The sequence below is a fragment of the Hirundo rustica genome, chromosome 10, assembly GCF_015227805.2.
Source record: "Hirundo rustica isolate bHirRus1 chromosome 10, bHirRus1.pri.v3, whole genome shotgun sequence".
In the NCBI taxonomy this organism is placed as follows: domain Eukaryota; kingdom Metazoa; phylum Chordata; class Aves; order Passeriformes; family Hirundinidae; genus Hirundo; species Hirundo rustica.
This window is the reverse complement of record NC_053459.1, coordinates 23,755,118-23,825,794: the sequence shown is the minus strand read 5'-3', so window position 1 is coordinate 23,825,794 and position 70,677 is coordinate 23,755,118. Positions and strand designations below refer to the sequence as shown.

General features: G+C 43.5%; 1 protein-coding gene across 7 annotated transcripts; it reads left to right on the top strand.

Annotated features, from left to right (window-relative positions):
* Positions 1-21,931: 21,931 nt before the first annotated feature.
* On the top strand, positions 21,932-69,470 carry LOC120757381 (uncharacterized). 7 transcript variants are annotated; one of them, XR_005702488.2, is made up of 10 exons: positions 21,932-22,049; positions 51,183-51,368; positions 59,792-60,514; positions 62,814-62,899; positions 63,759-63,879; positions 64,459-64,575; positions 65,905-65,975; positions 66,399-66,562; positions 68,034-68,556; positions 68,845-69,470. XR_005702488.2 is itself a non-coding variant. In XM_040074674.2 (6 exons), the coding sequence occupies exons 1-6, from the start codon at positions 22,027-22,029 to the stop codon at positions 57,493-57,495; spliced, it is 645 nt and encodes a 214-aa protein (XP_039930608.1). In that variant the 5' UTR covers positions 21,942-22,026; the 3' UTR covers positions 57,496-59,240. The 7 variants fall into 7 exon arrangements, 1 of the variants encoding a protein (XP_039930608.1); XM_040074674.2 differs by lacking the exons at positions 59,792-60,514; positions 62,814-62,899; positions 63,759-63,879; ... (3 more) ...; positions 68,034-68,556; positions 68,845-69,470 and adding exons at positions 46,473-46,514; positions 46,992-47,204; positions 51,598-51,687; positions 57,405-59,240 and having other exon boundaries at positions 21,942-22,049; XR_009208198.1 differs by lacking the exons at positions 59,792-60,514; positions 62,814-62,899; positions 63,759-63,879; ... (3 more) ...; positions 68,034-68,556; positions 68,845-69,470 and adding exons at positions 46,473-46,514; positions 47,120-47,204; positions 57,405-59,240 and having other exon boundaries at positions 21,936-22,049.
* Positions 69,471-70,677: the final 1,207 nt, after the last annotated feature.

Below are 70,677 nucleotides of genomic sequence, written 5' to 3'. Positions count from 1 at the left end.
TGCACACCAAGGACAGAGGTTACAAGTTTTCAGCCCCAAAAGCACAAACAACGGTGGCTGAAGGGAGGAACAAGAAGGATGGGAGCTCACAACCTGCAGCTGTAATTGGACAATTCAACCCCAAAATGCAAATGGACCAAAACTTATAAAAATGTGAGACTTTGTGACCATTTTGTGCCCATTTTGGTTCCACCGTGGGTGCAGCCCTGCCCAGGCTCTTGTCCTGCCCAAGCTGTACCCTAAAGGCCTTCCAATAAAACTCTGCTTCATTCTGCAGCCCTGTCCAGTCTCTGTTCCAGCTCAGCCTTCCCAAGGCATCACGGTGGCGGGTGCAGCGGGATGTCTCCCCTCTGGAGACCCCAGCCATGGCCGAACAGCTCTGTGACGCCCTCGGGATGATGTCCTCGGCCAAGGGATGAGGGCCCAGCCCCTGTTTCTGCCCCTTGGCCGCACCAGCCGTGTTTTGGGTGGTCTCTCTTTGCTGGGATCGCTCAGGGTGGACTTTCCCTGGCTGACCCGTCCCATCCCAGCCCTGTGGCTGTGGGGTCACCTCCCGTGGGTTGTGGCTGGTCCCCTGTCCCTGCCATTGGCACAACGAGCCCAGCTGAGCGCTGGGCTCCCTGACACGGGTCTGGAGCCAAGCCTCAGGTCTCTACCTCCACCTTGCCTCTGCTTCCCAGCCACCAACCTTTGCTTTGCTCCAGCAGTGCTGTGTTTTTGCATTTTGGTGCCTGTCCCCTCTGTTTTTGGGTGCTGAGAAGGCCCTCCTCTGGAGCTGAGGTTCAGCTGGAGCCAGCACCCAGCGTTTGCTGGTTGCTTTAATCTCTTTAATCTTCCCTTGGCTCTCAGCTGCTTTTTGGGAGCTGAGCTCTCCTGTTGGAGCCCAGGCTTTTCCTGGGGGGCTTTGGCTGCTCGCTGATGTCTGTCTTTCTATAGAAAGAACATATCCACAGGCACCTCTCCTTTCTCTTCCCACAGAAAATGCCGACTGCGCGGCTCTTCTGGCTGCTGCTGCCGCACAGAAGTGACATATGTTTTTAGATGTTTTAATAGGAAGTAATATTTGTGTACAACAATGCCTAGCAGCATCTGAAATATATGTAATTCATACATGATTTGGGCATGATTTGAGCCCAAAATATCCTTTTTTTTTTTTTTTAAACTGAAAATGGTCTTAGTTTAACTTCAGAATAGGCATTGAATTTCTCTATGGCATTCTGGGTATTTTCTCGCTGAAGAAGTGTCTGTAATTTCTGATCCATAATTAGAACCCAATTTAATAATTACATGTCCTGCAAGGAAATGTGTCTTGAGTGGGGCTTTGTTCTTATGCAGCTGCTGGGAGCACAAAGATGGGGATTATAAGAAATAGTTCAGATGAGAACGATCTGGTGAGGGCAAAGTACCTTCAGAAGTGATCAGAGCTGCTGAAGGATGAATGGAGTTGATGAAATTCACTTTTTATCATATATAGTGTGGAGATGTACATCTCGGAAGCATGCACGGCATAAATCACTCTGGATGCAGAAAGATAAATTTTTGTGAGTGATAATGACAAATTTTTATATGAAATTTAGCAGATCAAAGGCACCGTTTGAATGGCTTGTCTTTCCTCTGGGAAATTCCCTCACCAAAAAAGCTAAACTAAAAATTCCACAAGAGTTTTCCTAAGGTTTCCTTCCACAAAAACCTTTATCAAGCATATTATTAACTTAAGGCTGATTCAGACTCATTTTAGCCTTAAACATGAATAATTTTGGACTGACCTGACGACAGGTTCAAATTCTTTCCTAAACTATGAAGCTTAGCTAAAGGATCATATACTCATTTCATTAACTTCTTCTTCCAGGCAGTATTGTACCTTGGAAATGACTTAATTAGTTGAAACTCATGGCAAAAGTATTTTGGAAAGCTGCCTGGACGAGGAGATGTGTGCAATGTAGAACTGTATTTCTAGTTTGTGCTGGGTGAATTGATCATATAAAAGGGTTTATTTCTTGGGGAGATCTTCAGGGAATGCTGAGAAGTTTAAAATCTATGGAAATGGCCAGTTTCCATAATTGTTGGAGACAATTGCGGAGCTGATTCTGAGTCTCCCTGTGAGCTTTGCTCTCCTGCTGTGCTGTAGTGTTGACAAAGGGGGCCGGCTTTGGGCTCAGGTGATTGGGAGAGAGCAAATCATTTCCATTAAGAAATTCACCTGGTTTAATTTTTTAGCTTAATTATAGAGTCATTAAGCTTGGAAAAGCCTTCCAAGACCATCGAGTCCAAGCTGTGCGGGATTCCCACTTTGTCCCCAGCCCACAGCAGCGACACCTCCAGGGATGGGGACTCCAAACCTCCCTGGGGAGCTCCTTCCAATTCCTGTGCACCCTTTCCATGGAGAAATTCCTGCTGATCTCCTCCCTGGCACAGCTGGAGGCTCTGTCCCCTTGTGCTGTCCGATGGTCACTGATTTCCTCCACAAAACGTTCCTCAGCGTCATTCACCATCTGACTGGCGACAGGATGTGTGCCCACAGCTGGCCCAGGCAGGTGGTAGAGCTCCAGGCAGATGTTTGCAGCTGTAGGGCACAGCTGGACGCAGCCCCACATGTGCCTGGGTAAGAAAGCAGCTCAGCAGAGGATTTCCAGGTAGGCAGAGAAGTGTGCTGGGAACGCTTTTGAAGGACTTGTGCTTAAATGTGGTCTGAAATATTAATGCCACCTCCTTTTCAGGCCAGACTTCCTCTAGCACATCCATATGCTGGAGTTCCTGAGGACACCAGGAGGCTCAGGCGGGGTCTGGATGAACATGACAATGTTGAGATGTTCGACCTCCAGCACTGAGGTGAGTCCAGGCTCTGGCAGTTTCCTCCTCTGTCATTTCTTCCTCAGCTTTTCCAGAAGGGGATGTGAACATGGACAGTCAGGTTTGGTTTTCTGCCTCCTTTCACAGGCTGAGGAGTCAAACCCCACTGATTTTTTTTTAGACTGCAGCTGTACCTGTTCCTACTCTTTAAAAATTAAATTGAGCTTGTTCAAAATGAAAAGCAACAGCCCAAGCTGATAAATCCAAGAGGATGTTCCTGTGTCCTCCATCATTAAAGATTGATGTGCTCAGTCTGAATCTCCCCAGAATGTTTTTGGGCGTCTCTTTGGACTTCCAGGGATTGTGGGCTCATGGCATGTTGCTAGTCGAGGTCTTCCTGCAGAGCTTTGTTCAGTTTCAGAGGCAGATCCACCACCTCCAGCCCTTTTTGGGCTTTTCCTGGTGTTTTCCATGGCAGAGGGCTGAGTGAGCCCGGTGTTCTCTCCAGCAGCGCAGGTGGAGCACCTGCAGAACTTGGGATCTTGGCTAAAAGGGGTGGCTGGTGTGACTTTATTGGGGTGTCTTCTGTAGGTCTGGCCCTGGAGAACCCACTGTGACACTTGGGGTTGCTCTTGGTGTGGATTAAACCCCACCCAGCCCTTCCCTGTCCAAATGAATCGAGTCTGAAGTGCTGTAGGTGTAGTTGGTCGCCTCCAGTGTGGTTTTTGAGGCAGGTTTGGTTTAGTTGGAGCCGCCTTGGGAAAATTCCAGCCTTTTCCCAGCCCCAAAACAGAGTTGCAGGTGGGTTGTGAGGACAAGAATTTGTCACATCAGGCACCTGCAGCACCAGCACGGGGCGGCATTTTCATGGCACCGCAGGAAAATCCTGAGGGATTCGGAGGAGGAATCTCCTCCTCCCTGCTGGCAGCCAAATTGCAGAGTGCCGTGGGTAATTGCGTGCTCCAAGTGTCTCCAACACTGCAATTCCATGTAAAAAATCGCCATCCTTGCCCTGGGAACATCACAGAGCTGTGCTCAGCAGTCGAGGCATTTTATACCTCTCACTGAACAAAAAAGAGTTGCTTGTCCCCAAAAAGATGATGAATATGGAGTGCTACAACAGAGTGTTTTGGTCCTGTGAGAAGATTGATGGATTCGGGCAATGCTGTTTTATTTTATTTTTTTTTTTTTTCCTCCCTCTACAACCAGGTTCTATTCAAAATCCTCCCATTCAACACCTCCCGAAAATTAATTGAGCTGCTTTCAGTGCGCCTTGGACTCATCTGCATATTTAAAAACCCAGTCACTCCGGGAATCACAACATCCAAAGGCTGGGAAACCACCAGGTAAACACTCCGGTGTTATTTCCATGGAAATATTTCATTTCATTGTAATTGAGCAAGAACTAGGATAATTTTTAATAGTGACATATGGCAATTACCACTGAAAACGTTTCTGAGAGACTTCTGAGTTGTTTATACCGTTGCTGGAAGTGTTGTAAAAACAATGTGAAATTCCTCAGGAATCGGACTATTTGTTTCTATCCAGGGGATAATTTCCTGTGGCAGAAGCGAACTATTAAATTAATCATGCCATATTTAAAGGGCAGCATTTGCATGGGTCTGACCAATGAATCATAACCAACAATTTCCTTTTCATAGCCGAAAGGAGAGGAGAACACACAAAATATTAGGAAATGATCCATAAACATCTCTCTCCTACAAATGACAGCTGTACGTTGGAAATTTTCATTTAGGAGAACGAAAAAACAAATCCCAGCTTGGTGGAGGCCCCTGGAGGAGTCCCAGCCCTTGCTCCCTCTTGTGTGAGATTGCAGCTTTTTAGGGATGGAAAGTGGCTGGTGTGGTGTCCCAAACTGTGGCTTGGGTCTTGGTGGGTTTTTTTGTGGCATTTGAGTTGTTTTTAATGAATTCAGCACGGGTGTCTTTTAGGGAAATCAGGTTATTTTAGCCTTAAAAATAAATAATTTGTGGAATTCTTGCCCTGAGGACGGCTATGAACAAAAACCACACCAATTACAGCTGAAGGATTCTTAGTCCAATGGGCTCAGACCACAGACTCCTCAAATTCTGCCATAAATTCCGAGGTTGCCGTGAATTATTGCCGTTATTTTCATCAGCTGGCATTGGCTGCAACATGGGAGATGTTCTGGTTCTCCCAGAGACTCGCTCCTGGCCTCAAGCAAAGCACTTAAAGTGTCCATGGCTCACCTGAAAAAGGGACAGCAGTGCTTTTCTCCGAGGTGGAGCTGGTGCCAGCCCTCCTGAATTAATGTCTGAGAGGTGCCTGAAGTTCCCAGAATAAAAGACGCCTTCAACAATTCTGCATTGCCGGGGGGAAAATCGTAATTCCTTGCAGCTGATGGAAAAGGAGTTTGAGGTACTGCAGTCACCTTCTGTTAAATGCAGGGAATTCCCGGGTTTCCTAAATAATTGAAGGGATAATTGGTTATATATATATATATATTTTTTTTTTTTCTGAGTTAATGCTGGAACCAAAGGAAGCTGACAGCCTGGATTTGTGGTATTGGAGACAGATTCCAGCGCTGAAGTCACTCAGTGTCACCTTTGGGAGGCTGGGGGAAGTGATGGCTTTTAGTGACAGATCTTTGCATCTTCCTGGTCACGGAAATGCCGCTTTCGGCCAGCCCCGCTGCCCAAACGTCCTCTCCAAAGCCCCTGAGGCTTACTTGTCCCCTCTGAAGGTGACAGTGGCTCTGGTGAAGGTCTCCAAGTGTTTAAAGGGAGTTTGGAAGCAGCAGGAAGCAGGGAATTCCCACTGGGATGGCGGGAATGGCGCAGAGAAGGTGCCAAGGGCGCCAAGGAGGAGATTTGCTGCACAGAGCCATCAATCCTCCTCCTCCTGCTCCTGCTTGATTCCTTTGGCAGAAAATAGGAGTGTTGGGGGTTCAGATAATTCAGATCTTGGCCGGATTCCGGCTGGCTGCTTCCATAGGGATTGGCATTGGAGAAGCTCTTCCCTACGCGCCCCCCGAAGGTGTCCAAGCCTTTTGTCCAAGTTTCCCAGATCAGTGCTGTGCAGTTTTGTACCAGTTCCCAAACAACATTTAGAATCCAGATTTCAATATTCTGTTCTTTGATTGTTTCTGGTTTATTTGGTTTGGGTTTTTTTTGTGTTTGTTTTGTTTCATGCCCCTCCTGGGGAAGGTGAAGAGCGATTATGGCACAACCAGATTGACGCTGATGGCACCAAAAACCAGCTCAACTCTCAAATTTCCTGCTCAAAAAAAAATAATCTAAAAAATCAGGCTGAGATTTTCTTAGGTCAATCTCCAGCACCAGTTAAAGAACTGAATTCTTAAAAGCAGGATATAGGGAGAATAATAAAATCCTCTTTTTGCTATGTGAGTGAGATAGATAGAATTATTGTGTGGTGTGGGTTAGGAGAGACTTTCAAGACCATCTCATTCCAAACCTTCTACTATTCCAGGTTGCTCCAAGCCTCATCCAGCCTGGTCTTGGACACTGCCAGGGATCCAGGGGCAGCCACAGCTGCTCTGGGCACCCTGTGCCAGGACCTCACCACCCTCCCAGGGAAAAATTCCTGCCCAAAATTCCATCCATCCCTGCCCTTTGACAGTGGAAGCTGTTCCCTGTGTCCTGTCCCTCCATCTCTTGTCCCCAGTCCCTCTCCAGCTCTCCTGGAGCCCCTTGAGGCCCTGCCAGGGGCTCTGAGCTCTCCCTGGAGCCTTTTCTCCTGCAGGCTGATCAATCCCAGCTCTCCATAGGTGAGGTGCTCTCAATCATTGCTCATTCCCAACAGGACACCAAGCTCTGTCCCCATCACAGGCACTATCACACGTTCATCCCAATATTCCTCTCCATCTATAGGGTTTTTAGAGTTTATGGTGTAATTTATCCATTTCTAGGTTTTTTGTTTTTTTTTTTTTAAATAATCCTTTGGAAAGGGACAGGGATATTGCACCTCTCCACAGAAAACCAGGAAGGACCAAGAGATAAAGCCTGAAATGCACTGAGCAGCATTTCCAGAAGTGCTTCTTTCCAGTCCAGTTTAGCTGACAGAGCTTTTCCCAGCTCCAGGGCAAGCCAGAGATGCTCTCCCAGGCAGGAGAGCTGTGACTCTTCATTGGAAATTCCTGCTCGGCGTTAACCGAGCACGTAAACTTTCCTTGTTCCTTCCAATAAAACATAAAAAACCACCCCAGATTGTGTTAAATCCCTGCCTTGGGATAGGAGCAGCCACCTGATTCCAATAACCCTTGTTCAGGATCATCCATGCCCACAGAGCATCTGGGGAGGAAAATGGTCTTGTTGGTACAACTAGGATTTAAAACAAATTAGAATATAGAGCACTGCCTTTCCCCCCTGACTGCCCAATTTTATATTTTTGAATTGTTTTGCTTCCATCCTCCTTACCTTTCCTTCCAACTATCTGAAATCCTCTTGGCTTTTTAATTATGCCCCAAACCCTTCCGACTGCATCAGCAAAAAAAAGTGGCCTTTGGTGTTTGCCTCTTGTGGAGCTGGGGAGAAGCCAGATTCTGTCACTTGTGCAAGCAACGCTTCTGGCAGAGCTTAAGACAGAATCCTGAAATATTGAATAATTGACATTCCCAGTTGCAAGGGGAGGTTTTCCATCGATACGAGGTGGCTGCTGTGTTTGATGATTGTGGAGTGTCTGAACAGTGAGCAAATCCTTGCCTTGGAGGAGCTGGTGCAGATGGAAGGTGGGATGTGCACATGGGAGGCAGGGATTTTGCTCAACAGAGGGGAAAGGGACAGCAAAATTTGGCTGAAGTTGAAAATTAGAGCATTATTTGAATGTCTTTGTAGATATAAAATTGGTTTTGTGGATAAAAAACATTATGGGAAGCAAAGCAAAGGGACAGTGAGAGCTGAAAGATGAGCACAGGGAGGGATTAAAAGGAATAAAACAGAACTGGTGGTGGGTGAATATTTGTAATGGAAATGGTTTAAATTTGGATTAATTACTTTCATTTTGGATAAAATACGTCTCAGCCTACTAAGCAAACATTGTTCATATAAAAATCTGCATGTCATTTGGCTGGAAATGCTGATAAATTTCTTTGGTCCAACCCAATTTCTCTACAAAGGACTAATTTGGATTCTCAATCCATATTTCTTGCTGTTCAATTTCGTATATCGTTGGAAAAACCATGTTTACTGCAGATGACTTCCTGGTATTTGGATTCTTTTGGCTTAAAAATATATTTTAATATTTCAGGTGTTGATCAAACACACCCCGTGCCGGAGCAGAAAAGCAGAATTTAAAAGGAATTTTCAGGTGATTTTTGCCTACTTAGAGAATGCATGGAGCTATTTAACTGGGAGTCAAATAGATGAGCTGAATAATTAATTAAGTCAGTTTTTCCCGGCCAACTTTCTTAAGAAACTGCCTGCAAAACTTTGCCTTTGAGGGCTGACTTTGTCTTTCAGAGAGAAGTTGTTTATTGAGCCCTTTTCAGTGCCTTTGACACAAACGGAGCTGGATTGATCCAGCCTGGCCTGGGTGCCCAGGGCTGATCTAAATTCACCCGAAACCATCCTGAATGAACAGAATATCCACGTTGTGACACCAAATTCCCACAGCTGGAATTGAGGTCAGGCCCATAAAAAGGCACCGCGAGTGCCTGGGTGTGAGCTGGGGGGACTCAATCACTGCTGGCTGAAATTATTGGCAGAGGTTTTGTGCAAAGCCTGCCCCTCCCAAACGCTTCAAAATATTTATTTTTTAAAATACTGTTCTTGATGTAATTTTTTTTTTTTAACATTCCCTCCATTCCCAGAGGACTGGAGGTCCAAAACTGCTGGAATTCATTCCTCCCCTTGCAGACCAGATTCTCCCTCTGAGCATCCCTCCAAACCTCCCTCCCAGCATCCCTAAAATCCCACAGATCGAGGATGATGGGACACCGAGCATCCCGGAGTGGCTCGATGCGATTGAAAAGCAAAAATCAGCTAAAATAGCAGCTCTGAGCAATAAATTGATTTCCAAATGGACAAAATAGATCTTTTTATAACAATCTCAGGCTCCTTGTTTGGTATTTAAACCCATTTTTCAATAACTGAAAAATCTACTCGAGGGGATTCACTCTCGTGTGCTCAGGAGGTGGTTTCACACAGCCCAGCTGGCTTGGGCTCATTCCTGAGCTCCAGATCTCGCCCCAGCTGGGGAGGAAATCCTTCCCAATCCTTTCTGATTGTCAAAGTCCTGACAGAGTGGCTCAGGGAAAAAAAACAGCAGCGCAGCTCAAACTGGGAGACAAGGCTGGAGAAGGAGCACAGGGACAGAGCAGAGTCTCTTACAAGAGCAAAAACCAAAAGTATTCGGTGTGCCCCGCACTCCTGAAGGCTTAAAATGCTTTGGCAGGGAAGTAGGAGCAGATTTGATCGAAAGCCTGAAAGGTGGTAAGTGGCAAAAGACAGGCTAGGAGATCGCAGGATGATTTTGGTTGGAAAAGCCCTCCAGGATCATCGAGTCCAACATGTGCCCAGTCCTCACCTTGTCCCTCTGCCCTGTCCAGTCATTCCTTGGACACCTCCAGGGATGGGAACTCCAAACCTCTCTAAGCAGTCCTTGAAGGGGGAAAAACCCGATTAAAACAACTTAGAAAACAACAAAACCCCTTGAATTGTGAAAGTGAGCAGATGGCATTAATCCTTGTGTCCTGCCTTTTCTGCAGGGAACCTTTCTCATCTGAGACCTCTTCACGGTGTCCTCACTTTTCTGCCACCTGTCCCCTCCAAATCTGCTGCAGATGAGCAGTGGCCCCCAGTTTCAGCTTTTTTCTTATGTAGCAAAGTGAAAAAAGCAGAGAAAAGGCTGAGGAAGCTCCAAACTGATCTGCAAGTACTTACAGAAACACTTCCAGAGGAGAACTCACAGCCCGAATTCCGTGTCTTAATTCCCCACTCCTGCTTTTTCCTCTTTAACTCGCAAACTGCATTTCCCTTCAGTCACGATTCTCTTTGGGAAAGCTTTGAAACAGGCAGAGAAAAGCCTCTTTCCCCTATTTGCTCCCAAATCAAGGCACTTTGGAGGAGACAGGAGGGGATTCAATTTGGCCAACTCAGCTCGTGCGGCAGACGTCAAAAGCACGGAGCTTGTTTGTCACCAGCCTGCGTGGCGGAAAGTTTGCTCTCAAAAACCACCGAAGGAAACAACCTTGCTTGTATAACAAGCATCGCTGGCTGCTGGATTTTCAAGCAGATGTCTCCTTTCCTCAGATCAAATACTTGAAATATCATCCCTCGCCAAGTAAAGGGGAAAAAAAAAAACCCCTTCATTTTCTGCATCTTTTTCAAATACAGCTGAAAAGTGCTTTGGGTTTCTGTGTGGGCTTTCTATTTTTTTTCCCTTTTCAGATTGCTGCCTGTGCTGTTCTGGCACTCCCAGGATCAATGATAACAAGCAGGTCTAGATAAGACATCCAAATTTCTTTTTGCCGGGAGTTACAACTTGGTAAAGCTGCAGTGCTCCCAGGATGTTCACTGGTACATTTTTATTTATTTGTTTGTCTTAATGAAAAGAAATGGAGTGTATTTATCTTAAAAAAAGAGCTTTCTGGGAGGATTTCTAAAAAATAACCCAGTATTGTGCCTTTTGCTGTGATTTGACAGTTTTGGACTGCTGTGTTTACATAGTTGATTCGTGACCTTTCATGAGATTGGGCTTGATGATTTCCGAGGTCTTTTCCAACCTAAATAACTCCGTGATTTTGTGATGTGTGGGGGCTCTTTGCTGAGGAAAGGAACTCCAGCTCTTAAATCCCATCCTTCATTTCCTGTGCTTTAATTACCTGTGACCTGCAGTGATTCAGTGTCACTTAAGAGAGAAAAGGTGCTTTATAAATAAATCATTTTCCTCCCGAGAGTCCCAAAACTTTGGCTTTACTTCCTATTATCAGCACAGGGTCGTGCTGCCCAAAGGAGCTTTAAGGCACCCTGAATTCTGTGTGTTGTTTTTATACAGATAATGAAGTGCAGTTCTTTCAGCTGATACTGTTTGCAGAGGGTCACTCCAGTAAATTATTGGGGAAACATTTCCTTTTAAACTGAGGTAAAACACCACCCGAGGAGATTTCATTTCAATAAAGCCTGTTTTGACGGTGTTAGCTCCACAGGTTTTATTGGAAAAGGAGTTGTTGTTGTAGCTGGAGGATGATGGCTGTGCTCTCCAAGCCCTGACTCAGGAATTGGGCTGAACTCTGGATTTGGGAAGAGTGAGACCGGCAACGTGAGTGAAGCTAAAGCAAGGAGTGTGGACGGGAAGGTCCAAAGTAAACCCAGCCCTCAAGGAATGAGTTATTAGCACGGGTGGAGGTTGTTCTTGCTAAAAGCCAAACCAGTCCTCTACACTTTCATCCTCAAATAATTAATTTTTTTCCTAAGATTAAAATTCAACAAACCAAATCCTCTGGAGTGACCCCTAAAATTTAAAATAACGGAGAGCATAGAGACAGATGAAGAATTATCGGGCTGCTGGTTTGGACCAGCAGAGCAGCAGCTGGGAGGCCCAGATCCCACCTGAGCTCCAACACGTCGGGAGGAACCCATCCCACCCTGGCTCGTGGGAGAAGCGTCCCAAGTGTGGAAAAAATTTGCATCCAAGAAAATTAACTGCTGTCTGTGGCATTGCTGAGCTCCCCCTGAGAGGCTCAGCAAGCTCTGAGCTGTGGGAATTGAGTGAAAAGCGCTGGGAGAAGTTTCTCTGCTGGGGAAAATGTCCACGTGAACCCAGCAAACACCAGGAGCTCTTGGAAATCTGCTTCCCCGGGCTCGTCTCACTTGAATGCACTCGGAAGGCAAAAACAAACTTCAAAATGCCCAAAAATCCTGAAAGCTTCTTACTACAGATCCTGCAAAGTCTTGATATAACAACATTTATCTTGGATGTCAAAGCCCAGGAACTGATCTGTGGTTGCATTAAATCCAGGGCAGTCCTAGAAAAAAAACCAAGGAACAAACACCTGCAGGCTGTAACTGCGAGGATTTCCTCCCTCTGTCCTTTTGGAAGTAAAATGAATCTTGGAGGTAATTTTCCAAATGTTTCAATTAGTTTTTCCCTTGTGCAAGTTGATTTTAAACTTACCTAGGTTAATTATCCCACACGTAAAGGCTTGTCACCTTTCACCACAGCAGGCTGCTCAGATAAGTTGGGTAATCTTATTTTTAAATGTTTTTTAGCGTGTAGCATTGTAGTCAACAGTTACTGAGTGGCTTTGTCGTGGCCAAGCGCCACAAACTGGTACCACAAACAAACATTCCCTAAATTCCTCCACAAATACATTGTCCTGAAAAATGCAGGTTGAAACCCAAGGCCATTTGTAGATGAGAAGGTTCCCTACCAGAGCTGCTAGATCACTATTAATTTATTTGACAGCTTTTAGGCTGAGTTCGGGTATTAGAGCTGTCATTGTAAAATACTTCCATTTTTCCTTCAACGCCGCTTTGAGATGCTGCTGCTTTGAAGCTGTGTCAAAGTAGCTCTGAATCGGGAGAAACTTTCCATTTCTTTTTTTTTTTTTGTAAGTTGAAAGTCTGAAGAGCCTCAATATGCTGTATAAAATTGTTCTGAGGATCGAACCTCCCCCTATGGTACCCTGGAGCATTCAGTCACTTTCAATAAATCTCTTTTAATAATTTCTCACTTGTCCTTATTATTACTAACAGCCAGAGCATCTCAAGGCAATGTCAGTGTAAAGGCTGTGGCTGGATGCAGGAGGAAGGCTTATTTGAAAGTTAACATGAAGGAAAAGTAATCCAAATGTGAACTTTTTTGGGGAAAGTGGCTGGTTTTTTTTTGGTTTTTGCATGAATTTACAGATGGTGCCGATTCTGTCAAAAAAGTCTCATTTTCTTTGATTTAAGGAGTTGTGTTGCAGGGTAAGGCTGTTGAGAATGGAGTTTGGGAGGTCTGTTTTTCTCGTTTTTAAAGGTTTGCTTTGATTAGTTTTCTTTCATTATCTCCGGAAGAGCTGTGTTCAGCATCTGCTGGGAATATCTGCCATTAAATAATTCCTGAGATATGGATTTGGGCTACTTGACTGTTTCCCTGTCTTTTAACAGAAATACTCAACCACAACTTCCCATTAAAAGCATCCTGTGAGTTTGGGGAAGGCTTTTTATCCACTTTATCTTGAGTTAATTGCAACCTCCTTTATTGATCCCCACAATGTGGATGAAGAATTCCGGCTGGACAAGGCTCCCTTGTCTGCAGCTGGATGTCAGACTGATTTCCAATGGATTTATCCAGGGGGTGATTAAAAAAAAAACACACAAAACCAACACATTCCAAGTAATTATCTGAATAAAGAAATGTAATTCCCCATGTGGAGTGAGCTGGATCAAAGCAAAACCTTGACCAACAAATTTTTCAGCACCTCTTGTGCTACTCCCAAGGTTTCTCCTCCCAGCAGCCTCATTCCCGTGGTTCTGTGACCCAAACTGCATTCTCTGCCCTAAAACTGATTTCCTCATGAGCTTTTTGTTTTTAAAAACGTGGCAGCTGAGGAGACCTCCCTCCCGCAAGGCGCTGCCTCACCCTTGAGCCAATGTGAGAAGATTTAATCCCGGGGCTGCCCTGCTACTGAATGTGCACTTCTTTCCCCGAAAGTGCTCCCAGTTCCCATCGAAGCCGCATCATCCTGCAGGAGGTGACGCTCCTTGTAGCACAGTGTTTGGTAAGGAAGGACCAAATCGGGAAGAAACCATTCATTTCTTTGTGGCTTTGTGCTTTTTGTTGTTGTTGTAGGACTGCCAGGAAGAGTTTTCAAACAAGGCTTGGGGAGAGCGAGCGAGGCCAATTCTCTCTTTATGGTTGCTTTTTTTCCCCTCATAAACCAACCCTCAGCTTTGCTACCAGTCTATCACGGAGGAGATTTAATCTCTATAAAGCTCTCGACAACTGCAGTGATAATTTCGGCCTCCTGGTTTATGAGATTATAAAAGGCACTTTTCCCTCACCAGCGTGAGGAGCTGGGTTCAGCCAAGCTGCAGTCGATGATTCAGACCATTCGTTTTGAGCCTGGGAGACATCCTGAAGCCTGGCAGCGCCTTGTGACCAGGTTATGTGGTGTGGTTTGGATAAAAGAACAAATTTTATGGGAATCATTGGCCCTGTAACATGACAAAAAGGATCTTTTCAACATGTAGCTCTCAAAATACACCCATATAGCCGTGCTGGGGGGTACAGGGTGGCAGGAGCATAGGCAGAGTAATCACTGGGCTGCATTTAATATAAAATAATAGCATTTATAGGACATTGGGACAGAAAAGAGCAGTTTTTTACCTACAATGAGCCTTTTAGTGGAGCACAATGGAATTTGGGGGTCGGCCTCTTTTCCCAGGTGACAGGACGAGGGCAAGTGGCCTCAAGGGCAAGTTCAGGCTGGATTTTAGGAAAAATTTCTGCACTGAAGGGGTGATTAATCTGTGGAAGGGGCCGTGGTGGAATCACCAATCCTGGAAGCGTTCAATGAGCAGCTGTGGCGCTCAGTGGTGTGAATTGGTTGACAAGGTGGTGATTGGCCGTGTCTGGACTTGATCTCGGAGATCTTTTCCAGCCCTAGCCATTCCCCAAGCTGACAGTGAGCTCCGTGGCTGTTGTCTGCAGCCAGAAGTGCTGGTGCAGAGCAGAGGAGCCCTCGCCGTGCGCGGGGTGCGTGAGGGGTGCGGGATCAGCTCTGTTACCTCTCTGTCCTCGCCCTCAGCAGCTGTGCCAGCATTCCCAGCAGACATTCCTGGGAGCAGGAGAGGAGCAGCAGTGACTGGGGAGATGATGGAGCAGGACCTGTTTTTCACTGCCCCTCTCAGCCCTTGGTGCTACCCAGGGGAAAAGAGCCGGGAAAGAGCAGAGCCTGACTTTTGAGACACCGGTTTTGCTTCCCCTCCTGGGATTCTGAGGGGGGCTCTTGGATCTTCCTCGTTTTTAATTCAGAGGTCTGAGAAGTAAGAGCAGGAATCCCGTTTTGAGGCCTCAGGAGGGAGGGCATCAGTGCACAGCCCTTTTCTGTGCCCACACGAGAACCCTGGAGGGCAGAAGTTGCGATTCCTGGTTGGTCGGACTTGGCTGAATCTTGGATGACTCCAAAGGGAAGAGGAGAGTGCTGGAGGGAGGCAGGGAATATCTGTGGGGCTGCCTGCATCCCAGTTTCTCAGCAATCAGGGTAAAAAGGCATCAGTTCCTCCCTCAGGGTATCGATTTCTTGAGGGGAAGGTGAAGCCTGAGGTCTGGATCCTTTCCTGAGCGGTCGGACTCCAATCCATGACGAAAACAGACAGAGGAGGTTGGGAAGGCTCCCGGAAGGTCCAGAGGTAGAGTTGTAGTGCTGGCAACACTGCAGATGCTCCAGAAACATGACAATAGAAGCAGATAAATCTTTTAATTAAATATTTCGCATATCAGTAGTAATTACTTCCAATTAGCCCTAATGAAGTAAAGACGGTGCAAACAAGCAGTAAAATCTGTAGATAAGCATTTTAAAATTAATATGAATGGCATGGGTAGCACTAATTGACTCAGTTTGGGTTGATTTTTTTAAAAAAATACTTCGGTGTTGAAAGAGTCTCTCATTTTTTTGAGCTCCTTTTCCTCTCCCTCTCCCTTTTCCTTCCTCCACTCTGGCATTTTTTGCTACTTGGAATGAAAATATTTTGGGTATCCCAAGCTCAGTTTTATCCAAGAATGATTATTGTCTCAAATTTATATTTTATATCTGTATTATATTTTTATTTTTTATATATTTTATATATTATTTTATATAGTTTATATATTTTATATAGTTAATATGTTTTTAATATATGTATTATATGTATTGGATATTTTTCATATTTTATATATTTTATGTATTTTACATAGTGATGAAATTTAATCCTTGCCTCAACTCCATCACTGCATTTATCCCATTATTAAGAGTACCACTGAATATTGGATGTCTGTGAGGCATTTTCCAAAAACAAATGCACCACGCAGGAAGGAGATAAGTTCAAGTGCCAAACGCATCAAACCAAATTTGAAATATACTCTCAGATATTGATACTCTTTATCAGTATTTAAGATTCTTTTTAGGAGGCCCAGGCACAGATTATTAGGTAGCTTATTCCCATGAGGAATCCAATATATCTGTCTACAAAATGTGGCTTTGCCTGGATGAATAAAGACTTCAAAATGATCGTAAATCCCACCCAGAAGATTTGTGGGGATGTTTTTCCCTGTTTTCTCTGGCTTAGGGTCTCCGAGAGCCAGTTCAGGCCCGCAAATTCTATTTTACTTTCTCTTCCATCTCCTGATCTTGTATCAATCCAATTCTTCTGTAAAGATTTGTAGGGGAAAGAAATTAAAATGAAATCCGAGATTTTTACAGGCCGATTTTTCCCTGAAAATGTACACAAGAGTTTGACGCAGGGAGCTGATCCACCCTTTGCAGATCAATGCAGTAGCTGGGAATTTTTTTGGGAACAAATAGCCACGTCTAGAATTAGATTATAGAGTTTTAGGGCTGGGAGCACAAATAGAAACCCAGTCCTGCTAATCACAGTCCTCTCCCTGCTTTTGGTAGCTTATCTAACAATTGGAGGGTCAATCTTTTCCTTTGATTTAATTTAATCGAAGGGATTAAATGTGGGGTTTTAATGACTCCTGGAGATCCAGGAAGAGCTGCCGGAGTTGGTGTCTTCGTTCCCTTCCTTATCAGTACAAAGGAGAGTGTGAACTGCTGCATTAAAGACAAACATTGATCAAAAAGATTGCATTTCTCCTTTGGTAGAGAGGATAATTCCATCAGGCCCAGGATCCAGGGCTGATCCAAATCCTTAATTCCCTTTGCTCCCTCTGGAATCCGTGACCATCAAGCACATTTCAGCAACAGCCCTTGGACAGGAGGCCATAACTCTTTCCATTCCTAAAATTACATGTTTTTAAGGCACATTAGGAGACAGTGCTTGAAGAGAGGAAAAATAAATGAAGGCATAAAAATGAATAACAATTATTTTCTCTGCCCGTTTGAGGTGAGCAGCGAGCAGTCACTGTCCTCATGAATCACCAAGTGCCCGATTTTGGGAGCAAGAGCTCAAGGAATTTCAGCCAGCAAAATGAACTAGGAGAGAGCAGCAGTTTTATTAAACATTTCCAAGACAGATTGGGTGGTTAACTGGCAAACTGGGGAGTCTATAAATAAAATATGGAAGGAGCAGCCAACTACGAGCTCCTTGTTTTACACACAGCTTGTCCCCATCAGTAAATCTGTTTTAAAAGCTGCTGGGTGGTTGATAGGAATTGTATTTTCTCTTTGAAGTGATATCGTGTCATCCCAGCACCGAAATCTCCTTGTGCTGGCTGCGTTTTTGGGTGATTTGTTATAATAAATGTATTTGCTGCTCACTTTGTGCTTGTGAGGACACATTTTCCTCTTGGTGGAGGTAATTAGACCTAAAATTCTCTCTCTGAGTGACAACTTCTCCACAGCTCAGGAAGTGCTGAGGTATCGCTAAGGATGAATTTCATATCATCATGAAAAATTGCTGAAAGTACTTTATTTTGCAGGAGGCCCACAGATCCCACCTACCTAAAGGAAACTGTGCTGGAGAAGAGGGGGAAAATTACTTGGAATGTGTGATATTTTTTTTATTTTTATTTATTTTTTTAATACTATAAAACTTTTTGTTGATTTTCCCTCACGGGTTTGATTAAGATTTGCTGAGAAACTTAGGGAGGGAACTCAGCCCTTCTTTTTGTTTCTGGAAGGGTTCAGCAGCACCCTTGTCTCTCTTCATTAAAGCCAGATTTTACATGCTATTAAAGCTGAGTTTGTTTGTTGCTGGTCTTTAATATAGGCAAGAAAAAAAAAAAAAAAGCTGCAAAACCCAGAGGGGGAAAAAAAAAAAAAAGAATTAGCAGCAAAAATCAGATTTAGGCAGAACAAGAGATCTTAGACAACCTGCCCAGTTAAAATTACTTTGCAGAAATCCCTTCATGCTGAGAGAATGAGGACTTTGAGTTACAAAGCACATTGAGGAGAGCACAAAGCTGTGAAATTAGGGATCAGCCCAAACTGGGACAGGGTTTTCTGGAGCCTTCCCTTTTCACTGAGCTGCTGGAGCTCATTTCAGGGGTCCTGCAGGCTTTCCTCACACCAGTGGATAACCCAGGCCTGAACCTGGCAGCAATGACTGGCACAAACAGCATTTTTTGCTGTTAATTCCATGCTGTTGAGGTGGTTCCGTGATCCAAGTTCAGCAGAGCAGTGCCAGGAACCGGATTTCTGTTTGTGGCTTGCAGCCCTGTCAGTGAGGGATGGAGATCAGGAACTTCCCTGAGTCATCCCAAACTGGGAATTAAAGGATCCTGAGCAGCTTCAATGTTTCTTTAAAAGTCCTGGTTAATCAGGAGTATGCCCTTATCACACCCAGATGGGAGCTTTTGGGAGCCTGATGCCAGGATAAAGGGTGGGCTCCCAACATTTTTAAGCAGGAAAACTGACAGGCTGAACTGAGGTCAAGTTCTAGGTGGAGAAATTAAAAGTCTTAGAAAAAGGAGACATTTAAAGCCTTAAAACCCAGAGAAATTAAAAGCCTTAAAAAAGGGAGAAATTTAGGCTGTTTAATAGATGTCTCCTGTGGATTTTGGACTCCTGTGCTTCCAGAGGGCCCCGTTCCCAGCCCGTGCAGTCCATGGGATGCTCCCAAAGGAGCGTGGCCCAGGTGCAGCCCCCTCCAGGCTGCGTTTTGGAGGCTCCTGCTGGATGTGGAGGCTGCTCCCTGCTCCTGGCACAGCAGCTGGATCACTCAGCACAGCATTTAACTGCAGCTGGAGCTTGGATTTGCCTCTCATCCACGGGCCAGGAGCTGCAGCCCCGTCCAAACCCCACGGATGAGAGCCCATGGGCAGAGCAGGAGTCTCCCTGGCCCTGCTCCAGCGCAGCAGGATCAGGGCTAGAGCCAGAGCAGCTGCTGCCCTGGCTGACTTTGAGGCAGCCCTGGATTTACCCCTCTCCCCACCCGTCATTCCCAAAACCTCTGTGTTAACAGGCAGCCCCGTGCTGGTGCTGTAAACGCTGCGCAGGAGCGTGAGCACCGATTTGGAAATGGAGAATCTGCTCTCGGGGCTAGGAAGGAGCTGCCAAGTGTGAACTCTCTTATCCTGCGTGGCTCGAAATTCCTTGGAATCAATGGTTTGAAGGAATTATTGAGCCACAGAATGGAAGGGGCCTTAAAGGTCATCCAATTCCACCCCGGCCATGGTCAGGAACATCTTCCACTGTCCCAGGCTGCTCCAAGCCCTCTCCAGCCTGGTCTTGGGCACTGCCAGGGGTCCAGGGGCAGCCACAGCTGCTCTGGGAATTCCATCCCAGCCCCTCCCCACCCTCACAGGGAACAATTCCTTCCTAATATTTAATTTAAATCTACCCTGCTTCGTCTGAAATCCATTCCCCCTCATCCTCCAACTGCGTGCCCTTGTATAAAGTCCTTTTGCAGTGGAAAGAAGCAGGAGAAAGCAGATGAAGGTGTCAAACAGGAATATATTTCAGTTTGATCACGCTGCCCTTACGCTGGCAATGTATGTATGCGTGCACTGTCAGAGGAAGGGCACTGCGACCCCAGAGTGATTTTATTTTTGTAGAAATCTCCATTCACTCCAGTGTGAGGGAAACGCTGCCCTGCTGCAGCTCCGTGGAGTCGAGTCTGTGTTATCTGGGGATTTCTGCAGGAGTTCATTCCCGTAGAACTTGAATGGCAGAGTTTGTGTAGCTTTGCCAGCCACTCCTCAGAATCCCAGAATTTTGTATTGTAAAATAAAAAAGCACACCTTCAGCTGCTCATCGTATTTCCCTCGGCTCTCCTACAGCCAGACCCTTCCCAAAGTGTCTCAGACTTGCAGAAAACAGGATTTATTTGGATCCAGGGGATCCGAGGGGTTGGTTCCAGCTTTTTCTTCTGACAGGGAATGAGATTTGCCCATCCTGGCCTCGTGTCTCCCTTAAACCCTCCATGGGGAGCCACCACGAGATATTTTGTGCAGACCCAGCTTGGAAATCGGACCTGTGAGGTCACCCTGTCTCTTTTTGCCGCCTCCAGAATGAGAAAAAAACCCCAACTTCATTTCCTGCTGCTCCACTCCCAAGTTTTGCCCAAAACCCCTGAGATCTCCTGGGGGTGCAAACCAGGTAACCAGGAACCGGGGTGTCGAAAGCGCAGCGCAACATCTCAAATGACTTTTAATTAATCTAATTCTAATTAATTGCCTCTGCTTCTTTGGAGAGGATGAGCATTTTCATCTTCCCTTCGTCTCAGCTCGTGTGCTTTGAGTTTTTGCAGCTCTGCCATCGGCTGAGAGGTCTGTACTGAGTGAGTGGAGGAGCTCTGCTTGTCTCTCACAGGATGCTTGGCTGAATTTTAGCAGCACAGTTTTACTAGAAAATGACTCATTATAGAGGAGATGCAACAAAAAAGGTAAATTGCGTGAAAGCTCTCAGGTATTTTAATTTTCCTCTTTAATGACTGTTCTAATATGACCACTGACTGGTTTTTTTTCCCCTATTAGCAGGTCTTTTTAGTTAGTTTTAGGTCAAATGGAGTGAAAACCCAAAATGTTTAATTTTGTGTCTCTATTTGTGTTTGAGTCTAAGTAAAACTCTGACTTACTTAAAAACAGGGCTGTTCCAAAGGACTGACAGCTGCTCCGGTTCCCATTAAACTCTTTGGAAAGACTCGATCCTGGCTCAGGGCAGGATTGTCTGCGCCGGTGTCCATCAAAAATCCGAGTTTGCCGTGAGTGCCATCAGGCAGGAGATGATTCCTGTCATACCCTGGCAGTTGTTTAAGGCACAATCCTGACCTGGAAGGGGGATTATTGTCAATCTGTGCCTCTCACAGGATGGAATTATGTAAATAACTATAATCCACCATCTACACGCCTTAATTACCATTGTTTCACCTTTTAATTACTGAAAGGTTTGATGACAAGATATTTCTTAACATTTACTAAAGTTAAAATTGTTAAGATGAGGCTTAAACACTGTAAAAGGGAGAAAATAATTTAAAATATTCATGTTGTTCACACTGCACTTATTTAAATTGCTTTGTTTCTCTATTTGGGTTATTACAAAAGGGAAAAAAAAAATATCTGTTTTTAAAGGCATCTTCTTTTGCCAGCCAACATTTCACCCTCAGTGGTCCCGCAGTGAATGAATTATTGGGGATTTATGAACATATTAATCATCTCCATGGAAACAGTTTGCAATTTCACAGCACAGGAATTTGACTTCCCTGCATGACAACGAAAAAAAAAGGAAGGATCTGAAAACGAGGAAGCTGAGGGGAGATGAAAACCCTTCCAAATTCAGACCCAAATTTAACAATAACTGCTCCTGCTCCGGGAGAGGGATCAGCATTTCCAGTGACCACAAGACCTTTGGAATTTGCAGCCAATTCAGGTTGTGGATCCTTCAAAAGACTCAACGTGCCCTCCATGAAGGGCTTTGTAAAGGGAATTAATTTCTCTTTTCCCCCCCCTGCAACGGTGTTATTTAAGGAATCAGCTCTCTGGGATGTGTTTGGCCATGGTTTGAAACTGGAGACCTCAGTAAACGAGAGAGATTTTCCACTGAGTCAAAAAAAAGTGTTGGGTGTGAGGCTGGGCAGAAGTAGCACAAATATCAGGGGTTCGGGGCAAGAGGGGGAAAGGAAATGAAATTTTACAGCCATTCTGTACCACAGCAAAACTCAGAGAGAGAAAAAGCAGGAACACAAACAGACAGCTTTTTAAACCATGATCTGCTGGAATATCGGGACATTGTTGGGACACTGCTGGCTCCCTCCAACAGGTCCATGTCCCTGCTGTGGGAACCCAGAGCAGGATACAGCACCTGGTCCTGCTAAACCTCCTGAGATCCCACGGAATTTCCGGCTATTCCACATAGATCCAACCATTTCTTCTTAAATACACCCTGCAGAGTGCCAGGAGCGGCTCTCTGCCCTTCGAATCTGTGGGAATTCCCTCTGCTATCCCTCCCACCTGTGGGGATCTGAGCTGCAGAGCAGGGACAGCTGCTGCCCCTCGGGAAGGAGGGGCTGTGGGGAGGGAATTTAGCCGGGAAGGACGGGAGGGAGGAGGGAAAGATGGGGCAGAGTTGTTTATTGGGGGTGTGGGGTCTGTGTAATCCATGGATTGGTGAATACAGAAGGGTTGGATATTCCTGCTGGCCTGTTCCTGGGAATGGGACAACTGCCGCTTCCAAGGTAAGGAGTTTGGTTTGGTTTTTTTCCTAGAAAAATCTGTCTCTGAGCACGGGATTGAGGATTTATTTCCCTCCTCAAGGATTTTGCTGTCTGGGGGCTGCTGCAGGAGGGATGTCCTGCCCGGGGCTGCCAGTATCAGTTACTCCAGTGGCTCTCAGCATTCCCAGGATCCGTGCCCATGCCAGGAGATCCTGGAGCCTCCTGGGTCTCTGTGTGAGCCTTGTGCTGGTACCAGGCAGGAGCTGGTGCTGCTTTCTCCTCTGCTGCAGGAAGGAGCTTTCCCTTTTGTGCCTTGGGATGCTTTCCCACCGAAGTTTTGCCTTTCCTGGGTTGAAGGGAGCTGGGGGAAGGGGACTGGAGGAGAGGAGCAGTGGCTTGGTGATAAAAGGTGTTGCCTAAGTGCAGCTTTCTTGTCATTTGTGATGAGGCAATGGAAGGAAAATGAGGGGAAAAAAACATGATCAGGGTGTGGAAAAAGCTCCATGTGGACACAGTGAGGTGGAGAGCAGTCCCTTGCTGGATTATTTTTTGTGGAAAAAAAATCCTAAAACAGCAAAACCGCTGTTTTTATTCCACTCCTGCACTCCCTCCCCAGCTGGGAGCCTTCAGGCACGGCACATGTAGTGAAAATTAGAAGAATCAACTCCTTCCCAGTGCAATGTCCTTCCTTTGGGTCCCAAAAATGGTGAAATAAAACTCCTCAAGTCCTGGTGGAGCAGCCTTTTAGCTTTGGAGGCTTCAAAGCAGAAGTTCAGCTTGGGCCATGGCTGCTGGGCCCGGGGGAGTTTTCCTGGCTGAACATCACAGCATCCAGCTTCTCCCTCTGATGTTTAGAGAAACATTTGCTCTTCCTGGTTTAAGTGGGGCTGGACCATCTGGTGGTATCACAAAAATCGTCTCTGCCCTAGAAGAATTCCTAATAAATGGAGAGTTCTTCTTCTGAAGAGGAAGAGAGGGGACAACACGAAGGGTTTTGGTCAGAGGTGGACTGGCTTCCATTGGCCACTCATCTGCTGTTTGCAGCCTGCAGGATCAGGCTCCTGCCCTCATCTGTCAAGAGTTTCCTAATTATAAACAATGTAGGAGCTGGGGAGGAGGAAAAAAATATAGTTAGTGCATTAGTGTTACTCAGTATTTTGAATTTTTGAGGAATATTTGCGGAGTTATTTAAGGCTCTTGGCTTCATGCTTCAAAAGCCGCTGGCAGTTTGTGGCATCTTGCTGCCATGGATCTTTGGGAGTCTGTTTTTTGGGAGTAACCTGCTAGAATATCTCGCCCTGTGAGCCTGTTTCAGTGGAGTGGGCGTTTCTGTACCATCTTTAACACATTTCCTCAACCTCTCCAGTAACTGGACGTGTTGTGATGCTTTTCTCTGTGGGTGGTAACGGAGAGATGTTTGTCTGGAAGTCATACAATTTCACCTTTTGTTTATGCAGCTGTTTTCCCTCAGTTTAGGCTGGGGGAGATGATCTGTAGCACACTTTACCGGCCAGCTTTGTGTAGCACTTTGGAGGTTTCTACGTCGTGTTTTCAGTGTTTTGGCATGAGGAAATCATGAAGTTTGGAGGAGCTGGCCCATATCACACAGAGCAGCTGCTGTGGTGGAAGGCAGGCAGAGAGATGAGGGGAAAATTTGCTGAGGTGAATGGTTAATATGCTTTTGTGATAATGAGGGGCTTATTTATGCTGCATTAATATTTTGTACCACCGCTGTCTGCTGTGATGGTTCATCTCCCTGCTGAAAGCACCGAGAAACCCTTTCCAGCACAGTGGTTTTTGCTGTGCTGGGAGGGGCAGGGCAGCTTTTCCTGAGCCTGGAGAGCTCGGTGAGAGCTTTGGGGCTGGGATTTGGCACCCTGTGTGCAGCCCTGCTCCGGATCCTGGTGTCTCATCCCAGCTCCTCACCACCAGGAGCAGCTCTTGGGATCACGCAGGGGAGCAGGAGCAAGCCTCACACAGGTCATCCTGATTTGACTACGGGCTCGGGGATGGGTTTTGCTGCCTTGCTTGCTCATGTGCAGGGGTGTCCTCTGCTCTGGGAGTGCTGGGAGAGAGGGAAAGGCCCCTGGATCACTGGGGTGCAGCTGGGGCTGCTGCCCAGGGAGCAGGAGGAGGCTGGGATGTGCTGGCATCTGCAGGGTTTGTGCTGAAGGGTTCTGTGTCTTCAGGGTTGTTGGGATCCTTTCTGCTCCTCGTGTTGAAATCCCAGCCCTATGCCTGCAGGGCTTTTAGGATCCTTTCTGCTCCCCATGCTGAAATCCCAGCCCTGTGCCTGCAGGGTTTCTGGGATCCTCTCTGCTCCCCATGCTGAAATCCCAGCCCTATGCCTGCAGAGGTTTTAGGATCCTTTCTGCTCCCCATGCTGAAATCCCAGCTCTGTGCCTGCAGGGTTTCTGGGATCCTTTCTGCTCCCCATGCTGAAATCCCAGTTTTGTGCCTGCAGAGGTTTTAGGATCCTTTCTGCTCCCCATGCTGAAATCCCAGCCCTGTGCCTGCAGGGTTTCTGGGTTCACTTCTGCCCACCCCTCTCAGTGCGGGGGCAGAGTGGCCGGAGCAGCCCAGTGGCCAAGGACCTGCTGGTGCTGGTTGACAGCAGCTGGACGTGAGCCCAGGTGGCCAAAAAGGCCGATGGCCACTGGCCAGGATCGAAGCCAGTGTGGGCAGCAGGAGCAGGGGAGGGTTTGTCCCCCTGTGCTCAGCACTGGTGAGACCCCACCTCAATCCCTGTGCCCAGTTCTGGGTACATCACTGCAAGGAGGACTTTGAGGGGCTGGAGAATGACCAGGGAATGGGCAGGAGGGGCTGAGAGAGCTGGGAAGGGGCTCAGCCTGGAGAAAAGGGGGATCAGGGGGGATCTCCTGGCTCTGCACAACTCCCTGACAGGAGGGGACAGATGGGGGGGGTCGGGCTCTGCTCCCAGGGAACAGGGACAGGAGGAGAGGGAACGGACTCAGGCTGGGCCAGGGGAGGCTCAGGGAGGACACCAGCAGGAATTTCTCCATGGGAAGGGTTGTTAAACATTGGAACAGATTGTCCAGGGAGGTTTGGGGTCCCCATCCCTGGAGGCATCCAAGGAATGACTGCTCTGGGCTGGTGACAAGGTGGGGATCAGTCGCAGCTTGGAGTCGGTGGTGGAAAAGTTGCCACTGTGTATTTTTCCGTACTTTTCTGTGGAGTGGCATCCTTCTTTCTCACTTTGATTACTCTGATTGTAGTTTTCTCAAATATTTACATTTTGATCAAATCTCCCCTACATTTTGGGCTTCCCCTTCAGAGCTCTGTGACTGGTTAGGTTTTGTGAAGTGCCTGTAATAACTTGGTTACTGATAATCCTCACAGAATGAAATCAATCTTGCAGAAACGTTCAGTGACAGAAATCCCTCTCCTTTCATCGCTGCCTGATTGTGCTTCCAGGGCTGCTTTTCCTCTGTGTTTCCCTATTTTGACAGGACTGGGCAAAAATCTTGAAGTTCATTTAGTAAATTTACAATCAATACAAACTTACCTTTTTTAAGAGACTTTCCCTTTCTCTTGCTTTGACTGTATTAAACTCTGCACATTTACCTGTGTTGAACCTCAGTGTCTGCTTCCCTTGCCAAAGGGACTTTGCATTCCTTGACAGGGCTCAAATATTTGTTCTTTAGGAATTAGGTGGACTTCATTTGGACTTGCCATTTAGTCTGTAATACCAGGAGAACTCGATTTTAAAGACTAATCAGGCTGGTGTGTGTTTAGTTCTGTCTTGGTGCTGCAGCTGTTGGGCACTGATGGTGCCCTGAGGCACAGATGGGATCTTTCCTCTAAGGAAAATAGGAAAAAAAAAAAAAAACCCAAACAAACCCAGTTCTTCTTTCTGGGGTCTTGAATCTGAAAAAAAAGCAACCCTATTTCTTGGGTCTATTAGCATAGATTTCTTTTAGGAACTGGGAATAAGGGAAAAGCTGCTACAGAACAGAGAGGAATTGCAAAAGCTTGTCAAGAGGGTTGTTTGTCCTTTATATTCTCTCCAAGTCTTCCAAGCAGGATTTAAGGTGGCATCTGAAAAAGTGCTGCCCTTATAATGTGATTAAAAAGCAGTTTGCACCTGGTATTTAAAGAAAAAAGGAGGGAGCTTGGGATTAAAAAGAAGTGAGATAAGGGAGCAGAAAACCCAGGAATAACCATTTGGGGCTGTTTTTACAGAAAATCCCAGGGTGGGTCAGGCTGGAAGGGTTCAGAGTGATCCTGAGCTGGGGCAGGGTGATGGCACAGGATTGCGTCCAGAGGGCTGTGGAATATCCCCAGCGTGAGACTGAGTTGGAGTTTTACATGAGCTGACAGAGCTCTAAACCAGAGCAAACCCAGCTGGGTTTGCTGGAGGCAGGGGATGTGTCTTTGAAGCCTTGGGAAGGCTGAGCTGGAACAGAGACTGGACAGAGCTGGAGAATAAAGCAGAGATTTATTGAAAGGCCTTTAGGGTGCACCTTGGGCAGGACAAGAGCCTGGACAGGGCTGCACCCACGGTGGAACCAAAATGGGCACAAGAGCTCACACTTTGATAAGTTTTTGCCCATTTGCATTTTGGGGTTGAATTGTCCAATTCCATCTCCAGGTTATGCAGTCCCATCCTTCTTGTTCCTCCCTCCAGCCACCGTTGTTTGTGCTTTTGGAGCTGAAAATTTGTAACCTTTGTCCTTGGTGTGCAGCAGAAACAGGATTTATTTTGTTTGCAGAGAGCTGAGTGACACTGGATGTGAGCTCAGAGCTGCACCTGGGCAGTACAGAACATGGAATACATGAAATATAAAACTTAAGGCATCATCTTTAGGGTGTCCTGCGAATCTGGGAGTTCACTCCTGATTCTCTGCTCCAGACCCGCCAGAATCACAGACAATAACGCTGATCATCCCAGAAACCTTTAAGTTTCTTCAGAGAAGGGTGATGAGAACTTTTCAGCCTCCTTGTGATTTAAACTGCGTGCTCTTTGTCATGAGCGAGCTGCCTCTGAATGTCTGCTCAAGGCGAGAGGGGTGAAGTAGTTGGGTATTTTTAGCTCTTTTCCATGCCTGTGGTTTTTATATGCTAATCTGTTTTGTTTCTTTCCAGCCTTTGGAATATTCATTCCACAACATCTAAAATTTGACACCTGCTGTAGCTTGTATTATCACTTTCACCCTCAGAAACCCAGAAATTATTAAGGTGGAGTAATTGCTATCCTATTATATAATAACTACTTTAATCCAGCAATCATAACATGATTTGAAATGAACCCCTTTGTGCCATTGATTTTGGAATAATTACTGTTATATTGTACTTCTGCAAGAGTTATTCTCAGTTAACCACTTGAAAATAATACGCTCTACTTATTGAAAAAAATAAATCTGATTATCCCCCAAAGCTCGATGTTCTCTCTACATCTGTGCCTCAATTGTCTGCTGGTGACCTGAGATGCTCAAACAGGCTCCTTTCTGCAACTACTCCAGGAAATATCCATGAGCCAAATACCTCCTTCCAAGCAGCCTTTTTTTTTTTTTTTTTTGTGAGGGTTTTTCCCTCAGAAGCAGGGATGTGGTCACTGTTCAGGCCTGGTGGGCTTGAAAGCTGTTTCATCAGGAAAGACTGATAAAGACTCAAAGAAAACGCAGGATTTTTTTTTTCCCTCTTCCTGCCTCCAAAATCTGATTTTCATTTGTCTCTCTATATACACCAAAATTTCTAATAAACCTGTCAAATTTGGTCAAGTGAGATTTTGTCCCTTTGAAGCAAGGCTGATCTGGAAGGAGGTGCTGTCCGTATCTACAGATGTGAAGAAAAAGATCCTGTGGTTGTTGGTTGTCCATGGGAGCATTCCTATTTTCAGTGCTTTGTCCTCCTGAACTTCTAAATTCTTGCCAGGAGAGGGTTTTATCGGTAGGGAAATAATGTAAAAATTGTACATTCTCAGCTTTTTCTGATTTCATGGGAAGTTCTGGCGTGGCCTCTTCTCTCCTGTGTTGCAGAATGGAGAGGAGGGAAGATGTCTGACCATTTATTTCCTTTGTATCCTTCCCAGCTGGGAGAGCAGGGATGAGTTTGGCTGCTTTAGTTATGGACAAACTTTTGCTGAAGAGATCAGAGGTGTGACATTCTCTGTCTGAAAGCTGATGAAACATTGATAAATTAAAAGAATCGGAGCTGAGGCAAGGAACAAAACTCTAATATTTTCCTGAAACACGCATTTATCTGGGGCTAATACCCAGAGTGAGTGAACAGCTTTGTGTCATGGAAGATCCAAAACGAAATCCCAGCTGTTCTTCCAGTCACCTCTGCAGTGGCTTCAGAAGAGATTTGTTAAAAACCCCGAGATCTCAGTTTTCCAGATTCGATTCTACATGGACGTGATTGTCACATCTTTTCAAGGCTGCTCTTTTCAGTGAGCCCCAGGATATGGGTCAGCAAACTTGAGAGCACAAGAGCAGGCTGATAAAACAGAAGTGAAAGACTCACTAATGTGTCAAGTATTGATGTTGCTGCAAGCTTTCCCTTGTCTCCCGCTCCGTCAGTAAATAATTCACCAGACTCCTGTTAGTCCTCGTGGTGATACTGAAGGGTTCTTTCATTAATTTATGATTTTCGTCTGGGAGAAGCTTTCGATGATTTCAGAGCTGTGGTGGTGGGGTGCGTGTTCCTTGCGTCTGTCCAGTTTTCCATAAGTGTTTTCCCTCACTTTTTTGAGGTGTGCAGATCGGCTGTTGGCTCTTCCTGAAAGGCCAGGCTGGAAATTCCAGCGATTGGGAAGAATACAGCATATTTTAAATTACAGCTCCTGCTGTTACTGAAATGGGAGGTGAATCCTGACTGAAGGTGCAAGGGAAATGCGGATGGACTCAGGAATCTTTTCGGTTGTACTTTTCCTCCTGCATGCAACTAAAAAAAGGGATATTAATCTCATCCAAACCCATTATTCTTCAACACACACCTTCACCCTTACTGCTGCAGCCCTGGGGTGCTGTTTTTGGGACAGGTTCTCCCATTCAACTCCCCTGTTAATCTGGGATCCAAGGAGCATTGACATTCCCACCCAGCCCACGGGACGTTCGCGGCGCCGGCTCCTCCTCCGTGTGCCGATGGCTCTGTCTCTCCGGAATGTGGTCAATGGCACGGAGGGAGGTCCAAAAGCCTTTCCCTGTTTGTCCTGCTTATCCCTGCATGTCCCAGGTCGCTGCCCGAGGCAGGCAGGGTATTTATAGCTGGAATGTTTGATGTTCGCGGCGCCTTCCCGAGGCCATGTCTGATTCCTTTGGGTTCAGCGGGCTCCATGAGACTTCTCCTGGTTTTTGTGCTCCGGGCACAGCTCTCTGAGTCAGTGCCAGCTCTCCCTCGGTGTTTACAGTGGATTTTCCTTTGAAATATGCATTGCCCTTTGGATTTTGTGTAGGATCAGCACTTTCTTCGTCTGGCACCCTAAGACCCCTGAGGAAGTTTAAGGGATGGCTCATTTTGGATCATCATTCCCTTGCTTCTTTCCCAAAGCCCTTCCGTTGCATTAACCATGGGATTATTTATAGCAGCCCTTTTGAGCCAGGCCAGCCTGCAGTGCTCAGGAATTATTGCAGAGCTGCCGGGGATGTGCGTCGTGGGTGTTCTCTGGAATTGGGGGATGTGGGAAGCACAGGGACATCCGTCCTTCAGTGCCCCCCTGGAGCTAAAGCCTGGCATGGAGACAGACCCTCCTTGGCATGTCCTCACTGAGCCTTTCCTGCTGGATTTTCTGCTTTTCCAAGGGAAAGAGATGCGAATTTCCTCATGGAAATTTCTTGGGTTTCAGAGGATTTTTTTCCCTAAAAAAAAAAAAAAAAAAGCATCCATGAAGTGGAAGTGTCTGGGCCAAAGGGGTTTGTTGGTGTTCAGGATTTAATTTAAAATCATGTTTGTTTGGTCTTCACGTGAAGACAAGGAATTCAAGTTTCAAGGCACTCTGGAGGCCAAGCTTTCCATCCTGTTTCCTTTTTGTCCCACTAACTTCCTCGACTTGAATCACCACTTCAGTCCTTTCCTTGGGTTTTATTTCACTTGTTAGGAAAAGGAGAAAACCAGCCTCCCATTATTCTGTTGATTCCTGAAAATTGTGGGAAATAGGTCGCAATTAGCCTTTTGGATAAGTAGTTTCTTCATTTTCCATGGATTAATAGGAAGAGGTGGATGCGTTTGGGTTTTCACTCTCATTCTTTGCTTTATTTTCTTTTTGGCTTTATCCTGATGCCTCCTTTCTCTTGACCTGCCAGAACTTTGGAGTTTCTTGCGTTAGTGCCAACATATTTAGGCTCAAGTTTAACAAAAAAATAAGTGTTAATTTTGTAGTGGGGACAAAGACCCACGGAAGCCCAACCTTGAGGGAAGAAGCTGTTGGTGACCAGGAAGGACCAGGGCTCTCAGGGAAATGGGAATTGGTGATTTTCGGCTAGGACAGGTTCTATCATGCCATCTCCACCTTTGAAATGCTCAGATTTCCTCATCCCAAATCCTGGAATTACATTCATCAGCCTCCTGTACTTTGCCCATTTTTTTTTTTTTCCTCCAACAGCGCCCTGAAGCATCTGTAGAATAATCATGTTCAAAATTCATTGCTTTGTATTTTTAACTTCAACCCTAAAATGCTGAGACAGCTCAATGTGTCTGGAGCCTCTTTCTGGATCCCCAGTCATTCCAACATCTGACCCATCTGGCTCAGCATTTGTCCCTCCGATGTTTCTGCAAGGAAAAGTTGTCTCCAACGCTATTCCGGGCAAGGCTTACAAGGTCTCATGATTAAAAATGCATTTCTATGATGTTTCCAAAACACCACTTTCATCTTATTGCTAAAGCGGTATAAATTCCACGGTGAGCGCTCTATGAAACGCTATTTATAGAAGAAATGAGTGTAGCTGCAGCCCTGCGCTGGGGTTTGCTGGCTCAGGATGAGCTGTGTTTTATACCTGGCAATTACTCACAGAAAAGCAAGAGGGGGGAAAAAAAGAAGAAGAGCTGCTTGAGATGATTGTGGGGTTTGTGTGGAACATCAAACAGTGGCTGGTGAGACCTGCCAGGGCGATCTGAACGAAAAAATCAGGGTGGCAGTAACAAACTGTCCCTTTCTACTGCCTCTGTAATTCTGCGAACCATTATTCCTGGAATGGGGGATTCCAGGGGATGCAGCAGCTGCAGCCTTTGCTGGGAATGAGGGCTTGGAGGTATTCCTGGAATGATTTAGGGGCTGAGCTCTCAGGGAAGCAGAGGAGTTTCTGTGCTGAAGAGGCTGGGAAGAGCCCTCTTCCCACCTTGTCCCTGTCTCCTGAGCACATGGAAGCACCTGAGGAGAGGAAGCAGCCTCAGGCTGCACCAGATAAGATTGGATAGGAGGAGAAAATTCCTCTTGTCCAGCCCTGTCCCGAGAACACCACCCATCTGTCTGAGAGGTTTCAGTGTTTTACTTTAATGTGCAAAATGTGACACTGTGTGCAGGGAGGTTCTAAAAACAAATGAAATGATGGCAGCTGCTTTTATTGTCTCTTAATGTAAAAAGAAACTATTTTCGCATGACTTGTTGAAGGGAAAGAATCCATTAAAATACAATTTTATCTTTTTTTTTTTTTTAAATTTTATTTTTTTATTCCCCTAAAAAAATCTTTCAATCCAACGACAGATTTACTGGGGAAAAGATAAAAAGGGAAAAACCATGCTCTAAAGAGAAGTCTCTCTTCCTGGGGACTGGAGCTGAGGTGTGGAAAAATCCCTCTGGAGAGGATGGGTGAGAAACTTCCACGGAAGTCAGGTGGAAACAACCTTCAGGCCAATAAATCCCCTGTTCAACTCCCCAAACTCTTCTGTCAGACCCTTAAACTTCATTTCTTGAGCGCGTGTTTAATGCAAAAATAAATTTCTCTCCAGAGAGTAGCAAACTTGCCAGACTGAGTTAGACACATGCAGCTGGGGCAGACTGGCTGAATGTTTAATAAGCTGGCACCAGATTTTTGGTCTTGTTTGATTTTTTTTTTTTTTTTTAAATTTTATTTTTAATTTTATTTTTTCCTGCTGTTAAAAAATAACAACCCACAACAACAACAAAAAAACCCCCAAACCCACACCCTGTTGTCTGAGAAAGGAGGAGAATTGAGGAGCGAGTACTTTGCAAATCTTTATCTTTACCTCAGAGCCTTAAACGTGTTTTTGGACTGCTGAAAAGGAATTTGAGGTCAGAAATCATTTGTTAAAACTTCTCTCAGCTGCTTAGAAGAGGAGTAATCTTTGATAAAAATTTGAAGAACATCTGTCATCTGTTCTTTTGCCTCTGTCAAAGCCAATTTTTTTTTTTTTTTTTTTTTTTTTTCAATTTAAGCTGATGTTCTTTGGGATCCTGACGAAGCACAAATTATCCTGCCTTCGAATTGATCCATTTTAGTGCAAAAATAAAGCCCGTTAGAAGGGAATGCAGCCACTGGGACCGATGGGTGGAAAATGGAGATATTGGAAGGGCAGCCTGGGACTTTTTTGAGTGGGATAAATGCAGCTGTAACATCTGAGGGGAGAAGCCAAAGGTTATTTACTGCCGGCCTGGAGTTATCCGAGGTGTTTTCCTGTGGATTGGCCTCCAGACGTGTGCTGTTTTTTGAAGAGCCCCCAGGGCCTTTGGGAGGTGGAGAAAATCGGGAGGATGATCAAATTAAGAGTGAAGCTGTGACGTGAAGTGAATAAATGTTAGGATGGGGTGGCACAGCCGTAAAAAAGCGCCGGTAATTCCTCCTGACATGCTCCATACAGATATTTCACCCAGCTCTGCTGAGAAGCAGTTACAAGTTCCCTGGGGTGTGGTTCCAGTGTTCAGTGCAGGCTCTGAATAGTTTGGGTGTTTTTTTTTTTTGTTTTTTTTTTTTTTACATTTATATTTTTCTGGATTTCTGATTTTAAACAGAAGAAGAAAACACACATAATACTTTGTTTGGAAAGGCTGCCAAGGCGCAGAGGGATGAACCTTTAATCAAGGGATTGGGTGTGAGTTTTCCTCACCAAAAGCGGTGTCAAACCTTGGCCCAGCTGCCCATGGCAGGGCTGTCCCCATTCCTGGAGGGATCTAAAAGCCACCAGGATGTGGCACCTGGGACGTGGGGCAGTGGTGGCCTTGGCAGCCCTGGCAATGCTTGGATTTGATGGTCCGGGTGGCTTTTTCCAACTTTTCTAAACAATTTTGCTCTGCGTCCCTTCCTCAGGGACAGCTGGCTGCACCTCAGGGGAAAAAGAAATAATTATTATTTTGTGCATTTATGGTGGTGTTGGACGTTTTAATTTATAAATTTATTTTTAAATTATTTATTTATAAATTAATTTAATTTAATTTATAAATTCCAGCCTGTGGCCAAACTCCATGCAAGGAGCAAGATTTAAAAAGAAAAAGGAGTAATTATGTCCTCTAATGGCCTTCTCCGGAGCCTTCCCTATGATAACTTTTGAAATTGGAAGTTTCTTCCTAAATTCTTGGAGGAGAAATTGGAATTGGTGAGGAATCTTGGATTGGGAGCATGGCCTGTCCTTTGGAAACGAATGAGGTGAAGTCTCCAATTATTCAGGAAGAGAAGAAACACCTGAACCTCCCAGATATTTCTGGTTTTTTATGGCATAACCTAATCATCACATAAAAATTCTCCCGCTTTTTATCTATTTTTTTGGCGGAGTGAAACTTGGATGCATTGGAATTTTTGCGGGTGACAGATGTTGGAATAAATTTTTGAAGAGGTGAAAATACAAAATATCTCGGATTAATTTCCAAAACTGGTCAGCTTGGTGTGAATTTTCTGCTTTTTTTGTCCCTCTGTGGTAAATGTCTATTTTTGGGCTCTAATGTATTGTGGAGAGAAGGGAAGAATGCACAGAGAAATTCAAACTATATTGCAAATCTTATCTGGATGGAACTGAATTATTCACCCTGACGCAGCAGAAAACGCAGGGATATCACCTCAGGATGTGTGATTAAGCTGAGGTATTTTTCATCACGATATCTTGTTTTTTGATGGAGTGTAAGCAATCAGAAATTGCTCTGTATTTTGTAAACAGCTGAATTTCCTATTCCACACTTTTGTTCTGCAGGGTTTTTAAGATCACAGACTTTTCACAGTGCAGAAAACTAAGAATAGTTGGGGATTTTTGAGTTTGTTTTTTTTTTCCACCCCCCGCATTTATGAGACTTCTCCCCTCTCAAAATTGCAAATCTCAATTTTCTATCAGAACCATTTAAGTCACAAATGAAGACTGATCTTCTCTCTGAACTCCCCTTCTGGTGAGCCACGACGTGGGGCTGGCACAATCTGTTCCTCCAGCAGGGAAAAGCTGGAGAACAAAGCTTGGTTTGATGCAAAATCCAGCAGGATACGACTGTGGGTTGTTGGAATAATTTTAATTTTGTTGTGCTAATGAATCTTCACCCTCGTCCCGGGCTTTATTTGGTGGGAGAGCTGGAAATTAAGGGAAGCAGATATTGGAATTACCAGGGCAGTCTGGGTTCATAATCACCAGCCAGCAGAGGATTTTATTTCAGCAGTGAACAGGAAATATTCAGGACATTAATATTTTTACTTTCAGACAGGTCCAAATTAACCAATTCCAGGCGTATGATAAAGTGAAAATCACAGATACCCAGAGCATTTGCTGCACCCCAGATGATGAATTCTAAGCTCGAGGCAGGATTCTTATAGATATTTAGGCTCTTTCCATCTGAAAACTTCTGGAATTTGGAACTTAATAGGGATTTTTTTGTTGTTGTTGCGTACGGCTTGCAAGAATTTTTTTATGCACTTGAGTGGGAGAAAACTTTGTGAGCCCACATGCTCCGAGTAAAACAGAGACTTGTAGGGACAGGAAAACGGCAGCTTAAATCAGAACTCACATCTGTTGGTGTGACTGTTTTGTCACTTGTGCGGGGTTTTGTTGGTTTTTTTTTTTTTTTCTGTTTTATTTCCCCGCTCAGCTTGGAGCGAGTGCAGATGGGGAGAAGTGAGGTTATTTCTGATAATGGTGGTGAGGATCCTTCCCACGGGAGCAGCCAGGAGAGGCTGGGACATGAGGCAGGAGGGATTGAGGGGCAACCTTGTGGCAGGGTTTGCTCTCCCCGGCTTTTAGGAGTCAGCTGCAATATGTGATTATATTTTCTGTCCTAGAACTTTGAAACTACTCTGGGCGCTGCATTTTTATTTTTATTCTTTTACTCCAGTCGTGTTCTTGGAGTGCTTGACTACTTTTTGCCTTTTTTTTCCCCCCTTCATTTATTTTTCTGGAAATGGTTCAAAAGACATTTGGAGGAGTTAATGAGACAATTTGCAATTTATCTTGGTGGTTTTGTTTTGGGTTTTTTTTCCTTTTGGGGACGATCCAAATGCATTTGGAGGCAATGGGATGGTCTCATTGACTCGGAGGAGCTGTGGGTGAGGCCCTTGATGAGAATTGTTGTGAGTCTATTGACAATTAGGTGATGTCTCCATATGTGAAATGATAAAATGCAAGTGTAAATGTTATAGCTCAGAATGTTTTAGTGCTGCTTTGCAGCTCTGTTTTTGCTGCAGTTACTCTGGCGGGGCCGGAGCAGAGTTTGGGTGCAGGAGCCACTTTAAAACAACCAGAAGCTGCTGGAATGATCAAAACTGGTCCCCCACACCCAACAAAAAAAGAAAAAAAAAAAAAAAAAGAAAAATAGGAAAGGAAGATCAAACCCAGGTTTATTATTCCAATGGGGCTGTTGGGAATAGGAGAAAAAAGGCTCCTTTTGGGTCAGTGTGGGTTGTAAGGCCCCTACAGAGTGGTGCTTAACGCACATGAATTATACATTAACACATTCCTGGGATGCCAGAGCAGAGGGTAAATACGGAGAGGAGGGAAGAAAGGGAGATAAAAGAGGAGTGGAGAGGAGAATTGAAATTGTTCTCGCTGGTAAACAAGGCTCAAAGTCACCCCCAGTGTTTGCTGCCTGCCAGAGGTGAGGAGGGAGGTGGGTGCTTGCGGCTGTGTCAATATTGGCACACTAAAAATGGAAGATAAGGCAGAGCTGAGCTGGAGGTGCTTCCCTCTGGGTCTCCAGCTGGGGAGTTTTGGGAAGGGCTCACCCCTGGGCGCTTCCCTGGCACACAGCAGTGGGACACGACCACTGGGAGACTGGGAGACGTTCCTTGAGCCTCTATTGCCACATCAGCCTCATTACAGGATTTTAGACATTTGGGAGATGGCAGCAGCAGCCAAAGATTTCCTTGTTGCAGGGCATTTGAAAGGTTTTCCAGCCAATGGCACGTTGCTAAAGCTCACAGATAATTGTTCTAGCCAGGCACTAAAAGCACACCTACACCTGCTTCAAACAACGCCTGCTTCCGTGCTTTCTATTAACAGTAGAAATTAATTGTTAATTTCCATTAATTAAGTTAAAAAAGTTAATAGAATTAACAACTCTGTTAGCAATACACAATACTCCATTATTAAGCTTAAAACCTTCTGCTATCTCTCTAGGCGTATTTTTCTGGTCCATCCCAGCCAAACCTAAAACTCAAACTATTGTTTCATGTCCTTGCTTGCTGTGCTATTGTAACTTCTCCTACTTTCAGGCTTTGCAGCTGCAGCTAATTCCAAGTTCTTCTGCTCTGTCTGTTTCTGGGGCCTGCTCCCAGAGCTCTGTGAAACTCTTCCTACCTTTAGCATTTCCCACGAGCCACGATCCCACTGCAGATCCTGGAGCAGCAGCATCGCGGGAGAGGTGGATACAGGGGCAGGTGTAAAACCTGGGTGTGGGAAATCTGGATGCTGAGAATTTTGGACTCTCTGTGCTGACAGGCGCAGGATTTCAGGGAAGCGCTGCATTTGGCCTGAGACCTTGAAACAGGCTTCCAAAAATGAGTGATAGTTCTGGGATCATGGGGGTGTTGTTTGGATAGCACTGTGTGATCTCACAGGGTGAAAAACTTAGATTTGGGATTTTAGTGTATGGGGATATACAGGAGCCAAGATGGAGAACTTTGGGTGTGGATTCGTTGTCTTTTTGCACCTTCTCCTTCACGAACCTGGGTAGTTTTCTGTAACTGGGTAAAAGAAATCCCCACTGCCGGTTTTGGGTGATCATAATTGGATTAGAAACATAAATAATATAGATGTCAAGAGTTTTTTGGATAAGTGAGGCTTAAATAGCCTTGAACAGACACCATTTTGGGCTCACTTTCTCCACTTGTTAGAGAGAGATCACATCTCTCTGCGAGTGATTTGTAATAGATAAGGAAAACAAATTTCAGGGTGTGACTTCAACAACAGTGTCTCCTGAGTTTTATTCGCCCTGACCTTGGAGCAGGAAAGAGCCAGGAATTCCCACACCTGGGAATTGTTCCAGAGTCAGGTTTTGAACCAGTCCATCCCTTTTTTTTCCCAGGCAGCAGCCCCAGGGATGCTCTGCTTGGGGCTGTGCTGCTGCTTGGACAAAGCAGGTCAGGAAGCTGCTGCAGCACTTGGTCATTGGCAGCATCCCCGATGAGCAGGGCCTGGATGATGCCTGGAAACTCCCTCAGACGGGAATTTTCTCCGAGTGCTGCTGGTTTATTTTCTGGGGTGGCTTTGCTCCCATCTGAAGTGGCTGTAATCGCAATTTTTCTTGCGTCTCATTAATAATTCCCCATTGTTTCTTTACCTGACAAAGCAGTTGAGGTTTGGGGATTTTATGTCTGTGCTTGGGCTTCTTTAATTGTAGAATCATGAAATAGCTTGGGTTGGAAAGGCTCTTAAAGCCCATCCAGTACCATTCCTGCCATGGCCAGGGACACCTTCCATGGTCCCAGCCTGCTCCAAACCCTGTCCTTGAACCCTAACTCTTATTTTGGGGTCAGTCCATAGAAATTTCATTATCTTTCACTTAATAAGGTTTCACTGTGGGCTGGAGGCAAATCTGAGACCCCCACCCCTGTGCACATATTAAATGTCTGGTCCTCTCTCTTCTGTACTTCTGTATTTCTCAGCATAGATGAGTGCAGCCAGCTCCCCCTCCCATCACCAACCCTGAGTTTCTCACAAATACAAGGAAATTACTCTCCTGATATAATTTCCCCCCACCCCAAAGTAGCATCAGGTTGCTGACTAATATCTGGCTGTGGCTGTGATTGCTTTGGTGGGAAGCCTGAATTCTTCACGGCACCTCTGGGGGCTGCTTAACGGCTTCATCAGATAATTACAGCGCTGGAAACAATGTGTGATGCGTGCCGTGGTGTGGGGATTTGGGACGCTCCCAGGGCTCCCAGCATTAATATCTGCTCTCCCCCCATGCGTTTCGAGCAGCACAGGATGAGCTGGAGCAGATGGTGGAGCTTTGTCCCTTCAGTCCCAGCCCTGTTGCTCGTCCCCTGTCACTCTGAGCAAAGCTCGGTGCTGCAAGCTCCGCTTGGCTCTGCTCCAGCACTTGGGAAAGGTCATCCCTGCCTCCTCCAAGGACATCTGACAGCATGAGGGGCTCTCTGCTCCTCTGGGGGAGGGACTGAGAGGTGCATGGCACACCTGTACCCAGGGAAGGCTTTGGTGCAGCTCTGCACCCTCAGTGTTGGAATCAGGGTGGTGGGATAAAAGCTCAGTGTCCTTTTTGAATTCTCTTGTGAAGATTTTTGGGTTTAGGGTACAAACCACGCGGCTCCTGAGCAGCCTCAGGGACACGGCTCTGTTGTGGGAAGGCCGAGTCACAGCTCCCAAATACACCAAGTTAATATTAACAACAAGGGGGGGGTCAGAAGCAGGAGCTGAAAATCTGAGGAGTTCTCTCAAGCTTTCCAGGCTGGTAACACAACTCCTTGTAGGATGGACCAGTCTGCGTTAGAGGGCCCGAAATCCAACCTTAAATTAAATGCTGGGCTGAAGCTAAACCTTCTGCTGTAGAACTCTCCAGGGGCTGGAAAACTTCCCTTCCAAGGGGATGGAAGAAGTGGGCAGGGATCTTTCAGCCCCCTCTCCAGCCACTCCTCGCTCCTGTGAGCCCTCCGTGCGACTGAGCCAGGTGTGAGGATTTTGTCAGGCAGGCTCCCGGGAGCTGAACTTTGTACGACATTCCTTATTTTCTGGCACATCAAAGGCCTCTGAGAACAGAAAACGATGCTAATCATGTGTTTGTGCGCTTTAGAAATACCAACTCATCGACTTGCAGAGCTGGAAGATGGAGGCAAACTTGGAGGAGCGAAATATAAAATTCTCTTCCATCATCAAAGTAGCAGCATCAAGCCGTGACCTCTCTGTGTTCAGACACGCTGCAAGCCAGAAGCAGAATTTAAATGGGCCTGGCCTCCTTGCTGCTTAAAAAGGGAGAGAAAAACAAGTAAAAAATTACTTCTACCAACTTTCCAAACTCAGCTCAAAGCTGCTCTGTGGAAAAACATGGGCAGGGATTGCTTTTCACTGATTTTTGCCTTTCACCTCCACGTACCTGCGCCAGTTTCCAGGTGTTCAGCCTGAAAAACACCTTGGAACCCTCCTCAGTGCCACCCTCAGCCTCCTGAAACGACCCAAATTCACCTTCTGCAAGGGAATATTCCATTTGTTTTCTGGAGACAATCACAACTTCTGCAGGAATTTTGTAGGAGCCATGGGGATATTTGATGTTTAAACCAGAAACTCCTTCTAGAACACTGGTGACACCTTGAATTTCTTGGCAGACTGTTCAAGGACATTGTGTGGCCTCCCTGCTGGGAGCTCCAAGTGTCACTTGTCTCGATACCTGCACTTGAACATGTCCCCTGACATGGAAATGATGAGCCACAAACTGTCCCATCAGTCTGTCTGAACACTGAACATCACAGCTCATGATCTTTACAGAGAACAAAATCCAAGGTCTTCGTGGTGGGGACAGTCATTTGCTGCTAGATGTATAATTTATTTTAGTCGGGTCAGGCTGTATTCCTTGTATAACAGCTCAGCCTAGAAAAAGGTAATTTATTTAATATTATTTTATATTTTTTATTTTATTTATTTTTATTTTATTTAATTATTTTTGCACCTTCTACAAAGTTAATGAATGAATTCAAGCGGGTGTTTTACTACAGCACAAGACATTCAGCTGTGATTATGCATCATGATTATGATGTCAAATAAATATACATGAGCTTTTTGGAATCAGGAAATTTGGAAATTGGATGTTCCTATATATTGTTGCCATAGATTTGGATTATTCCTGTTAGTCACATTTATATATTAAAAATATATATAAATATATATATATTTAAAAATATATAAAAATATAGAAATATATATAAAATATTATAAGATATATAAAATATATATAAAATATAATATATATATCAAATATATATAAATAATAAAAATATATAAAAATATAAAAAAATATATAAAATAACGGGACTCTTTGTTCTTTCAGTCAATCCCAGGAGCTGTAGAAAGATTTAATTTTTTTTTCCCATATCCAGCTAATTTTAGGAGTTGATTTCTACTCTGAAAGTGTCCTGAAGCACTGACTACACAAATCACAAAGCTCATCAGGAAAGAACGCCCTACATCCTTCCTGTGGGAAGCACCTGAAAGTGGAGGATTTTCTCTCTGTTCATATCTCTGTGTCCTGCCCCAAAATGTTTTGTGAAGTTCAGGGGTTTTATAAAATCACAGAGATAATCAAATTTCGCATAGCAGTGGCTGGTTTGACCTTTCATTTGGGGAAAACGCTTGAGCTTCCAGTCCTCATTTTTGAAAAGCCTGGAGTTATTTTCCTTGGGGAAGGACAAATTTTCAGTCTCGCACATCATCAAATATTGAATATATTTGCTACTTATGTAAAAGAGTGTTTTAGCCTGGTGAGAGAGAGGAGATTAAAACAAGCAGGCTGCCATCCCTAAATTCAATTGTTTTCCTGGGAGATGCCACTCAGCCTGGCAAGAGATTGACACCGTGTCAACTCCGCTTCCCTCAAATTGCCCTCAAATGAGGTGCCCTCTACATCCGTCCCCAAAAACCTGATGAAATTAGGGAATTAAATTTCTGGGAAAGTCTCCTCCGAGCTCAGGGAGCCCTTTCCAGTGGGATCGCTCGTTAGAACATTAAATGAAGCAATCTGCCCTCCCCAGAGCTCCGAGGAGCGTCGGAAGGGCCCAGCAGCGAATCCTTCTGGAGGGAAACACCTTCGCCTCTCCCGCTGCTTCCCCACGCCCTCACTGACCTCTTGGCCACGGCATCCACGGTAAATTGACAAATTTACTGGAGGATGTTGTTCCTGCAGGTAAAATCAGCTCCGTGTCACAGCTCTTGGGATAAACGGTGGCGCTCGGTGAGGAGGTGACAGCTCCCGCCTCGGGCGGTCGCGGTTTGATGGCGCTAACAGGGAATTTGATGGGAATTTGATGGTGGCTGGGAGCAAACGCAGCCAACAGCCAAGAGATCCTGCTGAAACCTTGTTTTCCTATCAGTCCTTATCAGGCTGGACGCTGCCAGGAGAGGGGTGGGGATCAGATCCAGGTTAAACACCGGAGTTCTCTTATCACCTCCAACGCCGCGACGGCAAAACGCTCCAGCCCACGTGGCAGGGCAAGGCCAGCATTGGACTTTAATATAAAAAGTGGGATCAGAAAAATGATAAAATGCTTGTGCTCCTCCGCAAATATCCTTCTTTTTTCCTGCCCTGTCTCCCTGCGTGCAGATCTTATGAAAATCTTGGGTTTAGCAAAAAAAATAGAAGTATGTGAACAGCAGCAGGGTGGCACAGCCTGGAAGCTGGGGATCCTTGAGGCTCTAGGAGTAGAAAGGAATTATCTGCCTCAATTATTAAAACATGAGCACCACTCTTTGCTGGTTGGTTGGTTGGTTAAACTTTCCAAACGTTAGTTAAGTACCAGCAGTGTACATTTTAAGAACGTGGGTTTTGCTCATTGGGGTGTGCAGGATCCAAAATGCAGATTATGTACATAATGAATTTTACATTAAAATTTTTACATAATAATGCAATAGGGCTGAGGGGCCCTGATTTTGGGCAATGATGTTTGTGTGTGGATGAATTTTAAGAGAAATAATAAGGAAATCAAATATCTTGGAGGAGGAATTTGGCCATATTTCCTCAGATTGAGGAGTATTTAAATCCTTTTCCCTCTTCCCTAAGAATTTTAACCAGATTTTGGGTTTTCCAAGGCTGGAAAACACAGGAAGTTCATGATATGATTTGATTTTTTTTGTGTGTGAGCTCTGTGGTGTCCAAGCAGCCTTTTAGGGCTGCAATTTCATTTAATTTATACCCAAATCTCTGGTACTTGATGAGTAAAAAGCTGGTGACGAGCTCTGAAGAACAAATATCTGAGGGGTGTTTCTGAGGAGCATTTATCTTCCAGAAGTGCTGCCAATTATCTTTAGGAGCAGGAAATGAACGACAGCCTGGAGAATGCCATGTCTGAGGCAGATCTGGCTGGGCCTTAAAGAGATGCAAACAGGCAGAAATTAAAATTAGTAACAAAAAGTCAAACTCGCCTGGTGTGGTGCTGTGGGCGAAGTCAAAACCTCAGGAGGCAACGAGGGCTTTTGGTGGTATTTTCATCAGGTGTATAATTTGTGGAGGATGGACTTTGCTTTTTAGCAATTAGCCGTCAGCAATTCATGGCAACGAGACCTTGTGGTCCAACGTACACGGATAATTTAAGGTATTTTTATTGCTGAAACCCCAATTTTTCTCTTTTTGCACCCAGAGAGGAGCTGTGATTTTTTTTTTTTTTTTTTTTTTTTTTTAATTTTTAATTTTGTTTTTGCCAATGTGAATTCCCTGCATCAATGATGTTGTGCAGGAGAGCTGAAATTGGGGTGAAATTGGGGCTTTTGACCAAGAATGCTAAAAATCAGATCAAGTTTTCATCCCCTTGGGGTGTTACAATGGTATTTTGGGCTCTGCTGGGTGTGATGAGTTGTGCAGATATGTTGTGAAAATTCTGCTGTTTTTAATTGATTTTAAAAGGATTTTAGTAATTAAAAGTAAAAATCTCCTGTAGCAGCGGCATCTACAAATTTGTTTTCGTGTTTGTTTTGAACTTTCCTTTATATCAGCAAACCCCCAACTTCTGAAGGAAAATATTTGCAACAGAGCAACAACTGAAAAATCCATTTGGTTTAAAATAGGTGATAATTATTATTAATTTTATTGTTACGATTTAGGCTTGACAAGTTCTGTTACGCAAACCTGCCTCTACTTGGATTTTAACCACTTAAATAACTGGGGAAAATTATGGTCCAAGTGGCTTAAAAAAAATAAATTTACCCTGAAGACCCCGTGGTTCTTCATTCCGTATTAACTGATGTTTCTTACTGTGAAAAGTGAGTTCTCTCTTAGCAAAATATCTTTTCTATTCTGCCAGGAAATTTAAAATTAAAGCTTGACAGGCCATGCTAATGAAATAAAGCAATAAACATTTTCTGACAGGTGCAAAGTACAGCCCTTGTTCGATAAGATGATATTTGGGGGAAAAATTTGCTTGGTAAATCTAATTTGTGTCAGCTCAATATTGGCTTGAGCATCAAATTCTAATTTATTGAAAGCACCAGCAAATACTAGAACCATTTGTTTAGCACAAAGCGTTCAATCTATAAGGACCAGCTCCATGAAATTCAATTTTCTGAGCCAAAAAAGACAATCAAAGTAGGAGAAGCAAGAAAAGAACCCCTCATGTTGGAATAAAGGGGCCCGCAACTTTAGAGGATAAAAATATTTAATTTATCATGAAAAAAAGGGAAAAAAAAACTCTATGAAATTAAACAATTTGGCAGATTTTTTTTTTAACATTTGCTGATTTTTATTTCTATTTTCCCTCCTTTTAGTGGAAACACTGATATTCCAACCCTTTTCCTGGCCAGTCTTGCAGAAATTTTTATGGATTGACAAGGAAATGTTGAGCAGTTGGAATGAGATGAGCTTTAAGGTCCCTTCCAACCCAATCCATTCTGTAATTCCACGATCCTCCGGTGTTTCGATCTCCACCAGTTTCCCCAGTTTGTCACTCAAAGCTGATTGGGATAAATTTGGGAGGGAATTCCCCTACTATTTATTTAATATTGGAGTTTCATACTGGACCTACTGAAGTGGTTGCTGCTGGATCCAAATGATGGAATTTCAAATATCCCAGATGAGTTATATCCAAATTTTTGTTTGGTTTTGAGGGGAGTATTTAATGAACCTCAGTGAAAACCAGGAGCAATCATCTCTCCCAAGGTCTTGGATCTTGGATTGGATTCCTGTTAAATTGTTAATTGTTAATCAGAGATTTTTAGGATATTTTTTTGGGAGCTGGAAACCCTGCAAATACTTTTGCCTTCGTACTTTAACTTGCAGAAACGTAACAATTTTTTTCTCTTTATGAACACTCAAGTAATGATCTAATGGGTAAAACTATTATAGATTAATCTGGCTGCTAATTAAGCTGGTTTATGATGTGTTTCCTCAGTGGATATTGCACAATGCTGGAAGATTTTGGGAATTTCTTGATGCTGGCATTCCCAGACTCATCAGCACTGCTTCCCTGGTATCTCCTGCTGTGGTGCTGACGGAGGATTTGGGGCAGATCCTGTGTGGAAATTCATCACCTTTGATGAGGATTTCCTAGGTTTAAACACCTGCATCACTCGAATCAGTGGAGTTAGGATGAATTAAAAATGAGATTTCCTTGGAATTAGGATTTTTAAAGGTTGAAATTCCCATTGGGGTGCAGTAGGTGAGGAGCTGAGGGCGATGCTGGATCATGAGGAGCAGGGATTCCTCCAGCTGTGGAGAAAAGCTGGACATCCAAATCTCTTCTGCCCCAAAATTTGCTCTAAACCACTGTCTCCACTGAGGATACGCATCCTGAAATATCAGCAGGGCTGGGAATTGTGCTGCCTGGCAAAGTGATGTGGAAAGATCTAAAATCCATGGAGGTTATTAAGCAATCCTTCTGCTGCTATGGCTTTTGGGGATTGCTTCCATTTACTCCTTGAACAATTTTTGGGACTGATTTTTTTTTTTTTTTCCCCTCAAGTAAGTGCGAGGAGAATATTTCTCAATTTTATCTGTCAGGGGCTCATCCAAGCCCATAAAAATCCTCCAAAAAAGAGGAAAAAATCCATATGGCATATTTATAGCCAATTATTTTCCTGATTCTTCCCTTGTTCAACTCACAAGTTTTATGGGAGCTTCAGCTTTATCCATTTTACACTCCAGCAAGCTTTGCAAATAAATACTGAACGTTAAGAAGAGTTACTGATTTATCCTTAAGCCCAGCTTGAGAGGGGCTGTAGTTCTGGTGCTGTCTGGATCCCACTGATCCATATCAAATTAGCAGCTCGTTCCTCGTGGGCTGCTCATTTGTACCTTTTAACCACGGAGTTCTGAAGTGGCCTAAACTCGCACAGGTACAAAAATAAAAATCGCCTGTTTTTGTCAAGCTTTTTTTGTTATTTTTTTCTGTTCAGAATTGAACCTCACGGTGTTGCAGCTGCGCTCAGGAGTCCAGACCAGGCACAACTCACAGGAGACTGTTTTTGGGGAATGTTTTGCTCGTTGAGTTTTCCTGCAGGGTGGAGGAAGAGGCTTCTCATCCTCTGCCAAAATCCTCTTGTTACTGCGTGACTTTTGCGCTGCGGAGCTTTCACAGCCACGTGCTCCACTCTCATCAGCAAGTGCAAACTGCCACCTCTTGATTTTCTGGGAACCTCGTTTCCAGTTGGATCTCTGGGGTCTTTGGGATAATTGCTGTCTTCCTTCTCAGTATTTTTTGACCCAGAACTCTTTTGCTCACGGAAATGTTTTTGATGGATATCGTTCTTACCAGCAGCACCTGAATATCTGCATTAAAACCTGCGTGCATTAAAACCTTAGTCCAGGGATTAAGGAAAATGATTGTGGATGTGTGGGATAAGGAAAGGATTAATATTTTCCCAACTGTACCCTGGTTAATTATATAGTGTTTGGTACTTGAATGTACTTTTTTGGGTTTCAGGATGTCTTTGTTGAATTAAAGCAATATTTTTTTCCATCCCTGGAAGTGTCCGAGGCCAGGCTGGATGAAGCACCCTGGTCTAGTGGAAGGTGTCCCTGCCCATGGAATGGGTTGGAATTAGGTGGTCTTTAAGATCTCTTCCAATCTCAAGCCATTCTATGATTTTATTGTTTTCAAATATCAAAATACGTCTTTATTATTGTCCCGAATCCCTGAACAAAAATGTCCACGTATTCCGTTCCATATTGCATTCCAAAATGTCCATGTGTCCATTCCAGGGTTGGAATTTTGTTGTTCAATGGATTTTTTTTAATATTCTCTCAAAAGTAGCTTAAACTGTTGGCATCATTTAGGATGTGGTGCTGATAACAGAGCCCAAATTGATACATTTATAAATATACAAGTGCTTTTGGAGCTCAAACAACATCTCCTTGGCCACAGAAGGCCATGGGATTGTCTTGAATATAATTCTACTGATATTTGCTCCCCACAGTTCCCAAAAGGAAGTTGCAGCCAGACTGATCCCTTCTCCCAGGTAAAAGTGACTGGATGAGAGGAAATTGTGCCGGGGAGATTTAGATTGCATATCAGGGAAAGTTTCTTCACTTTTGATGTAGATGTGGCCGTGTAATTCCTGCTTCTTCTGTGTAAAATTCTCAAAACCAAGTAAAACTCCTTTGGGGTTTGTTAATTTCATTTTTTTTCGCCAGTGAGACCGAAACAACCACACGTGAAATTTCATAAACATTTCCAGGGAGTAACTTTGAGCAAGTCGAGTGCAGAAGTTTCTCCCTGCACATCTGAGGTGAAGGTGTCTATTTAAGCACCTGAAAGGATAAATCTGGGTGCCATGGTGATGGGAGGCTTTATATAGTCTAAAAGGATAATTGCATTACTTTGAATTTTCCTGGGCTGGGACAGGTCTGTAATTTGGATTCCACAGAGCTGATGGATCAAATTAGCAGTGACTTTATTTGATAGAAATAACCTTCAATATTTTTACTATTTAAAGCGGCCCACGTGATTTGCCACCAACTTTGCACCACCGAGGTCGTGGTTCTCTTCGTTCATTGGTTTTTCCTTTGGGAAAAGTTGGCCTTGGATCCGCTTTGGAGTCTTTGGATCTTTTTTTCCCAGCAGCAAGGGCCAGGATGAGAGGAAAGAGACTCAAGTTGCACCAGGGGAGGTTTAAGCTGGACATTAGGGAGAATTTCTTCACTGAAAGGTTGGTCGAGGTTTCATGACCCTAAATCTGCTTGTTAAGGCTTTTCACAAGAAATGTCTTCTTTAACTGAGACAAATCAAACCAAATCCTGTACTCATCAACCAGAAGGTTCAGCCAGGTTGAATGAGCAAATTTATTAAAATAATTTAACTTTTAGGAAATTTACCTTGTATTTTTAATCTCTTTTTTTTTGCTTCTCCTTTATCGTATGGTGGCCTCTTGATACACTTATTATTTCACACTAACTATTGCCTTATCACCCTACATTTACTCTTCTGTTATCTTCTCATAAAAATCTTAACAGGTGAATATTTCACGGACAGGTAAGGAAAATTGCATTAAAATAAGAACATAATTTTTAATAATTTTTATTTCACCATATTTTTGTCTTATTTATCTTAATTCCCTTCTCTTGTCATATGATGATTATTTTTGTGTAGATTTATCACATTTAGAGTGAGATATTTGAATATATTTGAAATTGGGCAACAGGAATGGCTGACTTAGTGTGTCAAAAAAAAGGGGAAATCCAGATGTGCTGAGCATATTCTTACGTGAATCTTCATATGGTTTACATGAGAATTTCTTCAGGATTTCACTCACAATAATTTAATGCATTTGGGACTTTCATGATCTGCGTGTGAAAAGGAGATTTCCAAAAGAGAGAGAGTACTTTCCTAAACTTTTGGTAAAATCTCTCATAATCTGTGCAAGGAATATAATCTTTAATTTTGCGTTTGACCCCATCAGCATCCTCTTAATGCTCTCATTTGGAAATGGAATATTCCTTCCCACGTGATATTTGTGGATAACCACAGAATTTGTTTAAGGAAGGTAATTTTCTCGAAGATGTAATTTTTAAAAATATCTGATAATTAATGGTTATTTGATGAATGGTAAGACGGTGAAGCAGGAAATTTAATTCTCATTTAGAAGTTGGATTAAACACAGGAATCCTGAGACACATTTATGGTGGTTTTCTTTGTTTGATTTTCAAGCTTTGTGCCACCCACTCATGAAGATCCATGGATTTTCAACTGATTTCCTTCAAGTATTTTTTTTCCTCAGACGTTGAAGTTGTTTTGGGAGGGAGAGATAATTGTAAACTGAATATTGTGTCCCCAGCCCCCTCCTGAACTGCGGTGTTCAATCACAAGGTGGCACTTCTGCCTCACAGATGAATTTTTTTTCCTCACTCGCTTTCAGTCCAACTCCCAAAAATCCCAAATCCCAGTCGGTGCCTCCTGGCTCAATCCCCCTTTTCCCTTTCCCTAGGAATAAACATTCCGTACATCCCTGGGAAAGGAGCTCTTAATATAACACAGATTTTAACTCAAGTGGAACCCTGGAATGAAAACAGAGTAAAACCAGAAATGGGAGTGAGGTTGTAAAGCTTCATTTTTCCTTTCACGCCCTCAACTTTCCCTAAAATGATTTAGGTCAGTGAGGTGCTGGAATTGCTCTTATTGCTAATTTTTTAATGTTGGTCGTGGATAAATTATCCCTTATTTTATCTGAATTTTATTATTTCCCATATAATTTTTATTTAAAGCTCACAACCTCTTCCCATGTCCCAGGGAGCTGCTGGGGTCAAATTGGGATATTCCAATGATTGTGTTACTTCGTTTGTGAGTCCGGGTATAAAATAACTTCTGGAATGAGCTTTCACACTTGCCTTGATTATTGAGGACCCAGATTTTGTTCCATTCTTTGCCTTGGGAATATCTTATGGCTTGAAGACATAAATTTTATGGTTTGTCCCAGGAAACACCTGAGGGAGAAGGAAAACTCTTGCTTTTCCCTCCTGTGGAAAATGCTGGATATTCTGAGTCTTTAGAAGATTTATTCCTGGGTTTGTTCAGGAGTTTGCTCTGAGTGGAGCCAGGTGGGGCTGGGCAGGTCCCTTGGGCTCTTTATGGGATTGGGAATTCCTTGGACAGGTGGAAGTTGAGCTGCAGGTGCTGCAAAAGCTGTAATAAATCCCAACTTCTGGTTTCCCTTACTTAATATTTATGCTACTCCTTTTCCTCACGTCTCTCCTCTCCCTGTTCCTATCCTAAATTCCAGTCCCTCCTGATGGAACCTGTGGATAAATCTCACCTGGATCACTGGGAGCGGATACTGACCCCAGACAATTCATAACCAAAACAATTAACAATGCTGAACCGTGCTGCATTTATTTCTTAGAGACATCCAACTCCATGAAGAGTTTACAACGGTGTTGTAGGGAAATCATAGCTCAAAAATGTCTTTGACTGGTTTTTTTTTGTTTTTTTTTTTTTTTTAATGTTTTTCAGGTACTTTTCCTTCATTTTCAGAATAAATCATGTGATTTTGAAAGAAAAACAAAGATTTGTTATTATTTCTATTTATATACAAAGTATAATTCAGATTCACCACAGCACTGGATGCAGATGAATGTTTTTCCCATACCCATTTCCTCACTTGTCTTAGCATTTTCCTTATTTTACCTGTGAATTCCTTTTTGTTTTATTGTATTTGAATGCCTTTGGCAACCAGAAATCCCTTTGCTACGGAGCTGATTCTTCAAGTAGATCAGCAAATAATCCAAATATCCAGATGGGATCCCCAGGAAGGATTGGATCTCCTTTGGATGGCAAAAAAGACCTGAGCTTTGTCTCAGCTCTTAGCAAAAAAGTAAAATTGTATTTTTAATTTTAAACGTGGCTCTGGGGTGTGGAGGCGATGTGGTAATTCTGATTTCTCATGCATCTGCTCCCTCTGCTAAATCAAAGGAATTGACACTTAAATTAGTTTAGGCCTTGCTTAAGTTCAGTTTTACCAGGTGATGTCAGGATAAACATTTGATTAGATCATGAAGAATGAAGGATCCAGACAGCAAAAGGAGCAGCCATGGAATTGATCATTTTCCTGGAGAATTTCTAGGATTATTTTCCTTCTCTGGATAAAATCCTGGCCAAGGGTGGATCTGGGCCTAAAAGGCTCCAAACTGCTTCCGCAGATTGAGGAATTTTATCCCAAATTAAAGGAGATTTAACTTAAGAATTTCTTTGCTCTGTTTTTTAATTCTGAGTAATGACTTAGAGAGTTTCAGTGCTGTGCTAAGTTGGGTTGTTGATTGTTTGGGGTATTTTAAACCTGTCATTTTGGGCCTTTTTAAGCCCTGTCCCAGGATTTGAGCAACTGCTGTGTGTGTTTTGTTATCCTTATCCAGGATTTAAATAATTACTGCGTGTGCACGGTTCAGTTATGAAACTGATGTCACAGAGAGGTGCAAATTGTGAAAATAAAAGCCGGATTCCTGTTATTTTTCTTGGGTGCCCCAAAAATATCCCCAAGTCTGAAATGTGATTCCCCTTTCTTTGTTTTCAACCCTTCATCTCTGTGTGAAATGCTGGGAAATGTTAACTGGCCTTTTTTATATACCAAAAAAAAAAAAAAGGGCAGATTTTTCAACCAGGCACTGAATTTCCATTGACTTTTACGTTACTTGGTTTTATTAGGTTTTGCTCTTTGTTTGTATTTAATGCAACATTGGATAAAGATTTACTTATTTCCTCAAAATCTTATTTTTTGCTATGGAAAGGTTGCATCCAAACCTTTATTTTTATGTCTTTTTTTTAAAGTCCTGAGTCTCCACCAACTAGAACAAAGGAATAGAATAACCAAGAACGTTTTGCTGACATCCCATGGAGTGATGGAAGGGACTTTATTTTCCTAATTCGTGTTGTCTGGCAAAATTCTTTTGTTTTCCTCATGGTTTTTCAATCTGTTTTCCTCATGGTTTTCTTGAAATGTGTATTATGTGGGATTACTGTTATTATTATTATTCCCTATTTGTTTGTCTAACATTCCTAATTTGTGTTGTCTGGCAAAATTCTTGTTCCGTTTTCTTGAAATGCGTATAATATGGGATTATGGGGGCTATTATTTTTATTATTAAAAATAATAATAATGTTTATTTGTCTAACGTATGCTTTGCTCCATGTTTTCCAGGGATAATTGTCAGCCTGGAGACACGTGGAGCAAGGAGCTGCTAAGAAACCTGATTGTGCCAGATGGTTCTAAATGCTGTGGTGGAGACTTCTGGGATTTTTTAAAATCCTTGATGATCCTTGTTTGGCTCTCAGCAAATGTTGGCGGGGAGCACGAGAGAGAACTTCTGCCACCCAGCAAATCCAGGTTAATGCCAAATTCATTTTCCATATGGAAATTCCTGTTGCCATCACACAAGGATGAGTTGGGAGGGTCATAGGCTGGGACGGAAATAGCAACAACTGAATTTTTCCTGTGGAAAAAAATGCTCATTAAAAGCTTGAGGAGGGTTAATTACTTGGGATTCTTGCCATGGAAGGTTTTGGGTTGGAAGAGACATTAAAAACCATCCCATTCCACCCCCTGCCATGGGCAGGGACACCTTCCACTATCCCAGGGGGCTCCAAGCCTGGAAAAGAGAAGCTCCTGGCCTGTGGGAGATGTACTCAGCAACCAGAAGGTCCAGGTGGGTTGAATGAGCAAATTTATTAAAATAATTTAACTTTTATCTCCAATGAAGAGGGAGAGAGGCCAGTGACAGGGGGTGGAAGGACAGGACGAGGGGGAATGGCTCCAAACTAAGAGAAATTAGGGATGGATGGGATATTGGGAAGGAATTCCTGGCTCTGAGGGTGGGGAGGCCCTGGAACAGAATTCCCAGAGAAGCTATGGCTTTCCCTGGATCCCTGGCAGTGCCCAGGGCCAGGCTGGATGGGGCTTGGAGCATCCTGGGGCAGCGAAAGGTGAGTCTGCTCTGGCAGGGGTGGCACTGGGTGTTTTTTAATGTCCCTTCCCATTCTGGATTCAGAAACACCTTGGTGGATTTTTCACCGTAATCACTCAGCTTTGATCACTTTGCCAAATCTTCCTGTAATTTCTGCCCCCCAGTCAAGGGTAAAATGATATTTTGAGGCTCATCAGGATGGTCTGGTCTGCTGGAGCAGAGCTGAGTCCTCCTGGGGGTTGTTTTGGGAGCCTCTCCCCTTTCCAGAGCTGCTTTTGGAACTTTAATCCCTTCAGCGCTGCACTTCTTCGTTTATGTGATAGGAAACCTTGCGTTTGGCGTCTCGAATTTCATAACGCGATTTCCGTCTGTGCTCAGCTGAGCCTTGCATGGGACCGAGATTCTGCTTCTCCTTCCCTGAGCAAATCAGGGCGGCAGAGCCACAGCTCGGTTTTGTTTTCCAGCCCCTTTGAACAAGTGGTTTTACTGCTACTCGAGCAGGAATTTTGGAGGATGAGGGGGTTGCTTGGCAACTAAACTGCAGTGTTTGCTCGGGTACCTGCCGGGTGGTTTCTCCCTTCCCCAGGGAGAGCAGAGAGTTCTGGTTTTTTTCATTTATCGCTCGTGCAGGACGTGCTGCTGCTCCTCCGGCCGTTCTGTCGTGTCCCGGATCCCTGAGGGCCACAGGGGCACTGGTGGGAATTCCTGCCCCTTCTCAGGGGTTTGCAAACCGGGCTTCAGTGAAATTATCGACCTTTGAGGGTGCTAAGGCAAAAACTGTGTCTGTGGCTCGTGGAGTCACAGGTTTGGGTTGGGAGGGATCTCAAATTCACCTCGTTCCACACCCTGCCAAGGGCAGGGGCGTTTTCCACTGTCCCAGATCATCCAAAGCTCCATCCAACCTGGCCTTAAATCCTTTAATTTCCTTAAATTGGAAATGGAACTTTCTAATCAGAAAAGAAAGATCTAAGCCCGTATCTCTTTAAAATTATCCTATTTTTTTAAGCTAAGCATCATTGTCATTATTTAAGGAGTTTTTAAAAAGGCTTCAGGAAGGTCTGGATGACTTTTTTTCTTTGCCTACCCACGAGGATAATGGTAAATTATAATGGGGGAAAAAAAAAAAGTCTGGTAAAATGAAGGCCTCAGGTTTACAGAAATATTAATCCTGATGGGCTGGGCAGCCAAGTGGAACAGCCTTCAGCAGCCCCTGTGTTTTATTTCATTTTTAACTGAGTCTTAAGGTGACAATCTGGCTTTTATTAACGGCAACTCCAGCTAATCTGCTATTTTTTTTTTTTAAATTTATTTTTTTTTTTTTGGAATTGAGCGAAGGCAGAATGTATCCCGAGATTAGTCATGCTCCATGATATAATGTGCACGCAAAGGGCTATGTTTTATTCATCACTGATATGCAAAGTGCATTTCCAAATAGAAACTTTCTTCCAGGCCTCCTACGGTGCCATGTCTAACACCAGTTTGTGCAAATGCTCTCTAGAGAACACCTGGTTTAAAAAAATGAGGAAAAAAAACCCCAAACCCGCTTTTCCTTTTGCTGTATTGACATCCTTGGGATACTTAGAAATTATTTATCCTGTCCAGAAGCTAAAAATGAATGAAAATTGCAAAAAAAACCAAACCCCAAACTGAAAAAAACAATGAAAAAAACCCCAAGAACCAAAACCAACCAACCAACCAACCAAACTAAAAAAAAAAACCCAAAAGACCCCAGCACATTTACTGGAAAGGACAAAGTTTTTTTCTAAACTCTGTTTGCTCCTGAAATATTTTGTGTGAAGAAATTGGCAAAATCTTTCTTATTATCAGCAATATCAGGAACTTTTAAGGGACAGAAAATACAGGAGGCCTGGAAATGTGGCATGAGGGGCTGGGTTTTTAGGGTTCTCCCAGACTTGCCCAAGCTAAAGAGCTGAGTCCTTGTCCCTTAAGTTATCTTTTCAGAGGGAAAGGAAATATATTTCCTTTTCATTTTCAGATAATGGTTTGTGAACCCTACGTGGAGAACTTTTCTATCAGAGGGGCGTGGGAAGCACAACCTGGGAATGATCCCCAGGATGAGACATTTGTCCCAAATCCGTCTCCAGCTCTCCTGGAGTCCTTTGAGGCTTTGGAAAAGGCTCTGGAGGTCTCTTTGCCTCAATTAATGATGATTTCCCTGCACATCTCTGCCTGAATCCAGAAGGGTTTCCAGATGTTCCAAATGCTCCCTCATCCTGGGGGATTAATGGGGGGGAAAAAAAAATAGGATTTTAAGTGACTGCACCGACTTAGAAAATATCTTAACAATAATCATTTTTATCTCTGCTTTTAATGAAGCACACCCAGACAAGCCACGCCCATCATGTAAAAATTGCGACAAAATGTAGAAAACACATTGAAATGCTCTTAAAATTCAAATATCGGCTGGCTCCAGGTTTTTCAAGAAAATTCTGATTTTTTTTTTTTTTTTTTTTTTTTTTTTTTTGGCCCTCCAGCTGAAGGTGATGCTTTGTCAGCCTCACCTGGGGCTCCTTCCAGCACTCCTGGCACAGTCTGGGGGCAAGGAAATAATTTCAGTAATTAACTTGATGGATGCTTCCTATTAAACCACTCCAGTCCTGGGAGCTGCTACTGGGATACCCCATGTGAGAACAGGGAAAAAAATTCCACTGAATGTTAACCAAATCCTTCTTTTCTCCAGGCTCGCCCTGCAGAGATGCAGGTTGTGGAATGAGGTTTTACAGTTTTTATTCTGTTCCAAAATGTACTTTGGTTTTGTCAGGATTGCTGATCCTTGATATAAATGTTGTTTATTGAGTGACAACAAGTATCAGAACAGAAAGTTTTCGGGTGGAGGATGGAGATTTTTAGGTTCTTTTCACAAATATGATTTATTAGCAAAGCACAGGAGTTTCTGTAGAATTTCCTGTTGCTTGTGACAGAAAATTCACAATAGAACTTTGTCTACATTGAGATATTTTCTTTGTCTCAGGGTGTAAAATCTTATGGTCCATACAGTATATTTCCATTTCCCAGCTTTATTTATTTTTTTTTAAATTTTATTTTATTTAATTTTAATTTTAAATTTTATTTTAAATTCATTTTTATTTTTAACTTTATATTTTCAATTTTTCTATTTTATTTTAATTTTTCTTATTTTTATTTATTTTCTTTATCATTTTAGTTATTTTTATTTTTATATTTTATTTTATTTTACTTTGTTCCTCAGGACCCACACTGTTGATACCTTGGCAACACTTCTGCTGTCACTGCTGCAATTTTGATCCTGGCAGCAAAAAACTGGGCAGATCTTCCTCATCTGGAGCTCCCTGATTTGATTTGCTCCAAGTTCTGACACAGAGGTGCTGACTGGCGCTGTAGAATATTCCCAGTGATCCAATCAGGGGAGGGAAGACTCTGATTATCCTGGAAAAAATAAGAATTCCCCCAGGATGGGCTAGAGATGTTGAGCTCACCTGTTTCCCCTGTGCTCCATAAGAACAAAGCCTTGAAATTCAAATTATTCTGTAAAAACAAGGGCCAAAACCATCAGCTTTTTTTTTTCTGGAAAAAGCTGGACCTGGCTTGTGTTTTAATTTTAAGGGAATTTCAGTGTGTTTTGTCCGTCTTGCCATAATTTTTACCGGTGTGATGGGAGTGACTTGTCTGGGTGTGGTTAAAATCACAGAGATAAAAAATTATTTTGGTTAAATATTTTCTATATCAGTGCAGACACCTAAAATCCTATTTTTTTTTTTCCCCCCATTAAACCCAGCTTGGTCTCTACTGCTGTTCTGTATCGCAAGAATAATCCCTGAAAATTCACATTAAATTTAACTGTGGCGTTTCCATAGAGATGATGTTTAGCATAAAAATAGCTGAAACATTTTGACACTGATTCCGAGCCTTTGGTTCATAACATCTCTCTTTTAAACTGAAGTATGGAAATAAATCCCTCATTCCAGCCACAAAAACCATGGGATGGAATATGGGAAGTTAAAAGAATTTGTCTCTGATTTAAGGTAATTAAAGGCAACTTCTCCACAAATTGGAAACGGAACTTATCTTGTTAAATCAAAGATGAGTTGAAAGGAACATTGTAATATAAATTTAACTCTGATTTAAAATAATTGACCCAAAATTCTCTGCAAATTGGAAAGTGTAACTTCGCCTGTTACATCAAGGATGAGCTAAAAGGAAAATCCCAATTTAAATTTCCTCAGATGGTTTGGGTGTTTACAGGTCTGGAGGGCAGGACAAGGGAAGAGAGAATTACAGCCGATAGAGATGTTTGTATTTTGTGTTAGAAGCCAAAAACGTTGATTTTTGGATCGCTTCCTTCATTGGCAAGGACTGCAGGAAGACTTTCAGAATAACTTGAAGTGTTCCTGGAGGTGAAGCAAAATGATCTCCCTGCTCAGGCTCCTGGGCTGAGATTTTTTGGGTTTCATCCCGGAAAAGGAGCCAGGCCTGATGGAGCTGGAGGTTGGGTGATCCCAACATCGTTCCACAGGAAATTGAGTCTGGGTTATTTGCTCCTCGTGGTGAATTTTAGCAAGGTGGAGATGGAATAAAGAGGTGAAGGAAATCCAGAGGTTGAAAATTACAAGGTAATGAATTTTTTGTTTGTTTGTTTTGTTTTAAAGAAAGAAATGAAGCTGCAGGATGAGGATAGTGATGAAAGCAAAGAGCAGTGCTCAGAGCAAAGCATCCCATGCCTGGAATCTGAGACGTGTTCAGGGCATGGAAAATCCTTCCTAGCTGTGGAACACGCATTGCTTGGACACCCAGGAAATTCCAGCAGCTCAGGGAAAACCTTGACTTTGTTGGGATCCAAGCCATGGCTTTGATTCCTGGAATGGTTTAGGTTGGAAGGGACCTTAAAGATCGTCGAATTCCAACTCGTCAAATTCAAACCTTTTCCTTAACTTCTCTTTGTTTGGGATTGTAAATTCTGCTCTGTAGGTATTTCCTGGTACATTTGAAGGAGAATAATTCAAATTAATGATGACTAATTATTATTATTCACCTATTTGTTATTTATTGGTGAACTCGATTTGGAGGAATTTTCCATCGGGGGCATGGGCAGCACAACCTGGGAATGATCTCCAGGATGAGAGAGCTTTGGAACGTCTGGAGACTTTTCTGGATTCAGGCAGAAATTGCCTAAGTACTTATATATAAGTATTTATTATTTATTAAATAATAAATTAACAAATAATATTATAATTAATAATTCAAACCTGTGGATATTAGATTTAAAAAAGAATAGAAACTCCGGTGTTGACGGGAAGGGGCACAGGTGACCACATGTGGAAGATGGACACATGGAGATTCCGGAGGTTGGGAACAGAAAGGCTGAATTAGTGAAATATTCCGTGCAAATTTTACCTGGAATCCATCATTCCCATGCACCTGGCTGGAATTTAACATGTAAATATTCAACCCATTTCCTCCAGGTGCAAATCCAGAGGGAATTCTTTCGGGCTGGACTTGGGATGGCTGCAGGAGGATGTCTCCAGTAAGAGCTGTTCCGTTTGCTCGCATTAAATGCCATATGCTCTGTCTTGGTGCCAAGGACTATTCCAAACCTTGGCACGCTGCTTCCAGGGATATTCCCTGCAGGAATAATGCCATCTCCCTCCAAACCCCACTGCTGCTGCAGAAATCGATGGATTACAGGCAATTTTGGCCCGGGAGCAACAGGAATGTTCTTCCTTCTGGGTGCCAAAGCACTTCCATGATTCAGGATGTGGGGTTTTCCATCCTTGTATTCCAAACAAAAAGTTTTGCCAGGAAAATCTGTGTTCTTCCTTTGGAGCTCTACGTTCTAATTCAAGCTCATGTCCTGCTGGGCACAAATGCCCCCCAAAACTTGAAATGAAATGATTTTGGCTTCAGGAAATGCAGATAATCAAGTGATTAGTGGGCTATGGGACTAATTAAGAGGTTTGATTTTCATTCCCAGTGAATCTCAGCACTGGTGTACCTCTGCATCCAGGAAATGAATGGAGAGTGATCCAAGAAACTTAGAAAGATAAAAATGGGATCTTCATAAGGGATCTTTGGGATCTCCCCTCTAAAACACTTCAAAGGAGAAAAGTAACGGGGCTTTGGGCTGGAAATCCTGAATTTTTAGGAACAGCTGCTGGGAATGACTGTGCCTCTTGGCTGGAGCACCCATGGGAGGTAGGAAAAGAACTTCCAGGAGTATTTCCTGAATTTTCAGAGTGATCTCCAGAAAATCTGGCAGTGCTGGTGTTTCTTTGGAGACACCCATCACTCCAGACTCCACTTTTTGGGGGATCTTCCTCTCTTCATCTCAGCTCTGCCTCAGAGAGGAACCTCGCTCTGCTTTAGGCCCCAACAGCTGATATGCAAAAAACCAAAAAAACCAAAATTTAAAAAGGTCTGAAAAAGGCGTTGGACAGCTAAATACTTGGAATAACTGCTCTGAAATGAAAATCAAACCCAAACCAGCACCTTTAAATGGATATTTATAGAGAGAACTGAAACATTTGTTTGACTGTGTTTTGTCATCCTGTAAAATGCTGTTATTTCCCACCAAAAATGATAAAATATATTTAAAAGAGCTGTTTAAGACTGCAGTGAATTCTGCTCTTGGGGTGTTTTTATTTTTTTGCTGTCTGTCCTGATTTTTCTCATTTCTGTGACTCAGAAGTGAGTTCTTTCCTCTTCTTGTAAAGAACTCAACACAGATGAGACCAATGTCTGGTTATTGCTGCTTTTGAGGCTCCAGATAATCACAGGGAACTTATTTGGGGACTGATGTGGAAGTTGTTAAGCGGCTGTGCTTGACTTCCACTGAAAATCAGCCTTAATTAAAAGATAATTATTTGAAATTGTCCTGATCCTTCGGCAACAATATTAGAAACACGGAAGGGGAAAGCAAACGGATTGATTTCAAATGAGATCCAGGTAATTAAAAGGAGGATTTGAAATGGAATTCTCTTGGAACAGCGGGTGGAAAGGCAGAGGTCAGGTAAATTTCCTGAGAAAATTTCTGGGATCCAGACTAATTCCTGTGATTTGGAATTATTGGAGCAGGGATATTGGTCCAACAGCCACTGGTTCAGTGGCCACTTTTCACCAAGCTCTGCCATAAGGAACTGATCAATAAATAATCAATTAATGTAATCAATAATTATTGCAAACCATCTTTGCAATCATTGAAAAATTGGGCAGTTACCCCTGCCCTTCCTGTGCCAAAGTCACAAAGAAGTGATTTCTGGAAGCTTATTAAAAAAACTTTGAATCTTAATTTATTATTATTAACTCTGTCACTAATAAATATAAATATATTTAAATATATATTTAAAATGGATCTAAATATACTCAGCATCTTTAAATATACTCACTATATAAATATAAAAAATATATTTTTAATGCTTAAATAGAACTTACAAAACCTGTGCTGATATCAATGACAGCTAAAAATAAAATGCAGAAAGGCTATGAAAATAAAAATTAAATTATTGGCATGTGTGTCTGTCCTCTGCCTCGTGACATTAAAAACTGATTTAGAAGCATCCAATATTCTTCTGCTTTTCTGTTAAAACCACTGTAAAAGCAAAAATAACAAAACTGTGAGGAGAACTTTAGGATGTTTTCAGGCACTTTTCCTTGCTGTAAGATTTTTGGAATGCATTTATCTTTTTCACGTTTTATATTATTATATTAATATTATTCTCATACTCATATTATTGATATTATTTCAGGTTCATGTCAGAAAAAATGTGAATATTAATATGTATATATATAGAGGCGGATGAAAAAGAATAACTTTTCCTTGTGATGACTGCAGGTAATTTGTGTTAATTTGCAGCTCCTGCCTCAGAAATTCACCTGAGCCTTTAGTGTGGCAGAGGAAAGCTGAGGGTCACTGGGATGTTCCTGCTCTTCACCTTCCTGGTGGATCCTGGAATCTGGAACCCTTGAATGTGTGCTTTGACTACAACCCAAAATTTAAGTTGGCAAAAAATAATTGAAGTAGCTTCGTTTTCTCTCCAGCTCTAAAGTACAAACAAAGGAAGGAGGGGGTGAGGGGAATCCAGAACATGAATTTTTAATTTTTCTTTTTTCCTTGCTCAGCCTGAGGGAGCTGAAGGAAAAATCCCAAGAGCTCCCAGACAAGGGATGGTGTTTCTCCTGTGGTGATCAGGGCCCTTTATGGGGAAAAATTCCTCATTTTCGGGACATGTGTCCCATTCTTTTGCAGAGCAGGATGTAAAGGCAACAACTCCCTCTGAGCTGCTACAGCAAAAAGTGACTGAGTTAAACCCCGAAACTAAAATTCTTTAGGGGTTTTCAGATGTTTTCCCTCCCCAGACACTGGCAAGTACCAAAATCCAGCGTCTCCTGTCCCTCTGGAGAGTTCTGCCTCAGCTGCTGCTTAAAGAGCACATCCATGGCATTGATTTCCATTGGGTTTGCTTCTCCTTGGAGCACTTTGGAATCTGAGGCTGAACAAATAGTACAAACAGCAATTAAGGACGTTATAAATGGATTCTCATGTAAGATCCCGGAGAAGCCTCAGGGAGAAAAAAAGGTGGGTTTGTTTTGTTTTGCTAGTTTTCGTTATGAATCTGTAATTTTAAATAACAAATTTGGTTTGTGTTAGAAAATTCTTCAGATGCTGGTGAAGGGCAATGACGAGACACAAAACCAATGGTAGTTTTCTAAACTCCTTCTAGGAGAGAGGAGGCTGGGAATTATTCATTCTGATAAATGATTAGGCAAAAAAGGACTCAGCCAGAATTATTTACACAGGGTAGAAAATTATCATTATTATAAAAATATTATTATTTTAGAATTACTAAATTATTTTATATGGAAAATATATTACTACTTTAGAAAATATAGAGAAATATAGAAATTTAGAGAGTATAGAAAATTATTTTTATAGAATAAGATAGGATAGTGTACTATAGCAAATAATATTAATGCAATGATATTGCTTTAGTTGAAAATAATAGTATTGAAGCAATGTTAATTAATTATAGTTAATAATAGTAAAGCAATGCTATTGCTTAGCAAAAGGAAACAATTACTAGAGATTGATGGGAGGGTATAAAAGCTAAAATTATTACTATAGTATAAGGTAGGAGAGTGCACGATGTCAAAGCAATTATATTAAAGTTTGCAAAAAAGAAACAATTATTAGGGATTGATGGAATTCACCCAGATTATGGACTGTGCCTCGAGGGATACCCTTGATGAGCATCCCCAAAAACCAAAAGGAGGGATCTTCACGCATTCCAAGGAGGAATATGTGAAAAGAACCCACCCCATAGAAAATTTAATGGTTTGCAGGGGTTGGCAGCCAGGCAAATGCCTCTGGATCAGTTTAGAGGCTCCTCTGCTAAATTTTGACCTGGATGTCAGGATGAGGATTTGAGACCGGGGCTCCAGAAGGGTTTCAGGATAATTTTACCTGCAAACCCAGCTCCTCTCAATCCACCCCAACAGCCTTGCAAACAGGGCACTGTTGGAGCTGCTTCACTGTCATCGAGAGGCGGGCACGTCTTCACTGAAGACTAAAAGTAAAAGTTCTTTGCATGGCTAAATCAGCCTCATGAAGGCAAAGTTGTTACAGTCCGTGCCAGTACGTAGGAAGCGTTCTGACCTAGAGTCCCCAAGTCCTAAGCAGCATCTTGTCAGTGGTAGCAGCAGCAGCGCCAGCGCCCGTAATCTGTGTCCTGTGAGCGTGCTCAAAGCCCCGTGAGCTCAATTTCACGTGAGCATCCTCGAAGCAGTGCATTTTATTCTATTTTTAGTCAATCAGTCTCATGACCTGAAGGTCGTGACTCCGATCCTCCCGCGGGGCACCACTTTATCGGGATTGTGCGAGAGAGATGGGACTGCTGAGAGATGTGTTGATTTATTGCTCTTATCTCAGCCAATTTTATTTTAGGTAAATAAAATCTACTGTTGCCTTGTTGGACCTATCTTAAGCTAAGATTGATGTACGAAATTAATGATAATTTCTTACACAAATTCTACACATACAACTCTATCTGTTCCATCTAGGAATGCTTAGCAAGGCTACAATGTGTTTGCTACATCTAGAACTTAGCTAACTTGGTAAAAGGTAAAGCCACTGAACTTTAAACTAGGTTTTAGGTCCTTTTCTTGTTAACTAATTCAGTCTCTTATTTGCTTAAGGCAGTTAAAACATTTTCTACTTATTTAAAACTAAGCTTACATTTTTACCTCATGTCTGTGTGGATTTACGTATTTCACTTTATCTGAAAGTTCTAATTCAGTCCTCACATTTCTAGGCACTCCTGGGCCTGCATAGATAGGGCCCAGAGGGATTTGTACCCCAACACTTACCCACATTCCAGGCAGAGGATCCTGCAATGGGGTGAATCCAGCAGCCTGAAAAATGTGGGTTTTTACCCTGTTCTAAAAGTCCTTTCAGCTCTGTAAGAACACAGCACTTTTAAAGAGGAAATGAGCAGGGTGAATCAATTGTGGGAACAAGAACGAGTTTCGGATTCTGCCACGATCAAAGGTGAAAACCCTGAAAAAAAAAATCAGACACCTGAACATTTCAGGTATTTCCAGATAAAGCTGCTGCCATGTGGTTTGGCCACAGCCTCGTTTCATTGTGAGCAGAACATCAATTTGTGTTTGAGGCCCATTTTCTGCACCAGGAATGTGTTTGCCACGCAGGGAATTTGTCAGATTTGCTGGGTTTTTGTGCTGCTCTGTAGTCAGAGGCTCCTGTTCCAGTTTGGGAAAGCTCCTCTCTGCATTTAATTCTGCCCACTGCCTCCACAAATTACCTTCCCTGGAAATCAAAGGGGGAAGTGAAGCAATGAATTTTCTTATTCTGTTTACAGCCTTGAGGTTTCTGGCCCTCTCTGTGACTTTTGCGCTTGCAAAGGGTTTTTTGGTGAGGAATGCAGAGCTACTGACCCAAGTGCAGGTATTCAAATGTGTACAAAAAAACCTAATCTGAACTTTCCCCCCTGGGATCCAGTGATAGCCCTGTGGGAATGGTTCAGAACTCTGCTGGGAGGTTTACACTGGGCACCAGGAAGCATTTCTTTACTGAGAGGGTGGATAAACCCCACATCAGGCTTCCCAGAAAGGCCAAGGATACCTCTGGCCTGTTGGTGTTTAAAAAGGGTTTGGAGAATGCCCTCCACAGGTTTAACTTTTGTTCAGGCAGCTGGGTTAGATCAATAAATTATTTTATATCCATAGAATACCTTTCCCATGCCTAAGAACGAAGATGAAGTGAATTGCAATTTACCATAAGCTCTAAAACTTGCAATCCCTAATTTCTGCGGTTCTTTTATCATTATTTCTGTATACTCTGATCAGGGATTGGCAGTAATCAGTTAAATTTTCATATTATTTGTGCAAGATTTGAATCCTTCCAGTACCTTAAGGATGCTTGTAAAAAGGACTTTTGAGATGGGCAAGGATTTTAAAATAAAGCGAGGCAGATTAAATGTTAGGAAGGAATTCTTTACAGAGGGTGCTCAAACAGTGGAACAGGTTGCCCAGAGAAGCTGGGAATGTCAATTAAATGATATTTAATTAGCAGATGGAAATGCATGACTGGGAGAGAAAAACCTCATGGAATGAAAGCTTTTCCCTTTTCCATCCCTGGAGTGGTTTCTGGGTCCCCATCCCTTACTCCTTTAGTGCCTTCCCTGAAGAGCTGTGTGCGAGCTCTGCTTTGTGCTCCTGCAAAACAGGGAGATTTTTAGGGATTAAAATGACCCAATAAAATTTTATTTTAGCTCAGTCTACAAACCAGAGCTTTATTTTTACAGATATTTAACCAAGGGAAAGCTCAGAGCTCTGCATTTAAGCTTCAGAGAGAGGAAAAAATGTTTCACACAAGTTCAACAAGTTACCCTGATGTTGTTTGGAGGAAAGTTCCCAGTTCAACAGGTAATTTTTTTTCTCCAAAAATAAAAATACCTTTTTAATTGCACCAATCTAGCGTGATTGCTTTTATTTTGGAGCACCATGATGATGAATCACGCTGAGATAATTTGCTTGAATAAACGGAATAATCCCTACCTATGCAAATAAAAGATGGGAAAATTGGATATATTCTGAACATGTGGTGCTCAGGCAGGAGGGAAAGACTTCCACGGATGCTGAGGACCAAGACTGGTGCTCATCATCTGCAGTTATTAGTGCTTTTAAAATTTTAATTCATATGCAAAATGGACTTGTTTTAAAAAGAATCCCCTGAGTCAAGTCTGGAATAACTTCTGAATATTTTGCAGTTGTCTTGGTTTTTTTTTCAGCTGTTGGGAATATGGGAGAGTTATTGAAGACAGCACCACTTGGAGTTGTAGCCTGTGGTGATTTTCTCCTGAAAGTTTTCATTTTGTCTATGTTTAGAGACAATTTCAGGAAATTTAAGCACAATGTGTTAATACAAATTTATAAATTTCTTTTGCCTTTTTTTTTTTTTTTTTTTTTTTTTTTTTTTTTTTTTTTTTTTTTTTTTTTTTTTAGGAGAAAGAGTTGTTGAGGATTTTGGAGGCTTGTTTTTCTTGTCACTGTGATTCTCATGGCCATAAAGATTTTGCAAAGAAGTCAAAGCAGCACCTGACTGAAGGTGATCACATCCAGGTACTTCTCCTGGTGTTCTGAACACCTTCCTCATGTGAGCAAACAGCTCCAGGCTCATCTTTGCCAGGGAGGCTCCCACAGTTTCAGAAAAGAAGGAAAAAGATGCACAAGTTCCTTGTCCAGTTTTCAGTGGAGGCAAAGGGGAATGTCCTGCTTTCAGCCGTGTTTGAATCACACCATGGCCAAGCCTTGTTTCTTATTCTTTAAAATCAGAATGATTTGGGTTTTTTGGGTTGGAGGGTGTGAGAAATGAAAGCACAGAAAATTCTCAAAACCTTGTGCCTACAGGCCCAGACTTGGAAATTAATAAAGGTTTTGATCTGAGGCCTTGGAAAAGGCTTCCAGATTTAGAGTCTGGAAGCAAGGATGTGGATTTGTTGTTTAAAGAGAAACATGTCAAAATAGGTAGTGAAAAGTTTTAGAGTAGAAAATTTTGGCTAGAGAAGCAGTCACAAAGGTAATAAGTTTTAAGGTGTAGGTCTGTAAGTTTGTGTGTCGTCACATGATTGGTTAAGGTCCACACTGCGGCAAAAACGCGTAAAACAAAATAATTAACGATTGGATTAAAGACATAAACATTCTTTGTGGCAGTAATTTATTAGCTAACAAATCTTTAAAAGGCTTTGTAACTAGAGATCTTGTGACTACTGGCTTATGCCGTGAAGACGTTCTCACCCTTCATGAAACTGTAGAAGATAAGAACAATAAATTATGCTTTAACATGACTTGCACGGTCCCAATAAAGAGGTTCCCCCTGTGAGGATTTTAAAGCCCATCCCATTTCAGTATCCCAGGTTGCTCCAAGCCCCATCCAGCCTGGCCTTGGACACTTCCAGGGATGGGTTATAGATTTTGTAGAATTTTTATAGGTATTACTCTGTGGAGCCAAAACCTTAAAGCCCTGAAGTTTCGGACTGTGGAGAAGGTTTGTGCTGTACTCAACCTGCCCAAGAGGGACGGAGCTGCTGGCAGAGCTCTCCCGGGGCTTTCCCATCTCCACTCTCCAAGGAGCTGGGAGGGAAGGCAGAGCCCAGACAAGCTCAGGTTGCCCTTGGAGGAGGCCCAGAGGTCTCTGATGGCCTGGCAGAGGAAGGAAGGAGCTCCCGGGTGGGCAGAGCCCTCCCAGCACTGCTGCTGCAGCTCCTGGGGGAGATGTGCAGAGTGGGGAGGTAGCAAAGGGCAATTCCCAGCCCGGAGCTGCTGCATCCCCCCAGCCCTTCTAGGCAGCAAGAGCCCCTTCCATGGCCCTGGGTGCCGCTGGATCCTTGTTTCCCTCTGTGCCAGCAGCAGTTTGTGTTGGACAAACACATTTCTTTTTCCTCCTGGCAGCTCCTGTGGAGGTGGAGCATCGTCACCTGTTTCCACATCACATCCCCACTGCTCTGGCTTCCTGCTCCCAGGTGATGTCCTAGGATCTTAGCTTTTCTGTTTTCCATGCATTTGTACCCCTGCAGTTCTTTAGTGTGTGACTCCAAACTCCACACACGGCGTCAGCTGCTGCTTCCCCATTTTGGTCAGACACAGCAATTCCTCTGCAGGCCTGGGGATCAAGGACACCTCACTGCCTCAGGCCCCAGAGATGGAAACTAAAGTGAGCTGGGGGAGCAAACTTGGGGTGAATGACTTCATTAGCTGAAGCTGTAATTGGGAGATGAACCCCAATGTGCAAATGGAGCAAACTGATCCAAGTGTGAAACCGTGACCCGGGGTCCATTTTGGGTGCAGCCCCTGGGGGGCTTTGTCTGCCCCAAATGGACCTGGAGGCCCTTCAATAAACAGAACTGCTTTTTATTCCCCTGATTCTGTCTGGCCTCTGGTTTTAGGTAGCCCCAAAGGCATCGCGGGCACTACTCCTTCCTCCTCCCTCCCAGTCAGCAGTGGTTTAATGTCAAACTGGATTATGGAATTGAAGAAGAACTCTTGCAGGGTGATCATCAGAAATATGAAGGCATAATTGGAAGTGAAAGATTGGAGTTCAATCTTGGAGGTAATTAATTATCATTGCATAAGCACAATGTATGTACAACTACTTAAATCACTTTATCTAAGCTGTATCATTAATATTAGAAATATTTGGGCAGCAGACAGCAAAATTGCTGTACTTAGCATAAAGTTAATGAGTTAAACTACTATTATACCTAGAAAAAAAGTTCTCAGTAGATGACAAATTATTGGTATTAAAGAGAGCGGGTATTTTTATAATTATTTTTCTTTGCACAATGGAGCAGAGTCAAGAGGTTCATAGCAGATTTTTAAAACAATAAAGAGAAAATTTAAATACTTCCCAGAAATCAGGTAAAGCTGCCATGTGGTTATGTGATAAATGAGGGCTGAAAGCAGAGCCAGCAGGAAAGATTAGATTAAAACAGCTAAGATAGAAAACACAGGAAAAGTCAAAGGTGTGGGAAAAGGGATGAGTGAGAGTTATCTGGGAAATGAAAGGGGTGGAATAGCATTCAGGAAGAATGGCAAAGATCCTCCTGGACTGGGCATGAAGCTCACACAACAGCAGTGTCACCTGTCCAGGAGGAGGGGAGGATGAAGAGCTTCAGGCTGGGACCGCTGAACAAGTTGTTTCAGCTCTCGGGAGAAATATGGATGTGGCTGGGTTATTTGGGTCTGTAAAGAGGCAGAGTCAAGAGATGGATTTGTGCACTAAAGCAGCAGTGCTCCCTTTCCCAGAGAAGGTGGATGTGGTTTAGCATTTTGGAGATGTTGGAATACCTTGACTCCAGGGTCATGGACTTGTGGGAGTGAGTCCAGAGGAGGCACCAGGATGGGCAGAGGGATTGAGCAGCTCTGCTGGGAGGAAAGGCTGGAGAATTGGGATTGTCCAGCCTGGAGTGGAGAAGGTTTCAGGGTGAACTAATTGTGGCCTGAAGGGAGCTACACGAAAGATGGAGAGAGACTTTGCACAAGAGCAGGTAATGAGAGGAAAAGAGGGAACGGCTTCAAATTGGCAGAGAGTAGGTTTGGATAAAATATTAGGAAGAAATTCTTCCCTGTGAGGTGGTGAGGCCCTGGCACAGGGTGCCCAGAGCAACTGTGGCTGCCCCTGGATCCCTGTAAGTGTTCAAAGCCAGGCTGGATGGGGCTTAGAGCGCCCTGGGGTAGTGGAAGGCTCCCCTGGACACCTGGGTAAAAAGGATCTTTAAGGATCCCTCCACCCCAAACCATTTATGATTCTAGGAAGAAAACCAGGAACCTTGCAGTTTCAGTCCCACTCCAGGGTTTGTGGATTCCTCTGGGTTCTGCCAGCGTTGCTCACTTACAGTTTTTCCCTCGAAGCCATGGAACATCCGTGTGCCTGCTCCACAGTTATGTGCTGTTGTGACGGAGCAGCAGGAGAGGCACTGAAATAAATGACTTTTTAATTTGACGTGCTCATTGTTTGAAAGCTGAGAATCGTTTTCCTCTTTATTCAGTGCTGAGCATTTTTTTTTTTCCTGGCTTTTCAGACCAAATGAATAAAGAGCTGTAACAAATATTGAAGGCTTAGAATTCATAAAGCAGTACATAAAAGTATCTCTCCCACTTTATAAATCATATTGTCCATTCGAAAGATTTTGCTTTAATGACTGGAAATAAATTGGAGGCTGAGGTGTTTTTCAAGGAGCTGTGAAGAACAAAATAGCTGTGGAAAACTCTGCAGCAGTTAAATGTACCGAGAGGAGAAGAATTGATTGAGAACCCCAAACGCACAACGCCCTCCTTCAAATCAATGAAGAAATTGCTGGAAATGTCATAATTAACGGCAAGTGAGAATAGAGCAGTTGCAGGAAAGGTGTTTCATGCAGATTGAATTATTCCAGGGACGCTCTTTCCTTCACATTCCCTTCTCCCAGTGTTGTGTTTATGGACATCAGTCAGTGGGATTGATGGCAGTGCCCAGCAGCTCTAGCTGGGGATGGTTGTGGATACAGGGATCAAACCCATCAAAGCTCCGAATAACACCATGGATTGGACTGGGAGCATCTGAAGGTTTGTTGAGCACACTTTTGGTCTCAGGGAATGTTTTTTCTGCCTGTGAAGCTCATGTGGGGATGGCAGGGGGAAGCCAAGGACAAAAATCTGTTGGGATCAGGCTGTTGACAGTTCCACTGAGTCCACCGGTTTTGTTTCAGTAAATGAACTCGCACGTTGATTTCTGCAAACAGTGGTGCGGCCTGAGCATCTGCTGGTGCTTGGGACAAGAGCTGCTCAGAGGGGTGGCATCTTCTGCCTGCTGCCTGGGACTAATTCAAAACATGCCACTTTTCTCACCTCCAGTTTCCCAACCAGGCTGCTGCTCTTGAAACCTCTTCACTGAAACCATTCCTTCTGCAAGGCGTCCCCTCACCTGTTTCCATGGCAAAGAGGGAGCACCTGCCCTCGCACCGATTCACCGATGTGTCATTTCCCCTTGGGAATTGCTACTGGAGAGAGCTGTCCCTGGAATGTGGCAGCCTCCTCTTTCTCCTGAATATCTGTGTTTGGATGGAGCATCCTCAGGGATCCTTTGATTCCAGCCTGGTTCTTGGGCCTGGCTCAACAGCTCTCCAGCCTGGTATTGAAGGAAAGGGTGCGCCAGGGAAAGGAGACAAATCAAGGCTGTGCACGCAAAGAGTACCCAAAACCACTCTGAAAGTAAAAGCTCTGCTTAAGGAGATGAGTTTTGGCTGGGTCTTTTTCTTCAAGGTCGTCTCAGGGACGTCAATAACAGCTAAATTAAGGTAGGCCGCAACTTAGCCCTCATGGTCATCAAAATTAAGTCACATCAAAGTAAATCTTCAACATAGTTTGCTTAACAGTCTTTTAGGATTTGTTCTGCTGTTTGTATTTCCACTTTTTGGCTGGCTATTTCCTTGCTTCGTTAATTTAATGAGGAATTGGTGTTTTGGGAAGTAAGGAATGTGTTGACCAAGCAGTTCTGTGCTAGTTTTTTTTTTGTGGAAGGAAATCCCAGGGCGAGAGGCAGATCCCCATATATAAGAGGAGGTTATAGAGGAAGTTAAATTGATCTCGATTTCACCGAGTCTGTTTGGGGCTGTCAGTGGGTTTTGCTTGGTTGTAACACAGTTAAATGAGGCCCAGCTCAAAATACTCTAATTGAGCCTATTAATTAACAGGAAATGGTGCCCTGTAGCTTAATGGGTCATGGGAGGTGGAGCAGAGGCACAACCTGGCAGTATCCAATTAGGTCAACCAGCAGGTTTTTAATTTCCTTGTTTTGGGCAGCCTTTAAAAGTGGTTGGGAATGAATATCCTTGGAATTGCTGTCGTTGGGAGCTGCAGTTCGGGGCGGTGCAAGGAACTGGGTGCAATCAACAAAATTGTTAGTGATAAAGGGGGGTTTGGCTCTTGGGATGGGTTCTGTGGATTTGCAAAATAGGTGAGGAGAGAATTGAGGTTATGGCAGTGATAACCATGGAAGCAGGGCTGTTTGCCAAGAACTCCTCTGTAAGAGGGAATTGTCTGGACTGGGAGCTGTTCCTATGGGTCTGCTGGAGGGTTAAACCCTGAAACACACAGGGATTGCAAACCTGCCCTCAACATACCTGAGAAAGGTCCTGAACAACTAAACTGGGAAAAAAAAAAAAAAAAAACAAAAAAGCAAGAAAAAGCTAATTTTAGCTCAGCCTTTGAGACCAACACGGGACAGAATAAACCCAGCACATTTAGAAATGCCTGAGGCTTTTCCAGTGCATGGAGAATGCCTGATGCAGTTTGGAAATTCAGCAGATAGTGCTTTCCCGTTGCTGTTATCACTCCAAAGATAACCCAGCTCCTCCCTATCTCTTTCCTGATGTTAGTTCTGATAAGTGCACATTTCTTTTTATGGCCTAAACCACTTTCAGAAGCATTGGTCTTTTTAAAACTGATATATTTTTAACCATGTAACAGAACAGAGACAATCCCAGTGGACTGCGCACGTGGAGTCTGCATCTCCTCCATGCAGAGCCCGCTCAATAAATAACCAGAAAGAACGGGGAGTTTTCTGTATGTTTTTATGTCTTTTGCAAAGAGGGAAGAGAGAACTGTGAGCAAGGAGTAAATAACCCCTGAATTTTAAAGAGATGGGTTTGTTGGATGTCAGCAAAACCTGTGCCCTGTGAGTTTCTT

What these genes read in the sequence shown, in the direction of transcription:
- LOC120757381 (XM_040074674.2), top strand. Translation starts at nt 22,027, where the DNA reads ATGGGACAACTGCCGCTTCCAAG. An exon ending in GGACAACTGCCGCTTCCAAG is followed by an intron (nt 22,050 to 46,472) that starts GTAAGGAGTTTG and finishes TGCTCCCCACAG; the next exon opens with TTCCCAAAAGGAAGTTGCAG. An exon ending in CTGCCACCCAGCAAATCCAG is followed by an intron (nt 51,369 to 51,597) that starts GTTAATGCCAAA and finishes TGCCATGGGCAG; the next exon opens with GGACACCTTCCACTATCCCA.